A 68,984-nucleotide genomic window follows, 5' to 3' on the forward strand; every position below is an offset into this window, starting at 1 on the left:
GCCGGGCACGCCTCTTTATATGCTTCGGGGGGGGGGGACTGAGCCCCCAATGCCTGCGTGAGCCCTCCATGGCTCCTCCGAGGGCCTTAAATGCACATAACCAAAGAGGGAATTCTGGGCAAAATAAATACGTAACAGTTGTCTCAACTGCTGATATACTGGCAGTATGTACCTAAGCACATTACAAACAGTACCTTGTAAGTACCTAATATTTTGTCATGCTAACGCAGCCAACTAATTCATGTGTTAAGCTGGCCTCAAAAGGAATAAGTCCCCGCCATATACGACAGCTTTTAAAAGTACAGGATGGCCAATTCAAAATGGTGCCACAATAGAGGTCAGTATATCCGTCGCATAGTCGTGGCTTCGGTTAGTGGTGGTCATACAACACGAACAGAGACGGAGGGAGTCATTGATCGCGTACTAAGATTTACAAATGTGTCTTGTCTGTGAATGGCACCCTATCTAAGCTTTTTGCCAAAGGCAGCTCGCAACACGAACTTGAAATCGGAAGTCATTTCTCCGCAGGACAACACGTTTGAACTTACGACTTAAAAAAAGAAATTAATCGAGAACGCAAATTCAAGGGGCAAAATCCGGGCAGAACTCAGGATTGTCAGATGGGCCTAGTCATTTTTTTTCGGCCCAGCCCCCGCCCCCCTCAACCAATTTTAGATAGTAACACCACCGCCCGGGCCTTCAACGAACCAAGAAATCGCGCATGCAAAAGGGACCTGCAAATGAGCACGAATAGGAACAAGCAAAGCCCGTGACCGGAGCTTGCAAGGAGGGGGCTTGTGGAACAAATTCCGCGGGAGCAGCAGATTCGAGGACTGACTCTGACTTGGGCGAGAAGCGGCAATCTGACTCGGGGGCTCTCCGTGGACAAAGGCGCTCTGCACGCGACGGCCGTACTCACAAGCATGCAAGTGGAATAGGTGGCACTAACAAATGAAAGATCGCAGTCTGTTCTCCGCTTCCTTCCCTCTTGGACCATATATATTCACCCTTCTCATCGTCCCATGCAGCCTTAATTATCCATGACTAATAAGCCGGAAGGAAACTAGGCGAGGAAGTGCCGCCGTGTAAGCGCCAGTTTTAAGGGGCCGAATCAGATAGGATGGGGTTGCCACGAGCCGGGTGAGGATACGCCTGCGCGCCCGGGGTTGCGGGTCGGGCGACCGTTCCATGTTTCGAGCTTCTCTGTGGTGTACGACAGCTACGCGAAGTGGCTGGAGGTGCTGCCGATGCGCGAGACGAGCACGGAGAGCTCGATCCGCGAGCAGCGGGCGATGCTCCCTCGCTGCAGTTCCCCAGGCAGCTGGTATGGGGCAGCGGTCCCCAGTTCGCATGAGCGCAGTTCGTCGAGTCCATGGACCATAATGGCATACGACGGGTCAGAATAGCGCCGTACCACCCAAGCAGCAACGGAGCCGGGGAACGGACCGTACAGGCGGCCGAAAACGGACTGAGGGCGGCGATGCGGGACAGCGGCTCACTGTCACGCAGATTGCAGACGTTTCTGGCGACATGCCGCGTGGCGCCGCACGCGTCAACGGGATGGCGACCAGCGAAGATGGTGCTGGGGTGGAATGTCCGGACCCGACTGGGTCTGCTTCAGCCTGATCCAGACAAGAACCTCAGGAAGCAGCAGCTACGGCAGTGGCCAGCCACAGGAGGTCAGTCCAAAGCGTTCGAGACTGGCGGCGGTGTGGGCCCGCAATGACGGCGGCCCGCAGAAGTGGAGGCGCGTGACAGTGGCCGCTTGGACTAGACACGTGTGCTGCGAGGTGGACATCGGGAGCGCCCTGTGGTCGCAGCACGCTGATGAGCTGCCGCCGGCCGGCCCTGGTCCGACCGGCGGACCGGCGCCGTCCAGGGGGCCAGTGCGGCTGTCGGAGCCGCAGGTGAACTCAGCTGGAGCGCCGGTGGAGCTGGCTGAAGCACAGACGGAGCTGGCCGAGGCGCCGACTGACCCACAGTGGTCGGAGTCGGTGATGTCCGCGTCGGAGCTGGCGCTGGCGGCGCTGGGCTGGCGGTGGCGTCGGCGGATCTGGCGGTGGCGAAGCGGACGTTGGCGTCGGCGGGCGCCGCGACGGTACCGGGACCGGCGGGGTAGTCTCTGGGGTCGGTGGGGTAATCGCGGCGGATCCGGGGCGCAGGTCCGGTCGGCGGACTGTACCCCCTGGAAGGCCTGTAGAGGAGATGTATCGTTAGGGAGGTAGGGTGTGATACCCTGACGTGCTGCCTGGCGGCTGGCAGCACGGTTGTAGTTCGGCCGCTGCTGCGGGTGGCAACTGTGTCACCAGCAAGGCCGCGCCGTGCGGGTGCATCGCAGGCTCTGTCACGGAGGGGGTGTTTGCTCTCCTGTTTTTCCCCTCCGATACAGAGAAAACCTTTCCGGCGGCTGCTGTCCTGCGGCGATGCAAAACTGACAGAGATTCGGAAAAAGCCTTCCTGAAGCTCGTCCATAATTCATGCTAAGTGCTGCAAAATGGAAACGGATGGATAGCGGGCTGATTAAGCGCAGTCAAGTATGAATACGCCTGAGGGCATCAGCCGAGTAATGAGTGGACTGAATACATGACCTCCTACCCATGGATATGTGGTATGTGGATATATTGATATATAATGAACACGATTTTTAGGAATGTCAAGCTTCTCAGATATCCAGCGTTTTCTACCCTTGCAGATCACAACCTACTCAGAGACGGCCACTTTAGTGACTCATGCGGTCCAAGCACGCGATGCCTTCGAGCCAGGCAGCCTCTGGTTGCGCCAGAGGCACTTAGAGGAAAGACGAAGCAAGGCAGGGTTTCGCTACTGTCGTCACAGTATCTTTGTGTGCCCAGGGGACCAGCCTGCGTCCAGCAACGACCGGTGCAGCAGTATCTTCAGCATCTCCGAAGCAAGCGCGGCGGACCTGGGAGTCGACGGCTGAGTCGCCGTCCAGCTGCAGCGACTGTGCGCTGACTCCGAGTCGGTTCGCCACCTGTCTGATGCGGCTGCACGCACGGCGGCAGCGGCCGGCTCGCGTCGGGTTCATCGGTGACGCCCGCATTAATCCAATCCGTGAAATACTCTCGCTGACACGGTTCCATGTTTATTACCAAAGTGCGAAGCGCCGAGACGAGAGGCACCGATACCAGGCGACCAGAACACAACGCGAACGCTCTCAGCGTCGTGGGTAATGCACGATACATGTGAACCAGAATTGCACATGAGATTATCAACGTTGCAGAGACAAATGCAAAAAGGTACGCACCCGGGCCCCCTCCGACACAGACTGCGGCTGTGCCCACGATGTAGCCGGGGTACAGTGGTGATTGACGCTGACGATTTAGATCTTGTTAATTATTTTGTTTTTGACTGAGTCGTGCGAACGACTGGATGATTGATAAGGTGCGAATGTGGTTCCGTTGGTGTCATGTTACTATGTTAAATCTATGCTTCTGTTGTCATTGTACCAAATCAAACCACAAACCACTTGTTGGAATAATTCGTGAATACAACACCACTTATTGGAATGATTCGTGAATACAACTAACTCAACTGATAGCGTTGATACATGTCGATGTATTTTGCATTGATCAATGCATACAGCCTGGCGAATGTTTATGGTGGCTAAACATGTTTGCAACACAACACAGTGAGCCACTTCTCCACGGGTTCAGCTACCGACCGGCCAGATGGCCGAGGGCACGTGGGCGTTGCAGTGCTCGCTCGGAGCGGAATCAGCACGACGTGCATCAAAATAGCTGCAGCCCCCTATCCCGAAAGCAAACCCGGGCCGCTTTGCAAGCTTGCTGAGATTAATCGTAAACGACATATCTTGCTCAGCTCCGTTCATCGGCCCAAGAGACGCACGGTGGCTGATCTAAGCGCGCACTCCACTTGTCACAAGTAGTTTCTGCCAGCCACTTCCCAGCGGTTCAAAACGGGCTGGCGGAACCCGGCTCAGTCAGCCACCACCAATGGTGACCACAATCGCAAGTCATAATGCACGGTTGATGCATATTCCTGACGCACAGTTAACGGTGCGCCTCCTACAGCGCCGTCACCACCATCGAGCGCGCAACTGGGCCGTCTTCGGGATATGAGCGGCCTCAACGCTGTGGTCTGGTACCTGGAGTCCATGTCGGAAATACTACTACGCTGTGGGACGGAGTGGAAACCGGTGTTGGTCGAGCGGAACCCTGGACAGGTTTATTTCCGGCTGGCAGCCAACATCCAAGACAAAAGGCGAAGAGCACGGTTCACAAAATGCCTTGCGGTACAATCCAATGTCACCGCCTGGGGCGGGGTCAAATACAACGTCCATGTACACGTCTGAGGTTGAAAGACTTGCCGCACGTTCCACAATTAACCTGGTTCGTGCCCAGGTATGCATTACGACAATTTACACAGCACAAGCTTTGAAAGTAGTGGTCGCAAACGTTAACATACACACTACTCTCAACAAAACGCTGTCCGCACACACCGCAGCTGAAAGGTTTCTCACAGGTGCGGGCTCGAACGCGATAGGTACGAGTGCTGCGGTAGCGATACAACAATCCACAGACTTTACAAATACACAGCTTTTCTATTGTCCTGGATCTGCAATTGCATAGTAGGGTTGCTTCTGTGCCCGAACGACTTCCCAGAGCTCACACCTCAACGGATCCTCACTTGTGCGCATCCGGGGGTGATAAATGAGGTGGGACTTCACACGGAACAACTTCCGGGACTTCACAACTGAACGGCTTTTCACCTCTCGGAGCCTGAAGGTGCTGAGCATAATGGCTCGTCTGAATGAATGACTCCCCACAGGTGTCAGCATGGCTGCTCCTGTCGCTGAACAACCGGCGACGAGACTCAGAACTCAGCGGTTTTTTTACCTTTGTGGGACCGGAGGTGCTTCGTAAAGATGTAGTCACCTGAACGAGCCCCCACAGAGCTCGCGAATAAACGGTTTCTCACCGCTGAGCCAAAAGGTGATCGGCAAGGTAGCCACGTCAGCTGGACGACTTTCCACAGAGCGCGCAACCAAACAGTTTCCCATCGGTGTGGGTCAGAAGATGCAGTTTGAGCGCCACTGCGACCCAATGACCTTTCACAGACCCTACGACCGGGCGACTTCTCACATGTGGGAATCCGGAAGTGATACGTAAGGCGAGACTTCACAAGGAACGACTTCCCGCAGACGTTACACCTGGTCAGCATTTTGCCTCTGCGAGTTCGAAGGCGCTTCGCAAAGGTGTGAAGTTACCTGAGCAAGTCCACACAGAACTCCGAGCTGAACGATTTCTCAACGGTGTGGGTCCGAAGGTGATCCCTACAGCGGCTACGCCGCCTGAACGACTTCCCACAGAGCTCACAACTGAATGGTTTCTCATCGGTGTGGGTCCGAAGGTGTTTCGTAAGGTTGACACGTTGCGCGAACGACTTCCCACAGAGCTCACAACTGAACGGCTTCTCACCGGTGTGGGCCCGAAGGTGATTCGTGAGGTGGCTACGTTGCGCGAACAACTGGCCACAGACCTCGCAACTGAACGGCCTCCCCCCTGTGTGGGTCTGACGGTGGAACGTTAGGATCTTCCTGAGACCGAACGACTTCCCACAGACTTCACAAACGAACGGCCTCTCACCTGTGTGAGTCCGGAGGTGATTATTAAGGTCGAACCTTTGATAGAACGACTTCCCACAGACTTCACAACTGAACGGTTTCTCACCGGTGTGGGTCCGAAGATGCAACTTAAAGTTGCTCTTGTGACCGAATGATTTTCCACAGAATTCACAGGTGAACGGCTTTTCACCTGTGTGACTCAGGAGATGACGCATAAGGCTGCTTTGGAACTTGAATGATTTTCCACATACCTCGCAAGTTTTCATCTTGTTCTCCGTGTGGCCTTTAAGGTGGTACGTGAGCTGGTCCCCTTCGCTGAACGACTCTCTACAGACCTCGCACGTGAACGATTTCTCGGCGGCGTGGGTTTGAACATGCGAGGCTAAGATGTCCCGCTGGGCGAACGATTTGCCGCACACGTCATATCTGCACAGCTTCGCATCATGGTGAGGTAGAACGGAGCGTGTTAAGCACTTCATTTCGCTGGGCGCCCCTCCGCAGCATTGGCGCATACAGCCCTCGCTGTCACACTGGCTCTGACTGTGGAAGGCCCAGCCAGACGACTCCTCTTGATGCTGACATCTCAGGTGCTCCATGAGACTGTCTTGATTTGAAGGATGGAAGCCGCAGTATCCACAGCAAAGCAATGAAGAACCTGAAAAGAGCAGCTTTAGTTAGATCAACATTCAAGACTTGCACGAGCCTGACCACAGAACTTAATGAGCAAGTACTCTTTTCACTTTGGAAACAGTGAACTGTTGGTTAACAGGTTAACCAACAGTTAACCAGCGGGGCAGGTTAACTTTAGGAGTGCTCCAAACATTATTTGAAAATAAGTATCAGTTTTCCGACCAGGTCGCAGTTCATTTCTTCTGTACACATTTCCGTGGGAGGCATGCTTGCAAGAGCCAACGTATCTCATTTCTTTGCATCGATTCACGCGACATGGTATTACATAAAAAGTACAAACTCTGCTGATTTGGGGAAACGAGCAGCTACCTCATCCACAAATAGTAATGAAAACCGCAAAGCCGATACAGCTAGAGCAAAATATGCTTCGTGGTGACGGTATTAGTGACTTTTAGTGATGATTCGATGGCGATGAGTTTCGTGCAAAACCAATGCAGTATTATAGGATGGCAAAATAACACACGACACACAGCTTGTTCACTGCTGTTACCCCAACCAACCAAGCTGAGCAAAACTCAAGCCATGTGCATACTATGTTACGCATCAACGCCACAAAAACTGACCTCGTTTTCATGTACTTGCGGCAGAGAACCGTCGACAAAAAATTAAGTACGTTATGGTGACGCAACTCTACGTTCACCCCTTGTATAAAATATTGGGAATACTTTCAGCCAGAGCATACTTCCGAGCGATACATTTGTGTTATTGTGAAACGTTGCCACACTACCTTTTCCGGAAAGGTGAAATGTTCGCATCGGGTGACATTTTGACATAGATGCGTAATTACTTTCCCTCTCCGAAGGTGTGAGTGGTTATCTATAAATCCATCCGGGACCGACGGAGGAAGAGCTCTACGATACAGGCTGAACATATAGGAATCAAAGAAGTCGGTCGACAATCCCTGGTGCTTCATCGGAAACTGGCTGGTATCTCGTTTTTAGACAGTGTTCCATGCGATGCAGAGGGGATAATGTTCGCCACACTCTGGCCACAGGGATTGGAGAGTACGCCCCAGCATGCGCAGGTGGATCCCTCGGCAAAGGATATCCTCGCCAGCAGGACCATCGCAGACCTCAACATGACAAGGTCTGAAGGAATCCCGGCGGCGTCCGGAATTAACAGGAACCTCACTGCCGCCGGTTGCGGTGAATGGGAGAAAACACTTCGCTTCAAGATCGCCGAGGAACTCCACGCAGGATCGCGAAGGTTAGCGACTTTCTCGGGCGAGGTGGGATTCGTATCCTTGAGCAACGAGGTACTGATGACGTGTGGAATGTACGAACAGAACCTGCTGCAAGTCATCAAATGACATCGTCACCACGTTAAAGATATTTGGACCCCTCCCGACAGAGAGCGGCAGGCTTGCATAAACTTCACGAAAATAGAAGACGCGGTAAAAACATGCGACACAAATATCTCAACGTGCAAAGCAATGCTGTGCAAAGAATTGCGGGTGCCAACAAAAGACATGACAGCAAACGAATGGGCACGCAAGGAAAGGGACGCGGAGAATCGCGCGTACAAACACGATGTTAAAAATTCTGCGTGTGAGGAGTTAATATGCGATTTATACAATTTCAGGGTTTCCCATCAGATAACTTTGCAGGCACGAAATGTCATGTTAACGGAGATTTAGCCCGACAAATATTTGCTCACAACGCAATGAAAGACAAAAAATCTGATGGATTTTGCGCAAGAGAATAAGAACATGCTTCTTGAGAACCTAGTTCGGTAACCTAATGACGCAGGAAAGTTGTAACAGGCAAGCTCATCCAAATCGCGATAGTCTGCGTCGGTTGTCCTGGAAGCACAACAGGCCGATGTCCGAACAAAAAGTCTCATGGAAAAAGTGGAGCGCAAAAGTCAAACAAGAAGACGACGGAGATGACGGCCGACTGGGATAAGACGGACAAAAAGTCCAATGGGAAAAATTGGAACGCAAGTCAAACGAAAAAAGACCACGGAGATGAAAGTCGACTAGGATACGAGTGGAATGAGGAAAATTGAAGCACATCGGTCGCTAAGAATACAAGTCGAATCGGAAAAAGTCGAACGACAAAAAGTTGAGCCACAAAAAGATGAACGACAAAAATTAACGTCTTTGCATTCAATGTTAGCGAGAGAACTAATGGTAACAAGGAACCAGGACCATTGGCTGCATACAAATAGTAAGAACCAGGATCCAATGTTTTGTTTTGTCGAAAGAACCAGCCCGAAACATGGTCTAGGGTTCGCTTTGATAATGATTGGGGTTTTAGGGCGCGTCGACTTCTACGGTCATTTTGCGCCCAGGGTTCGCTTTGTCAGAAGAACTACTGAGAAGCATAATCCAGGACTGAGTCTTGTCACAGGAAATAGAGTGAGCCAGGATCCCGTGTTTGGCTTTGTCAAAGAAGCCAGGATCCAGGCTTGTATTTTGTCCAAAACAGTGTAAACCAAGACCCAGGATTTTGGTTTGCCGAAAGAACCAGTGGGAACCAGGAACCAGTTATGATTTGACTAAAAAACCGATGTGAAGCATGTACCAGTTTTGTTTTTGGCGAAGGAACCAGTGGGAACCAGGATCCAGTTTTGTTTTGACAAAGGAACCAGAGGGAACCGCGGATCGGGACTAGGAATCAGGCACATGTCTTCGGTCAACGTTCTCCATCACGACTTTTTGTCCTTCAACTGTTCTCATTTGACTTGTTTCCATTCTTTTTTTATCCTGTACTACGGTGGCCACGAGTTACGAGCCCATGTCCTCTCCATTATGAATCAAGCATTCCGACGATGCAACGCAACACCCACTGGCACAAGCCTAGATTAGTACGCACCCGTTGTGCCAGGTGACAAGCCAGTGTCGTGTTTCAGCAGCTCTTCATCTGCAGCCGACAACGCCAACGGATCAGGCGGGACGTCACCGTCTGAGACGGCGCCTGTAAAACATCGCATGGCTGAACACGCTCAGTCTGTATTGTATTTACATGATTTTTCACATTCACATTCACCTTTGAATTCACATAGATAAGACAGTAGTCATCATAGCCTTACTCCTCGAAGAAAAACCAGGAGATTGGAGATATAGATGCGGTAATATTTTGGCGACATGCCTTCGTCAAAGCGAATAGTAGAAGTAACTTGAAAATTGCCTGTCAAAGACACTAATCGATTTTTCAGTTTTTTTTTAAACAATTAGCCACGGTTTTACAGGACACCAACATTCAGAACATTAAACAAGTGGCAACTGCCAGCCACTACTGCGATACAGTGCATATCTAAGAATAAGAATACGCGAAAATGCGTGTGCGTGCAAATGAATTCAAGTAAACAGGCATCGCGCATCACGCTTCATTCAAACATGCAAGCGAATTGAATTAAACAGGCATCACACATCCCGCGTCAATTGTGCATGCAAGCGATTTCAATTGAACGGGCATCGCGGATCACGCGTCAGGCATCACTTATACATGTAAACGATTTTAAGCTAGCACACATCACACATCAAGGTACGTATCACGTTCGAATAATCAGCAACGATGAGCCCTGTACGTTTAGGTTTGGTTGTCAACTTTTTGTAATACCAGATTAACTTTTTTCCGTCTGGGTAGTCTCGTGCTCTGCAGATGACTTTCAGCTCTAAAAGGAGCATCGGGTCCATACATTCCCGCATTTCAGCCCAGGCGTGTTTAGCGAGAAAATGGTCAACGAACGAGGTATCCATTGTTTTGTTTTTAGCATCTCGCAGGTGTTTATTAGATCATAAACGAATAGAGCGCATGACTCCCCGACATAGACTCTGTCCCCCATGTTTTTAACACAGTTAATACTTAATTTCGTAAACCACGCTTTTTGCGTGCAAAGCCCTTGAAGCCCAGGCTTGCATAAATGACATCTGTGTGTAATTGGGGCTTTACGACGCACTCAGCTGCTGACATAAATGACATCTATTGCCAACTGGGCACGTAGGCTCCGAGATACAGGATTTCACCAGCGACTTTTCTAGCTTATTGTCGTTCTTCCAAGCCATGCGTACGCGCAGTTTTGATTTCTTAACGATGTATTTGATTTTACAAAGCAAGTGCTCATCTATGCTAGGCAGCGTTAAGAATCCTTCGTCCGATAGGACGTGTTCCGACTCCTACCCCCATCCCCCACGCGCTACCTCTTTTTTGCTTCCTCCAACATTCTGCAAAAAAAGTCGCGGTGAATACACATGGCCCAACAGCAAAAGTCATTTGTTGTTTATGTCCTTTCTTTCCTTTTCACTATATGGTGACCTGTTTAGAGCCCTGTGGAATATCTTACAAATTATTTTGCGATTGGTGGAAGTTGGATGCGCAGATTCGCAGTGCAGAATTATAACACAGCTGGTGGGCTTGATAAAGAGCTCCGTCTCTAACGTTGTGCGGCTGTTCCTCTTTTCCCCGGCACTAGTGTATCCAAATATGGGACCCTTTTCGCCCCCTGACGCTCCATCGTAAAGGCTTAATTTGGATGCTGTTTGTCCATGAATTCTACAAATTATTCAAGGGCACGCCGTTTGTGCGTCCACACCCCAGCATAATCATTTATATATCCAGCTGAGAAAGTTTCTTTTAATGGGCTGGCGGCCAGGGCCTTCGATTCAAATTGGTCTAAAAACAGTATCGCCATAGGAGGAGCGCAAGGGTTCCCTATTCCTATACTCAATTTCTGTCGGTAAAAGTCATCTCCGATCGAAAAAAAACATTACCCTTGACACATTGTTCTAAAAGACCGCAGATTGCGACGGACCAAAACGATCAATGTCATGGAAATGTTTGTCTACCTTAGCTTTCACGGCAGCACTAAACCTTTTGACTGGTATATTGCCATATAAATTGACATCTGCACTGAAGAAAATGCTGCCCTCTGCTAATCCTGCCGCCTCCAAATTATTAAAAGCCTTTTTAAAAGTTTCTGGTGCCCCACAGATGAGTAGGAACAAACCCCAAGAGTCGATTATTTTCTCTAAAAGACACGGAGTTTTGTTCCGTAAAGCCACCGCACGCAGAAATGACAGATGATATAACGGATGAAGGCATGTTGCCGAAATATCAACACATCTATATCCCCATTCTCCTGTCTTTTTTTCTCCGTGGAATAAAGCTATGACTACTGTCTTACCTATGCGATTAATGTTTCTCACAAACGCGCTTAACAACTTTCGTAAACTTGAACCCAATAGTAGCCGCCAGAAAATGCTGGCTGAAGCTCTCCACAATCAAGAAAAACTAACTAAAATTCAATTACGCATAGAATTCTTAATTGCCTGCCGTAGGAAAAGCTAGGTCCCGCGGTACATCAAAGACGCACTGAAGCCTGTGACCCATATTTTCTCCGAGACTAGGGCTTTAACTCGTTCTGCTGGCATTGCTAAGGCTTTAGTGCGCGAGGCAATCATAGAAACTTTTCGAAAAAAGGTCTTCAAATGCCTTTTTAGAAACACAATGTTCACCCTTATTCGGATCAATCTCATCTTTCCTAAGGAACAAAAGATACGCATGTGCGACGTGTGAACGAATTTTTGAAATCACTATTCGCGAAAATAGACCAAGACTGATTAACACGCTCACACAACTTCAAGCTAAGCGCCAGGTGAATGACTGCTACGAAAAACCGAATGATAGCCCAATAAGTAAAAACAGAGTGAATGATTTATAGTCTGTAGAATTTAATACCGCAGGAATTAATCTTCTAGCGAAAGGTCAGAACTTTGCGCAAGCGCAGTCAGCATCTAAAGACATTTTAGTTAAAGAAGAAACACGATTTGAGCATTCTGCAGACGGCAAACGGCGGAAAGAGTACATCTAAAAATTGCGTGACGGCAGCAACACAACTACTGTGATTCCACCGGGCGAAGACCAGCCAGCTTCAATAGGCGGCGCAGCAGTACCATCCGAATCCGCGAACGCACCTAGCGATCTCCGTGGGACAGACACCAAAGATCGCAACGAAGATCAGCCTCACCGAGGTCGCACCCCGAATGTGGCGTTTAGATTTCCAGACATCGGCAAGAATTTTCCGGAACCTTCCAGTACTGATGTAGAAATCAGCCTGCAGAAACTGAAGGATGGCGGACTGGGCACGTTAAAAAACAGTGAAGTACGTACACTCAGTATAGTACTAAGTGCTGAGTACATCAAACGCCGTTAGTTACCCCACGCATCCGCGTGATGCGTGATACTCGTTTACTTGAATTCCTTTGCATGTACACGTACTTTCACACATTCAAATACTTAGTTGGATATGCACGATATCACAGCAATGGCTTACCGCTCCTGGTTTAATCCCCCGAAAAATATCGACGCATCTGTATCTCCAGTCACCTGGCTTTTCTCTGAGGAATAGGGCCATTACTACTGTCTTATCTATGTGAATAATGTTCCCCCGTAAATGCACTTCACAGCTTACGTAATTCACACGTGTATTCATCAAACCAAGTAGTTCTGTGCAGTGCTGTGTTCTGCTGTCCTCTTGTCTCGTCTCGTCTCGTCTCGTCTCATCCACTCCATCCTCCTTTCCTCATCTTTCTCTACCACACCTCTCCTGTCTATTCGACCCCAGCCGGAATAACAACCGGTGGCAGTCCAATGCCATCACCTTGGCTTGGGGGCAAACTCGACACCCGCGATCGCACCGCAAGGCTAGCAACACATCAACTCACCTGCACCTGAAGGGCGGCACTGCGGGGCGGCACCGCGAGTCCGTCCAATGCTGTGACACCGCCCTCACCTGCACCTGATGGGCGTCACCGCGCGGCCGTCTGATGTCGTCACACCGCGCTCACCTGCACCTGAAGGGCGACACCATGCGGCCGTCTGATGCTGGGGCACCGCACTCACCTGCACGTGAAGGGCGGCATTGCGGGGCGGCACCACGCGGCCGTCCGATGCTGTGACACCGCCCTCACCTGCACCTGAAGGACTGCTGACTCGGGAGTCCGGCTGTTCTGACGTCATCAGCACAGTACGCCCCCATTCCTCAGCGCCATCTTCTCCGTCGGACGGCACTGACCTGGAGCTCCTGGTCACCGGCTCATACCGTCTGCGACACACATACACACACATATCGGCGTTGTTTGGACGGCTGAGGCGGCACCACACCTGGCAAACACATCACTCCGAGGCTGAGCATGGGCTCCCACCAGCTAACAGCGCCCAGCAATTTGCGGTGACGGCAGCCCCGATTGTCGTGGTCGGCCCGGTCCCGCGTCCCGGTCCCGCGTCCCGGTCCCGGTCCCGGTCCCGGTCCCGGTCCTGGTCCTGGTCCCGGTCCCGGTCCCGGTCCCGCGCCAGGCGGTCCCCGGTTCCGCACTGACGCGGCACGGCAGATCTCCCGGATCCGAGCCAGACCCGCCGTCGCGAGGCGGGGAGACTCTACCGCGAGGACGTGGTAGGTCACGTGGTCGCCAGGTCGGCTCCAGGCTTGTCACCGAAGCAGTGCACAGAGCAGGGGGCAGATTGAGTGGGAAAGGCCATCAACTGCATGCAAGAGTGGATGACACTTCCATCACTGTGTCAGCAGATCAGGGCTGACAACATGTGATTAAGAGGCCAATAAAAAACACTGCAATTTGTCACATGCAAAGCCCAGAGACTACCACTATAATCACTCTAACTCTTTAGTACAGAAGCATAAGCAGTCATCCAAATGGTAATTGTAAACTGAAACACTTGCAGCACTTAGAGAGTCCTGTGTTATCATCAGCATACCAATAATGATCATGAGCTCATCAAAGCTAAGCAATGCATTAGTATGGTCTAATGAGATGCAAATGTAACCATATATTATATGTTGTGCATGCACTAGCAATGTTGAGGTGTATTCCACATTGCTCATTTACTAGGTAATAACATAGCTCAAACCGTCTGAGCAAGGACATGCATCATCTAAAAGACAAGGGTTTCTGCCTACAACCCACAATTATTTCTAATAAAAGCCATTAACCATGCCACCAGCCTAAGAAGGCAAATTTGATCAAGCTCTTCTCACCCACATATATGCAGATTGCTGAGCCCTGGAGCATCATGTGATGATGAAGGTATGTGATCAGGGGCAGCCACAGCATCCCAGTTCTTCCAGTGGCTGGTCATGCCACTGATCACAGACTCAGTCTCCTGTGAAAAAGTGAGGGAGGACTTATGAGAGGAGATAGTGAACACAAAACAAGTGATAACACATGCCAATATGGAAATTATGCCTTAATTACACACACACACATGCACACACACACACACACATGTGAGGGTTTATCATACAGCTTGAATAGACTCACAGTCCTCCTCAACCAGAAAATTATAAAAATAAAAGGTTGGCCTGGTGACAGCAGCAGTGACAGTGACAGTGACAGTGACAGTCAGACATGTGGGAAGACATAACAACTGCAGCTACTCATCCTCACCACTGACTCTCACCACCATTGTGAAGTGTGCCAGGAGCTGGCCACAGCCATCTCATAGGCTACCATCCAACTTTACTGGCTTAACACTATAAGGCATTCCTCATTTTGCAGGCATGGATTCTGTCTTTCTGGGCTGATGCCACTGTCAACAGTGTGAAAAAGCTCACACTGTCCTTTGTGCATCATTTATGCTATAACAGTCAGCCCAGCAATCTGTAGCATGCCCTCACGCCAGCATACATCTGCATGTACATGGCACACACCAATAGTACATGCAACACTTTATGCAGGAAGCATACCCAAATACTTTCTCTTGTCACCCTACTTTACCTGAAATGTAATACAAAAAGCATGCAACACACCTCTTGCCACATGGTTTCAGGCTGGGCCATAAGTACCACTGAACAGCTCTTGATACAACTGGTGACTGCATGCTGCGCTTCAGGTTGTGCATTTTTCTTAAGACAAGGCTTGTCAGTGTGGTTGGGGCAAGCCATGCCTCAGCACTTTTGTAGGGGGGCTCCCCACAGTGCAGGGCCCCGGCTGGCTGGATGTCTGTTTCTGTAATCAGAAGATGGTTTGAGTATGCGACAGGGTCATGTGCACAAGCTGCACCATACTTGTAAGTAATATCCACCACATCACACGTTTTGAGTAATGACTGGATAAAAACATCCCTCCTTTACTTCATTACCTGCAACTCCCACCCTAACACAAGCTACCATGGCTGCAAGGTTTGTATACTGTCGTGCTGAGGAAAGGCTGTGAGGCATCCACTGATATTGTGACGTCACTGAAAACGGTTTTGCGTCGATCGAACATCAATTCTTTGACGGATCACCGCAGCGTGTGACGTTACGGGTCATACATTTTGATGGGTTCTTTTGAGCCGATTTAAGGCCATAGAGCATCAGCTGATGATATGACGTCACTGCTCTTCGACCAAACCTCAGGCGCAACAAACCATGCTCCAACTTTATCTTTCGCGCCCGTCTTCTGCAATCATTCCCGTTCTGAGTACAGGCTCTATGACGTCATTGCATGTGCAACTTTCACTAGGCGCAATAAGCCATGCATTTGTAATAAGCAAACATGGTGTGTATTTGGCCCCCTGGTTACGTGCACGTACACCCAAACAGTTCATGATCGGTACGAAGGCAGTCCAATATCCCGACCGCCCATCTCTGCAGCATTTCCGCGTGAGGGTGTTCTATTTCCATGCCGATTTCATTGTAACGGTTGGCAGGATATGCTCTTGAAAAGTGCACCATCACATTGGGCTTGACTTCTACGCGATTGGCTCGCTGGTCATCTGCACCTGCCGAAAAGGAGTTTTATCGTTATCGATACGAAGAGAGCCCGATATTCCGGCCGTCTTATCCCATATAATTACCATGTGTACGTTTATACTTCTCATGCCTTGCATCGTACCTATTGGTTGGTGGCATATGTGTACAAGGCACTGTACCATATTTTTAATCAAATTCTACGCAAAGGCCCCGCTGGTCATACGCACCTCCCACTAAACAGCTCGTGCATTAGTTGTTAAGAGGATTTCCGATGTTCCGTCTGTCTCTCAGCTTTACGCCCCGCGGCTAGCGATTGCGTGGCATTGAAGTCTCCGTATCAGTGAGGCCACCGCAAGATACAAAACATCTGTAGATTCGACTTATAGCACAGCGCATGCACCGCAACCTCTGATAGTAACTGCGTTACAATGGCGTACGTGACAAATGAGCTGTGGGTGGGTATTCCTGATGTTCCAACAAGGTAATGTCACACCAGCTTCGAAGTATGCCGTAGTGCCGCAAACCGCCAAGCGCTATGGAAATGTGTATCTTGGATTCGAAATAATGCTATCCCCATGGGCTTACAATGACATGTTGAAATGCATAAAATGAGATCATTTTATTCATTTATTCATTGGTTGAAGAACCTAGGTTCTGCAAGCATTTAGAACAGCCACCTCCCACCCCGCTAACACGTTTAAAGAGGGTAAGGGAGGGATGGACTATCACCCATCGATCTCCTTGAAAGTTGCAAGCGATTCAAGCACAGCACACCCGGTTCCCGTCAGGCATCCCGCCCGGCAGCCGGAAGTCGGGCTGGCCGGTGAATCCCATGACTAATGTTGAATAAATCCCAAAATGATGCATGCACAGTTTAAACAAGGAAGCTCAGTCGCTAGGTGAAGCAAGCCCACAAGCGCTTGCGGCCTGACCAGTTGCCAATTGAACGTGCCAATTTTGTGTTGACGGCAGTAGCTGCCCGGGAGGACTAAGCTCTGTAAGAAAGCTTGCCTAATTTGGTACCTGCGCAGCGCATTTTGCTAGTGGCGTTTTTGCACGCATAAGCTTCTCACACTGTAACAAACGCGCTACGTTCGGTTCTCATGCGTTGCTCGTAACGCTAAGCTCGCCAGTACTTCCAATGTTTATGTCAGGGGGCGTCATCGGCGTAAATTAACACCCTTCAAAACTGGTAGCTTTCAGCTGCGTGTGGACGGAGGTAGTCCGGATCGTTAATAGGCATTCCCCTGAAGGCCCTCAAGGCCTTGAAGTTCAGCTGACAACAGCGGTAACGCTATGTCGCAGTCCAGTGTTAATTGTTACGTGTGCCGAAATTTTCATGTTGTGAGCACGTCACCACCTTTGGTTCCTGTTATGCCCGCCATGTGCATGACCATTGAGCTTGTCAATGAACTGCTTGTTGGAAGCTAATTGCAAGCTGATTGTTGCATTAACAAGCTTTGCCTTCAAATGTTTTCATCCCATTAAAGCTATTTGTTGTTACAATGATGCTCATGGTATGACAGGCTTAGATTTTGTATGGACTGAATACCATGCTTTATGAACAGGTAAAAGTAAACCTACATTGAGTTTTGAAATGTGGTTTAAGGGAGTGACCCATATGTGAACATTTTGAAGAAGCATCAAATGTGACGAAATATACTAACTTACACCATTGGCATCCTGTCAAGTGGAAAGGCTGCTCTAGAAGACAGTCGATCAGTTAAGTAAATTGCTCCTCAATATTGCCTTTTGATTTTGTTTTCATAACTTGCACAATGTTGGTTGAGTGCTGATTGACAGCAAATATATCTGAAAATGGTTCCCTCAAATGCGGGATATGAACAACAACTCTTAAATGATGTTTTTTCTGGATGTTGGTGGCCACATGGCCAATGGTTTAGCAGGAGCCAAGTGGCATAGCTATGTCAAAATGGATGCTTAAGCTGCCTTGCAGTAGTCTCTCTGAAGTGGTCTGCACATCTTCACAGGAATGTGGCTCAGAACATAGCAGGGCTTAGGCCTTAAGGAAGTTATGGCTGTCAAGTGCATGAAGTGATCTTTAATATGCCTATTTTCGCTCATAACCCCATATGAATATGGATGTGGAGCACCCCCTTTAAATGGTTTTTCATGTGAGAAACTTCACCAGAGTGCATACTGGTCTGTTCTCTTTTCAAATGTTGTGATTTTTGCTCATACTATGTATTCAGTGCAGATGGACACTTGCAATTTATGAGTGTGTCAACATATAAATTGCAGAGAGAGCATATATTTTCTAATCATTTTTTTGAAGCAGCCATGTTTGATCTACATCATAATATTGGAAAGAGGTAATGAAGTAACTTGGGACATCACTAAGAGTAGATGTCTGAGCCAACTGACATAATCTTAGTGGGTTGGGAGAGAGGGGAGCTGAACCAATTCAATGGGCCAAGCTGCTGCCAGGAATGGAAGCAGGCCATGGCCCTGGTATCACTGTCAGCTGTGTCCCCACCTGCCATTGGCTGCAGGGGTATTGTCATTCATAGTCTATATGCTCCTGTTATCAGCCACAACCCCAGAGCTTTGAAGTCAGGGTCTGTAGACCTAGTGAGCCCATCATTAGATGCAAGCTCAGCAGATGTGCCCTCCATGTATTCTTGACCTCTTGTATTCAGCATGTGTCAAAATATCATCAGCTCCATCCCAACTGGTTATGGTATGATTGCAAGTACAATAGCATAGTACCCACATGTCTCTTATCACTTTCAGCTAATGATGCATGCTCTGTGAAGACAACAACTATCAAGCATGGCTTCTAAGCCAGTATCTATTGTCCAAACATACATAAGTGGGCTCCGTTCTAAATCAGAAGATGAGAAGTCCAAGACTGTCCATGTAAGTATGCACCCTTTTGTAAGGTCCAAGACTGTCCATGTACATGTACACCTTTCTTTTAGGTCAGTTATTGGTCAAAGTTCTCCATTTGTTTTTGTTCAGATGCATGGTACATTGATATGGTTGCAAAGTCTGAAACCTACTGAGATGCTGGTAAAGATAAAGTTTAGCAACATTTGACTTTTATGTTACCAGCATTTTGCTAAAGGCCTGATGGATCAGATGTGGTGAAAATGCTCAAACACAAAGTGAACAGACATTATGGGCATATGTCATGACTTCCTAGTCCCAAAGTGCCACTGTACTGTATAACCGGCCTCACCAGTCACCATGTGCCTCAGGGTACCCAGCTGCTGTGTCACCATCAGGCATGTGTGTGCTGCAGGAGCTGTACCACTATGTCAGCACCGAGCTGCTGGAGGTGCCGCCGGGAGAGCTGCAGGCCTTCATGGACGAGTTCAACCACCAGATATTCAACTTGGCCTCCAGCGCCGACAGCAACGACAAAAAGGGCGCCATTCTGGCCACCGGTAAGATAGCCATACTTGGCGAGGATGGGGGGCTAGACCACTCCACAAACCTGGGCAGACACAAATCATTTAAACCTGAAATGTTAAGCAAAGGCATTAGCGAATGCTTTTGTTTACACTCTACGAATATGCACACACACATCCCACTGTGTCTTTGGTTGGATCCAGTGCACTGGTTGGTTGATTCAATGACAACATTGACATTTCTGTCAATTACAGCACTCCAGTGCCTGCCACCTGGTCCTCAAACGACCAAATTGACTGCCCCCCCCCCCCCGTGGCAGTGAGCCTGATCAGCGTGGACGTGGGCAACAGCACCACGCGCATCTCGCGCTCCGCCAACCTGCTGCGCAACCTGCTGCCGTGCGCCGACATCGGCGTCATCGAGCTAACGGCCAAGGCGGTGGCGCGACTGGCCATGAGCTCCGGCCTGAACTCGGCCGAGTACGTCGAGTTCGAGGTCAAGCGCGCGCTCGAGTGGCTGGGCGGCGAGCGCAACGAGAACCGGCGCCAGTCGGCGGTGAGTGACCTGCAGGGGGCTCAGCGTGCCGGCGCGGGTTTCGGCGCAGGGGGCGGAGGCTTGACGGCGTCGCCGCTCTCGTCTGATCGTGTGGAGACTGCCCGCACCGCTGGAGTCAGGCTGTGCAGGTGGAGTGACCCATCGGAGTGTTTCGGTGGTCGGTCTTTGCGTCGGTGTTTGCGCTGTCTCTTACCTTCGCCTCGACCTAAAGTGCGTGTGGGACGCTACGCTTACCTGCGCCGTGTCTTCTGATATCTTCTGAGCCTGCCTGGTCTGTGGTGAACCTGCCTGCTGGCTGCGGGTCGCGCCCCACTCTGTGCTGAACTTGCCTGCTGGCTGCGGGTCGCGCCCCGCTCTGTGGTGGACCTGCCGACCGGGTGCGGGTCACGCCCCCCTTTGTGGTGAACCTGCCGGCCGGCTGCGGGTCACGCCCCGCCCTGTGGTGAACCTGCCGACCGGCTACGAGTCACGCCCCGCCCTGTGGTGAACCTGCCGACCGGCTACGGGTCACGCCCCGCTCTGTGGTGAACCTGCCGACCGGCTGCGGGTCACGCCCCACTCTGTGGTGAACCTGCTGACCTGCTGTGGGTCACGCCTCGTTGTGTGCTGAACCTGCCGACCTGCTGCGGGTCACGCCCCGCTCTGTGGTGGACCTGCCGGCCGAGTGCGGGTCACGCCCCATTCTGTGCTGAACCTGCCGACCTGCTGTGGGTCACGCCCAGTTCTGTGGCGAACCTGCCGGCCTGCTGCGGGTCACGCCCCGTTCTGTGGTGGACCCGCCGGTCGGCTGCGGGTCACACCCCGCTCTGTGGCGTTCGACAGGTGATCCTGATCCGGGAGTTGGCCGCTTCTGTGCCGACCTACTTCTTCCAGCAAGTGGGTCCGTTCTTCGACATCATCTTCTGCGCGGTGCGCGACCCGAAGGCCAGCATCCGCGAGGGTGCCGTCAGCGCCATCCGCGCCGCCCTCCAGGTCACGGCGCAGCGCGAGGTCAAGGAGACACAGAAGCCCCAGTGGTCAGTGAGCGGGGCGAGAGGGCGCGCGTCCGGCTGCCAGAACGCTGCTGGTGATCACTGTCCGCGGGTTGGGACGTGACGCACGGCGTGTGTCGTGATATACCAGCACTGCTTGCTGCCGACGCGCTGGTTACTGTGTGGGACAATGTCTAGGTTTCACCACGTGCTAGCGGGGTTAGTTTGCTTGTGTGCGCATTGGATAGCAATGATATTTGCTAATTTGTTACCAGGTACCAGCACTTCGTTGGTTTGCCATCGGGTATCAACGGTGCTCGTGTCCGTTTGTACGTCGCCAGGTGTCGGCCGTGTTTGCCGTGTCCCCAGGCGTAAGCACTGCTTGTGTGTGTATGTGTATGTGTGTGTGGGGGGGGGGGGGGGGGCGTGCGTGCGCACGTGCCTGCGTGTGTCACTGAACTGCAGGCCCATGCCTGTCACCAGGTTCCAGCAGTGTTTTTCGGCGGGGCATGTGACCAGGCACCAGCGGGCCCTTGTGAATGCCACGACACCAGTATGCTGCTATCGACGTGACGCAGTCGGCATCGAATGCCACAACGCCAGTATGCTGCTATCGATGCGATGCAGTGGGCATCGCATCTAACTTGCGACGGCCGTGTCCGAGCTCAGACGCCACGGGTTACGTCTGCTCCCCTCCGGGCCGGCCGCGGCCCTCGGCGGGCGAGAGGGCGCGGGGGTGACCCGGCCGCCGCCGCCGACAGGTACCAGCAGTGCTTCGGAGAGCTGGAGCACGGCTTCGTCGACGAGAACCTGCGCGGTCTGACGCGCGACGACCGCGTGCACGGCTCGCTGCTGGTGCTGAACGAGCTGCTGCGCTGCAGCAACGTCGACTGGGAGGTGGAGCAGCAGGAGCTGGAGGCGGTGGCGCTGCACCAGCCCGAGCGGCACGCCCGGGTCAGTCGGCGTCACGCCGCCCCGCTCGCCGGCGCGCGGCGAGCGCGGCTCCACGCGCTCAGCTGGTGAATGACAGTGGTTGTTTAAGCGCTGGTGGCAGTTTTGTGATGTGGGGAGAAAGTCATTGTCGGCGGCTGATGAGAAGTTTTGCAGAAACATTGAACTTGTTCGTTACTCTAGCTTTTGCTGTTTCATGTTATCTGGGATCAGGCCAGGGCTGAGTGAATGACCGCGTGGGCCGATCTCCATCGGGCTCCTGTTGGCCGACTCATCTCGCTTGGTAGCCAGCAGTAGGGCTAAACCCCGCTCAGATCACGATTTATGCGGTGTAGCCAAACCGCGAGTAAACAGCAGCCGGCCGTTGCCAGCCGCTGTTTGCCGGGTGTCTGGTCAGCGGGAGATGCGCTGATGCGCTGGGCTGGAGGCGCTGTCCCGGTCAGGTTCAGCCCTGGCTCGCTGCTTCGGCCAGTTGACTGCCTGTCGCTAGTCGCTGTCGCTCGCGTGGAATCCGTCGTGGTCTTCCCGTTTGAACGTCTGGGATCCCCCTGAGTGACCGTCCTCGAGTGGGTGCTGGCGTTCCGACAAAGACCATGTCTGGACCGCTAGCTGAATGTGACTCTCCGTTTTTGCTGGCTGTTTGGTCTGAGTTGACTTCGAAATAGAAATGGGACGTGAAATCGTGCTGGCTTGGCCCAGCCTGACCTGACCTACCTGACCCACTTCGCCATGTGACTGTGCTGACCTTTCCTGCCCCCCCCCCTCCCCCCACCCGATCCCGGAGCTCACCAGCCCCCTGACTATATGTCTGTACTGACCCGACCCCTGACCTGACTAGACCCTGACCACATGTCTGCTGGCATTTCCAGCCCCTTGTTTTGAATCTGACCAAACCCCTGACCATACTGTGTTTGTGTGATCTTTCTTGCCCCTTGACCCGTGACCCGTGGCCCGACCCATGACCCCCGGCCCCTGACTGTCAATGTATGCCGCCGCAGCACCAGCAGCAGTCGGCGCCGCGCCAGCGCCGCTACAAGGCCATGCTGCTGCGGCTGGCGCAGAAGCCGACCTTCTCGCCCAGCTACCTGCTGAGCGGCGCGCCCGTCAGCGGGCAGCCCCTGTACGCCAGCCTGACGTGTCGCGCCCTGCTCAACGCCAAGTACACCGCCGTCTGCCACCACGTCAGTCGCCGGGCTCACCAGGACTGTTGCGATCTGTTGTCGATGACAGCGTTCCGCAGTGCTACGACGTTGTGCCGTCCGCTTGAATTGCTCGCGAAAGCGGTGTTGGGCGTTTCCGTGCCCGTGGCGCTGTCGTTTGCGCCAGCCGCCATTATGCGTTCTCTCTCCGCGCTCGTCTTGCGAGGCGGGGCGCATGTTTTTGTGAGGTTCATGAGTAAAGGGTCGCGACCTGACAGTACAGGTGACCCGACCGGCACCGACCACGACGGAGCGCTCGAGCGGGGCGGATTGTAATGTAACGCGGTGGGCCCTGTGCCTGCTGCGCTCGGTACTCGATCCGTATTTTCCCTAACCGTTCCTCCGTGCTGCAGGTGACGTCGAACATGTACAACAAGAGCCCGTACGTGCAGCAGGTGATTCTGGCGATGCTGCCTCGGCTGGCGGCCCTCGACCGAGCCAAGTTCTGTGCCAAGTGAGACGCGCGCCGTGCTGGGACGCTCGCCCGCTCCGTCTCATGCGTTGGGTGTATCGCTCACATGTTGAACTTTCGGCGGTCTGTGAAGAAACGGCAGTGCGGGCCCACTTGTGCAAATCGGCAATCATGAGAGCATGTGTAGAATTGTGTATGGTAGCGCGGTGTAGCCAGACCACCAACAGGCATGTCTAGTATCCAGGCAAGCGGCACGCGCGCGCCATGCTTCCCCGCGTTTGTCGCGACTGGGGCGGGCTCTTCCACACTCAGCGTCCACACGGTGCGACAAGTAGTGCTGCGTCTTCCCCCGGCGGACTCGTTTGAGATGAAGCACGCCTGAGTGCGACGAGGCCGCCTTTGTTTCCTGTTTCGTGACCAGTGCTCGGTGAGGTCGGTAACGGAGCGGACGGCTCAGCGCTCCGGACGCGGCGGCGCCTCCGTTAGCACGTGCGACTCACGGCAGCAGCCGCTCGTAGAGGTCTGGAGGCCGGTGACGCGCCCCGGCTGTGGCTCTGCGAGCTCGCCGTCGCTACTTGTGGGTGTGTGGCTCACTCCAGTGGGGCTGACGTTCGAAGAGAACCGCGCTGAATTGTTTAAGCCCTAGCTGCACCTGCAGCGCCCCACGTGGTGTCTGGCTGTCTACCTTCTTCTGGCTTGACGTCGCTAAGTCGGGATTGATGACTAACGCATTGCTCGCTGTATCCCTGGCTCCCTGGTGCTCCCTGCCGTAACGACCACCCCGCGTGACAGCTAATACAGTTGCAGTGCGGCATACGTGACAGCCGCTGCTACTGACAGCTGAGACGACGGCCTCCTGTGACATGTAGCACGGGTTCATAACAGGTGTAGAAGCTGCATCGTGGCCAGCAGTGGCGGCGGCGTGGTGTGACAACGTTGACAGCCAATCCGTTCGAAGAGCGGTGCTGTGTGTCACCTAGGCAGCCTCCTCGCGTGTCAAATGGCACAGCCTGGCCGTGTGGCAGCCGCTCCAGGCGTCAGTCCGTGGCAGTCATGACGGCCCCTGGATTTGACGGCCTTGGTGACCGCCACATGTGGCTGCCGCCCTGCAGGTACATGCCGAAGGCGGTGCAGTACATCCAGTGGTGGCTGCAGCGGAAGGACGCGCCCAAGTCGTCGGCGTTCCTCTGCCTTGGCTTCCTGGCGGCCGCCGTCCGCGAGCACATTACCAAATATATCCCGAACGTGCTGGACGCCATCAAGGCCAACATCATGCCCAAGGTGAGTTGGAACGCGCTGGCCCGGTGCATCGACCGACGCGCAGTAACGGTGGCCAGCAGCTGCGGGCTCTGGCCACACCCGCCAACCGTGGCACGAGGCGACGAGGACAGTGGGGATTTTTGGCTGTGAGCTTTCAAATTAAGCTACGCCCGGCCGTGTGAGCCGTAACGTAGCATGCGCCGTCGGCCAGGCTCGGGCTGGTAGCAACTGTGGGAGCTGAGAGGCTTCGCCGGCGCGGACTCGCTTCCCCTGCCGTCTGGAAGGCCTGCCCTGCCTCGACGGCCGCGGGCGAGCGATGTTCGCGCGGCGGCCGCGCACAGCTGAGGGCGGCGTTTGTGCCCGCGTGCCGACAGGACGGCTCCCTGAAGAAGCGCGGCGCCGCCGGACACACCGACCCGGCCGTCTACGGCTGCATCTGGCTGCTGGCGCGCGCTGGCCGCATCGAGCTGCGCGCGGAGATGGACGAGCTGCTCAACCACATGCTGGCCTCGGCGCTGACGCCGGCGCTGACTCACGCCCTGCAGGTACCGGCTGACAGACGTCTGGGCAGCCGCAGATGCCCGTCGCGTACCGATGGATGCACACGCCTGCGGACAGATGACCAGGCAGATGCCAGATGACAGACCGATGAGGCGCCATATTGCGCGGGATTGTGACGTTAATGAGCAAAGATTTTGTAGGCGTCGCTAAGTGGACACAGTACGGTCATGTGTGGGCCGTATCCGCGCTCGTTCCGGCTATTAGTTGCCGCGACGTACTGCCGCCTGTTACGCCGCGTGTGCCGCGTCCCGTGCTAACCGCGCCGCCCTGACCGCGCCGTCCTGACCGCGCCATCCTGACCGAGCCGTCCTGACCGCGCCGTCCTGGCCGCGCCGTCCTGACCGCGCCGTCCTGACGGCGCCGTGCTGACCGCGCCACCGCCCTGACCCTGCCGCCCTGACCCCGCCGCCCTGATTACGCCGCCCTGACTGGGCCGCCCTGACGGCGCCGTCGCGCTGCAGGAGATCGCCACCCAGATCCCGGAGCTGCGGGTGAAGGCGGGCGACGGCCTGATGACGGTACTGTCGGCGCGGCTGGGCGTCAAGCCACCAGTGCTGCGGCACCGGCCGCCGGCGACCGCGCACGCCAGCCTGCCCGCCGACCGGGCCTCGCTCATCAACACCACGCTGGCAATGCGCACGCTCTCGCACTACGAATACGACAGTGAGTAAGCGGCGTGCCGGTGCGGTGCTGGCTGTCGCGGAGGGCTGGCGGGCTGGGAAAGGCTTGCGTTTTTCACGACGCCTCCGGTTTTCTCTGGTGAGGAAACCGTTGACGTCCTGCTGTCTGTCGAAGTGATGCTTCAGTCGCCGCGATTTATGTTCGTCGTCGGTGGTGTGATGCGCTGTCGCATCCGAAAAGGCCCCCTGGGGGGTGAGGCTCGAGCCGTCGGAGGCCTGACTGTCAGGCGGAGCGGCAGACGGCATGAGCTGCGGACAGCCGGCGTGAGTTGCCGCCGTGCTGGCGCCGTCCGCGTCGGTCGGTGCTGACGCCCTGCGCCCGCCGCCAGACTGGTCGCTGATGATGTTCATCCAGTACTGCGCCGACCACCATCTGCTGTCGGAGGACGCGCAGGTGCGGCTGGAGGCGGTGCGCACCACCTCGCACCTGCTGACGCCGTCGCTGCTGGGCGTTACCGGACGCAGCTCCAGCCTGCAGAAGAGCGTCAGCGACGTCATCAGCAAGCTGCTCGCCGTCGGCATCACGGACACGGGTCAGCGGCGTGGCGCGCGGCGCCGCGGCGGGCCCGCGCCGACCGGCGCTGCGCTCAGGCGATCGGCAGACGTACCGGCTGAGAGAGGGCGGGAAGGGAGGGGGTCTTGTGGTCAAGATCCGCGAGCAGCGCCACCGCGCGGAGGGTCCGCGCTGCTGTTCCGGTGGCTGCGGTCCGGTATTCTTGTTGTGGTGACTAAGTGGACCTCGTTTGTTGACAAGGGCTTACGGGTGGAGGTAAGTTAGACGCATGCCGAACTTGCACAATGCAAGTGATACGAACTACGTGGCTAGCTGCCAAATGAATGGGTTGGAAACTCGCAAGAGCGCGGCAATGTGCGTAGATGATTGCAAGGGCTGTTGGCCGCCGTTTCAGACCCGGAGATCCGTCTGACGGTCTTCTGGTCGCTGGAGGAGCGTTTCGACAACCATCTCGCCCAGGCAGAGAACCTGAACGCCCTGTTTGTGGCGCTGAACGACCAGGTGCGTTGCGTGGCCGGGTGGGTCTGTACGGGCCACCAGCCGCGCCAAACTCGGCTCTCTCCCCACTACGTAAAACCGCGGCTGTTTGTCCCTTGCCCTGTATCTGAAGGCTAGACGTCGTCTTTGAGGTGATTTGGCTCCATCAGGCCTTTTTTGTCGTCGGATGGTCAGCTGCGCACGCACGCGAGTGAGGAGTCTGCCCACTCGCCGCGTGCTGCGCGCGGCCGTGACGTCCGGGCCGTGACATGCCGGCAGTGACGTGCCAGCCGTGACGTGTAGTCGTGACGTGCCGGCCGTAAGGTACCGGCCGTGACGTGCCGGCCGTGACGTCCGGGCCGTGACATGACAGAGACGTGCTGGCCGTGACGTGCCGTCCGTGACGTGTGGTCGTGACGTGCCGGCCGTGACGTCCAGGCCGTGACTTGCTGGCCGTGACGCGTGGTCGTGACGTGCCCGCCGTGACGTCCGGGCCGTGACATGCGGGCAGTGGTGTGCCGGCCGTAACGTGTGGCTGTGTGACGTCAGCCGGTGCTCGGCCGCAGGTGTTCGAGATCCGTGAGATGGTGCTCTGCATCATCGGCCGCCTGAGCGCCATGAACCCGGCGTACGTCATGCCGAGCCTGCGGAAGACGCTGATCCAGGTGGGCGGCCGCCCGCTGGCCGGCTAGTGTGCTCCGCCCGGCTCGGTGGGGCTGGGCTGACTGGCGCGCGCTGGCGAGCCCGTCTCACTCCGTCAAGATGCGGCTGGTTGCGATGTCAGTTTTTTGTGGGCCGCCATCGATTGGGTGTGGTCAGAACTGTTCAGTCGGGCCGCTGGAAATGGTGTTTCGCATCAGTGCGACGTTTAGCCTGTACCAGCGCGTCCTGTTCCATCGGCTGGTTGGCTTCCGCAAGCCCGTGTCGTAACCTTTGTTAAACATTGCATCGCTCTTCTTCGAATTCTGAATCTCTTTGTCCTGCGAAGGCATGTGGCCGTGTAAACTCCGGTGAACAGTTTCGTTGTTTGTTCGCTGTGGATGATACCCAGTGACAGCTCAACAGGTGTTCTCGGTACGACATCGTCGGTCCCGCGCCGTGTGTGGCTGTACAGCTGGGCCGCGTGCGAGGTCGGCCGTCGCCCCTGACCCGTCCCGCTCGCGCCGGGCCGCCGCCAGATCCTGACCGAGCTGGAGCACAGCGGGCTGGCGCGCAACCGCGAGCAGTCGGCCCGCCTGCTCGGCCACCTGGTGTCGTCCTCGCCGCGGCTGACGCGGCCCTACCTGCGCCCCATCATGAAGGTGCTCTGCCAGCGGCTCAAGGAGAGCGAGCCCAACCCCGTGGTGGTCAGCAGCATCCTCTACGCCGTCGGCGATCTGGCCCACGTGAGTCGGCGCTGGGTACGGCTGCGACGCCGCCCGCCGCGCGCTCTGGTGTACGAGGTCTGTTGGACCGCCAGCGCTCTCCCGATTCCAGTTCACTAACGGTGTTAAGTGTGCGCGCGCACGCGCGGAGAGTCGCCTCAGCGCTGTATGCTCGGCTGTCGGAAGCCTGCGCCTCCCGCGGAGGCCCGTGTCTGCCGCGGAGGCCTGTGTCTGCCGCTGAGTCCTGTGTCTGTCGCGAAGGCCCGTGTCTGCCGCGGAGGCCCGTGTCTGCCGCGGAGGCCTGTATCTGCCGCGAAGGCCCGTGTCTACCGTGGAGACTCGTGTCTGTCGGTGCGTTTTCCGACACATCACGGCAAGGGAAGCAGGGGGTGTAGTGACAGTGGCAGACGCTGGCGGCGGCTCCTCCGTAGCCGACTCTGGCTGACTGCTCACGCGAGGGCGTCCGGCAGGTGAGCGGGCCCGAGATGGGCCACTGGGTCAACGAGCTGTTCCCGCTGCTGCTGGCCATCCTGGCCGACAACACGTCGCTGGCCAAGCGCGAGGCTGCGCTGTACACGCTGGCCAACCTGGTGCAGGCGCGCGCCGACCCGTCGGCACCCTCGGTCAGTCCGTACCAGCAATACCCGCAGCTGCTCGACCTGCTCATCGGCTTCCTGAAGACGGAACAGCAGCCCACCATACGGTAGGAGCGACGCCGCCGGCTTCTCCAGGCGGAGAGCGGGAGGGGCGCCGCGTTTGGAACCGTCGCGCGCAGGTCTGGGTCACGTGCGAAGGCGCGGAGGCTGGGTCGGCTTGAATCATGCGGGGTTCGGGTGTCAGGCGTGATAACACAGTATGTGCCAATAATTGTACCAGTTTGCTCGTATTGCTCTCTGCTTGCGGCCACTGGTACGTTTACTTCATAGTATGTACGCACTTATGAACTACGCTGTGTGCGTGACCGGCGTGTGGTCGTCGTGTCCGCCGACGTCCACGATCCTCCAATGGCCGCGTTGACCGCCGCTGCACTGTTGACGGCTCGTCCGACTGTTCCGCAGCCGGGAGACGATCCGCGTGCTGGGCCTGCTCGGCGCCCTCGACCCGTACCACTACAAGACGCTGCGCCAGGAGGAGAACGAGGAGTGCCTGGTCATCCCCGACCCGGACACCACCGACACGCTCGGTCAGTGGCCGGCTCAGCGGCGCGCTTCGCCAGCGGTGGCGTGTCGGAGTCCGTGCTCGCGTGCTGCGCAGCCACGTCCGGCCTCGTGACCCAGCCGCCGGCGGCGCGCGGAAGGTCTGACCGGGCGCGCGGTGCGTTACAGCGGACGCCAACAGCAGCGTGCGGCTGGTGAACATGTCGCAGGTCTCCATGGAGGAGTTCTACCCGGCCGTGGCGTTCGGCACGCTGATGAAGATCATCCGCGACCCGGCGCTGTCCCAGTACCACACCATGGTGGTGCAGGTGCGTCCTGGTGCTGGAGGGTCAGGAGAGGCGTGGAGTGGCTCCCGCTCCCGTGTAACTCAGCTGCGGATATTAATGGTCCGGCGGAACTCGTTGCGGTGTATCTCATTGTAAAGCTCATGAGAGCGTGTTACGGTATTTGTTGGTCGCTTGTTCACTCTGTGTTACAATATTACCGCTGGATTGTTAACCCACCAATGGACTTATTTCAAGCGACCTTACAACTTACCATGACCTCTATGCCTGGCGATCTTATTACGGCGAGGCCGTTTGCTGTCAAATTAGTTCGCCGGCAACTTGTCAGATAATCAAGATGACAACCAAGACGCCAATGGCGACCTCAGAACCTTGCGTGTGTGATGAGCCGCGGTGCTCCACTGAAGTGAACCAAGTAACGCTCGCGCCCTGACACGTGGCGGTGCTCCGTTTCAGGCGATCTCCTTCATCGTCAAGTCGCTGGGCACCAAGTGCGTGCCATACCTGTCGCAGGTGATGCCGTGCCTGCTGCTGGTTATTCGCACGGCCGACCCGCCCTTCCGCGAGTTCCTCTTTCAGCAGCTGGCCACGCTGATCGACGTGGTGCGCCAGCACGTGCGGCCCTCGCTGCGGGACATCTTTGCCGTTATCAAGGTAGGGCTGGACGCGGCCGGCGCTGATGCCGACGGCCGGGGTGATTCTCGACTGGAAGTAGACTCGACTGGCTACTAGAAGCCAGGCCAGTCTTCTTTTGGACGGTATTTAGTCTACTTTTGATCGGTTTTAAGTCTACTTCTGGTCGGTCTTTAGTCTAGTTAGTCGGTCTTCAATCTACATTTGGTCGGTTTTTAGTTGTGGCTGTTGTGTTCAGAGCGCCTCGTGTAGAATATCGTAAACATTTTATCTCAGCGAATCCGGTTCAATAATTCGCGTGCAGGATGTCCATGAACGAGAGCCGGGAGCGGTGGGGGACCTGGGCGCTGACGAGTTCCGTACGTGTGCGCCCCGGACAGGAGTTCTGGCAGCTGGACTCGCCGCTGCAGCCGACGCTAATAGCGCTGGTGGAGCACATCGCCGTGGCGCTCGGCTCTGAGTTCAAGACGTACATGCCGCAGCTGATCCCCAACACACTGCGCGTGCTCTACCACGACACCAGCCGGGACCGCGTGGTCACCAGCAAGGTACGGCTCCGGCTGGGTCACCAGCGGGCCGGGGGCGCTGCCTCACCAGCGAGGTGGGGTGGTGTCAGGCCAGCACGGTACGGCTCTGGCTGTGTCACCAGCAGGCCGGGGGTGCTCCTCAACCGGCAAGGTGGGGTGGTGTCAGGCCAGCACGGTACGGCCCCGGCTGTATTAGGCCAGCAAGGCTGGGGCGACTGTAAGAAACGTGCCGCAGCGGAGCAAGTGGCTGACTGGTTGGGTTTGCCTCCTTGCCATTAGCAGCTGCGCTACCTGACGATGTGTTGGCGTGTAATACAACAGCCCCAATATTAGTGTTTAAACTGAGGACAGCTGATCGTTTTGGCAAAGCATGACTCCCAAAGCCAGGATTCTGGGTGAGCGCTGAGCCAGATGACGCTGTGAAGCCTATGGCGCGCAAACGTCACATGCGCCTGCTCGTGTGTTTTGTAGTGTCAGCAGTGGGTAAGTGTGATTGTCATGCTATTTGCATATGCCATTGCCCTGGACTGGATTTAACCGCCATACGGACCCGCATGGCCTGCCACCCGCCGTTGAAACGGAGCGGAGCTCTGAAAGGTAAACCTCCGGGCCTGCACCATGCTCCAGGGGGCTCTCCCGTGACCCGCGGGCGGTGCTGCCGGCGGCGGGCCGGCCGCGTGGCCTGTCCCTGACTGCCGCCGCCGTCCACCCTCAGCTGCTGTCGGCGCTGCGGAAGGTGGGACGCAACCTGGACGACCACCTGCACCTGGTGCTGCCGCCGATCGTGCGGCTCTTCGACCCGCGCGAGGCGCCGCTCTCCGTGTGCCAGGAGGCGCTGGCCACCGTCGCCGACCTGGCCACCAAGCTCGACCTCACGGAATACGTCGGCCGCATCATGCACCCGCTGGTGGGTGCTCCAGTGATGGCGGGTCCGTCCGCTGGCTGGCGGGTGTTGTGCAGACGGGGTTTCTGCTGGGTGGGGAGAAGGGGGGGGGGGGGGGGGACGCTGGTTTGAAAGGACCGGGATGCGGCCCGGGTTGAAAGGGCCGTGGTATAACCCGAAAAGGTCTTGTTTTTGTTGTTTATTTGTGTTTGTTTGGTTCTTGCCCGCTGTTTGTGTTTTGTTTTTGTGTTTGTTCTTGCTTCGTGTTTGTTTTTGTTTTTGTTCTTGCTTCGGGATTCGGGAATCTTTGTCTCCTTGCCTTCTCCGCCGATCCGTTGTCTCGACAAGCTGTGCGTATCCCCACTCTCCGTCCTGCGTGGCTGTTGTGCTCTGGTGTCTACCAACTAGGTATGGTACTCGTCTCAAATCAGCTGTGCTTCCATCTCACGTGTTATGTGTGAGCTCGGCCTGGTAACATGGTACCACGGCCACGACCTGTACCTGAGCTCAGATCCGTGCACGCACTGCCCCCCGCGCTGTTTGTTAGGCTAGCGGTGTGTGCAAACCACAATCATCGTCAGTTTTCGCGCATACATCGAAGTCCCGCAAGAACGGTTCTGAAATTTGTACTATGTTCAGAATACTACCAATACCAGTGGACTGAGAAAGTTGCGCAGCAGACATTGGTGACGTCTCAGCCAGTGCTATTTGTTGTTCAGTTATGCTTGACAGTTGACTGCGCGTGTCAGACTGAGGTTTGGCGGCCGTGTTATGACATGGCATTTGTTTTGCCCAAAGCAAAGCCGTTGGGCGAGCACTTTCCACTGATCTGAGGTTGGCTTTCAGCAGTGGAGACACCGCGGCCCTTGTGATAAGCATGCTCAGCAGGAAAGCTGATCCCAAAATCATCCCCGTGAAGCGTGCGGCGAAGTTTCTATGAGATGGGGTGTGCGGAGTGAGTCCATGTCTCTTGACCATGGCCTGCGTCGCCTTCCAACGGTGCGACATGTGCCACCACGCGGACACTCGGCGTCCCTGGCTGGCCGTGTCGCCGCCCCGTGCGCTGGCCACCGCCTGAGCCAGCGCCGGCGCCGCCTCTGCCCTCAGATCCGGTGTCTGGACACGTGCCCCTCCCTGCGCGCGCCGGCCGTGGAGACGCTGTGCGCGCTGATCCAGCAGCTGCGCCGCCGCTACGCCCTGTTCATGCCGGCCGTCAACAAGGTGCTGCTCAAGCACGGCGTGCAGAACGTCGAATACGACCAGGTGGTCAGCACGCACGTCCTGGTGAGCAGCGGCCCGGCGCCCCCGCACGCCGCTCGGGCGGCCGGACCGGGCGGGGGGCGGCGACGAGGCGGTGGTGAGGTCGCTGGCGTCGCCACCTCGCGTGGAAACGAGCCAAGTGTCTTGTGGCGGGGTTGAGTCTAGATCTTTCGGCCACGAGCCCAGCGTTTGGGCGACTCGGTCAACAAATTTGCCGCGCACGCCCTGTGCCCTGTTCATACGCGGTCAAGTTTGATCGGCCGGTGCAGCGTCTGACGTGAGTGTTGTCAGGAGGAGATCGGTGTCCGAAACTGCGTGGGTCGTGCGTTGTGGAGGTCGTGGCTGGCAGCGTCCACGTGTGTCGCGTGTTCGGTGACGTCCGTCCGCCAGTCAGGACCCGCGCCGTCTGTCCGCAGACCTCGTCGATGGAGGACGACTGTCCCAACAGCGTGTTCCAGCCGGGCTTCGTGCAGCCGGAGACCGCCGAGCCGGCGCCGTCCAAGAAGGTGAGCCGGCCGGCCGGCCGTGACGAGCGCGGCCGCCGCTCCGCCGCTCCCCGCGGCTGGCTGGCTGGCTGCGGCCCGGCTCGTCACGGCGTCAGCTCGCTGCCGACGGCGAGCGCGCCGCGTACGGTACTCAACACCGCAGCGGAGACAGCCGGCGTACGGCCGTGTGTGTGTGTGTGTGTGTGTGTGTGTGTGTGTGTGTGTGTGTGTGTGTGTGTGTGTGTGTGTGTGTGTGTGTGTGTGTGTGTGTGTGTGTGTGTGTGTGTGTGTGTGTGCGTGCGTGCGTGCGTGCGTGCGTGCGTGCGTGCGTGCGTGCGTGCGTGCGTGCGTGCGTGCGTGCGTGCGTGCGTGCGTGCGTGCGTGCGTGCGTGCGTGCGTGCGTGCGTGCGTGCGTGCGTGCGTGCGTGCGTGCGTGCGTGCGTGCGTGCGTGCGTGCGTGCGTGCGTGCGTGCGTGCGTGCGTGCGTGCGTGCGTGCGTGCGTGCGTGCGTGCGTGCGTGCGTGCGTGCGTGCGTGCGTGCGTGCGTGCGTGCGTGCGTGCGTGCGTGCGTGCCGCCGCGGAGCCGCTGGAGTCGCGCCGACGGACCGCCTGTCTCCGCCCTCAGCTGTGGGTGTCGGTGCACAACCTGCAGCAGGCCTGGATGGCCTCCCGCCGCATCAGCAAGGATGACTGGTCCGAGTGGCTCCGCCGGCTCAGCATCGCCGTGCTCAAGGAGTCGCCCTCGCACGCGCTCAGGTCAGTGCCCGGACCGCCAGCTCGCCGGCGCTCGAGCTCGGTCAGCAGAGCGGCGCTGGCGGGGCGCCGTCAGCGGTGTGAGTAGGGTGGCTGGTGAGCGCCGCGGCTTGCTCTCTGGCGCGGGTTATATAAGCCTTCGCCCATCGCTGCACACGGCCAGTTTTGCCTGTATGCTCCGCGGTCTGTCTCGGTTGTATTCAACCGAACCGCAATTCCTGTTCCAGTCGCACCCCCTTCATGTTCCCCACTGATTATGAGTCTATGGCGACTCCCCGCCATCGTCACTTGCTACTGCGGCGAGAGCCGACTCGTTCCCAGCCTGAAACTCGCGAAACTCAGCTCATTCAGCGGCACTGCCCTGTTGTATTAGGTCGTTCTCGCCGCGTCTGCCGGCGCTGGCCTCGCTATCGTCCGGCCACGTCGTGCTGCGCTCTGGCTCAGTCTGACCTCGCTACCGGCCGGTCAGTCGTGCTGCGCGCTGGCCCAGTCTGACCTCGCTACCGGCCGGTCAGGTCGCGCTATGCGCTGGAGTCTGTTCTCGCTACCGGCCGGTCAGGTCGTGCTGCGCTCTGGCTCAGTCTGACCTCGACTGACCTCGCCACCGGTCCGCCAGGTCGTGCTGCGCGCTGGCCCAGTCGTACCCGCAGCTGTCGCGCGACCTGTTCAACGCGGCGTTCGTGTCGTGCTGGTCGGAGCTGGACAAGGAGCGCCAGACCGAGCTGCTGGACGCCATCCGGCTGGCGCTGCGCTCGCAGGAGATCCCCGAGATCACGCAGACGCTGCTCAACCTGGCCGAGTTTATGGAGCACTGCGATATGGTGGGCGGCGAGGCGCCGGCGCCCCGGCCGCGGGGCCGTGTCGGCAGGCAGCGGTGGTGTGGCTGGGCTGGGGGTACCCCTCAATGGGGCTGCGGTAGAAGTCGGGCCGTTTTTGTGTGCAGATGTGGTAACAGGGTCATGGAAACGATGCTTTGGATCTATGCGCAGGTCTGGAAGGATTTATTAGGCCTTCCCTATGATATTTGCATTGGCATATTTGGCTTTTGCTTCTGACGTTGAGCCCATGCTGCGTGGAGAGCTGTATGTCACACGTCCATAACTCAGCGTGCTGTGTGCTTGTGTTGGCGAGCGTACCGCGGGTAGCCGTGAGACGGACTTCCGTCCGTTCGCGGAGTCGGCGTGTGACTGACGTCTCCCTGCGTGTGTGTGCGCGCACCAGGAGTCGCTGCCGATCGAGAACCGACTGCTGGGCGAGCAGGCGCTCCGCTGCCGCGCTTACGCCAAGGCGCTGCACTACAAGGAGGAGGAGTTCCACAAGGGCGCCACCACCCAAGTCATCGAGACGCTCATCTCCGTCAACAACAAGCTGCAGCAGAAGGAGGCTGCCCAGGGTGAGGTCGGCGGCTCTGCGCGGGCGCAGCGGACGCGGCGTGCTCAGAGAGCGTCGCAGCGTCCGGAGACCGAGGTCGGCCGATCGACGGCGCCGGCCGGGCGCTGGCGGAAACGTCTCAGCCGGCTGTAAGGCCCTCGCGGCCAGCTGTTTGGCGTCGGAGCGGCTGGCTGAGTTTTGATGGCCCGGGATGCTGCGTCACTGCCACCTGTCATATCAGCTAACTCGGTGGCTGGCGCTAGGCATGGATGCGTGAATGGGTTTTTCGCCGTCTCGCCTGTCTTCGGTGGATGCTTAAGCCAGAGGCCACATAGTGGCACTGTCGTCACATCCCTGTCCGTGCCTGTGCGAGCGGCGCCGTGACAGCTTCTGCTGCCTCGTGCGGTGGCTGGAGACTGAGCACCGCCGTCTGTCCGGCCAGGTCTGCTCGAGTACGCGCGCAAGCACCACACCAAGTCGGTGTCGGTGCAGGAGCGCTGGCACGAGAAGCTGCACGACTGGCAGTCGGCGCTGGACGCCTACACGGCCAAGCTGGCCGAGCCGGCCGACGACGCCGAGCCGGTCGACGCCGACTTCCAGCTGCGGCTCGGCCAGATGCGCTGCATGGAGGCCCTCGGACAGTGGTCAGTGGCGGCGGCGACTGGCGCTCGGACAGTGGTCAGTGGCGGCGGCGGTCTCGGTGCCGGAGCTGACCTACCGAACGCAGCTGAGTCTGGATGTGCGTTGCCTAACGCGCCCCTCGGTCTGGATGTGCATCACCGATCGCCGCTTAGTCTGAATGCGCCCCACCGAGCGCGCCCCTTGGTCTGGATGTGCCCTACTGAACGCGCCCCTAGGTCTGGACGTTTCTCTCCGAACGCGCCCCTAGGTGTGCACGTGCCCTACCGAACGCCGCTCAATCTGGATGTGCCCCACCGAATGCGCCCCTAGGTGTGTTCGGTGGGGCACATCGTATATGTACCGTATGTGTCGTATCGGACGTCGCTCAGTCCGAATTTTCTCCACTGAGCACCGCTCAGTCTGGATGTGTGCTATCTAACGTCCCTCAGTTGGGCTGATATGGATCCACATTCGCTGTATGATTTGTGCACAGAGCTGACTGATACCTAGTCTGGCGTCACCATACCGCTCGTCTCGGAGAGAGCTGACACCGTGCACCGACAGCCACTAACGTCTGACCTGAACCCGGTGACCACGTGGTGTCCGTGAGCCAACTCTCGAGCTCCTCACGCCATCGCCGGCGCCTGTGACCAACTGCCCTCTGCCCTGACCCATGGACGTGTCGTGGCTCGGGGCAGCAGCTGCAGGATACCTGTCCTATGATCTGATCCCAGGAGTCTAGGGGCTCTGACGTGACTCCGCTGTCGATCCAACATCTTCTCCGACCCGTGGCCTGACTGCGGGGACTATCGAACTTCTGACCCGACCCCCATTGGCCATGTCATTTGTGGCCCGAGTCAGGGGGATGCCTCACCCCAGACATAACCTCAGTCGCCATCGGATCCCTGACCCCAGACAACATGTGACTGTCTGATCATCTGACCAGTCACCATGTGACCATGTGGCCGTCTGACCACCCCAATCGCCGTGCGACCGTCTGACCATGTGAGCGTATGACGCCAGGGACCAGCTGTCGGAGGTGGCCGGCAGCGTGTGGCCGCAGGCGACGCAGGAAGTGCGCCAGAAGATGGCGCGCATGGCGGCGGCCGCCTCGCTGGGCACGGCGCGCTGGCAGGCGCTCGAGCCGTACGTGCAGGCCATCCCGCGCGAGACTCAGGACGGCGCCTTCCACCGCGCCGTGCTCGCCATCAAGCGGGACCAGTTCGAGGAGGCCAAACAGGTGCGCCGCGGCTGCCGGCGGCCGGTCGACGGCGGGCGGGGCTGGCACGGGCGCTCGCGCGCTGTTTTAACACTGGCGCGTGTCACTGATGCGTTCTGATGGATGCCGTGCCCCCTGAATTGAAAGCCCGGGTTGATGCGACGTGCTCCCACCCGCTCTGTAGGAGCCGGTGTGCTGTTTGTGCGGGCTGCGGCGCGCGGGCGTGAGGGACTCGCCCGGGCCAGCCGGGCTGCCTCCGCGCGCCGCGCCCGGCCGCCGCCTGACGCACCGCCGGCGCGCCGACAGTGGATCGACACGGCTCGCGACCTGCTCGACACCGAGCTGACAGCCATGGTGGGCGAGAGCTACCAGCGGGCCTACGGCAGCCTGGTGGGCGCTCAGATGCTCTCCGAGCTCGAGGAGATCATCACCTTCAAGCTGGTGAAGGAGCGGCGCGCCTCCATCCAGACCATGTGGTGGGACCGGCTGCAGGTGGGTCCGAGGGCGCAGCCTGACACGCGCGGCCGGCTGTGGGGCGTCACACTCGGATCAGCGCGCGCCAGCTACCGAGCTGAAGCAGTGGTCTCAGACGGTGTCGCGCCGTCACGGCTCCCAGAGATCAGGCGTGCGAGCGGTCCCCAGCGATTTCGCTTCGTCACTATTTGACTCCAGCTCCCTGTGTTGGCCTGGTGTCAGATGGCAGCGCTCCGTTGATGAGAGTTACACAGTCAGACGCAGCAGCTGCGGCGGTGGTCTCCTCGGCCGGGCCGCGGCGTGCGCCTGTGCGCCGGGGTGCGGCGCCGAGCCGGGCCGGCTGGCCGCGTGCTCAGCTCACCCGACCGCCGCCAGGGCTGCACGGCCACCGTGGAGGACTGGCAGCGCATCCTGCACCTGCGCTCGCTGGTGCTGCCGCCGCATCAGGACATGCGCACGCGGCTCAAGTTCGCCGCTCTCTGTCGCAAGAGCGGTCGCCTGGTGAGTGGAGCGGCGCTACGAGCGGCGACGCCGCGCGCCGGGTCGCTGCCGCGACGCTCGGTGGCAGGGCCTGTTAGGCTGGTGAACCGGTGTGGCCGGCCTCGTCCAGTGTGAGATGCCACGGGACAGCTCCCGTCTGACTTACAAAACCGGGGGACGGGTCTTAGAGTGATTGCGACGCCGTGCGACACGTGCGGTGCTCACAAGCCCGTGTGGCACGACACGCCGGTCGAATGTGTAAGCCCCTGGTGTGAGCCCCTGTGACGGACCGTGCGGGCTTCTGGCACCGTGTGACGGGCCGCGCGGGTTTGTGACGCCGTGTGGCGGGCTGCGCTGGTCTTGTGACGCCGGGTGACCGGCCACGCGTGCTTGTGACGCCGTGTGACGGGGCGCCCGCAGAACCAGTCGCGCCAGATCCTGGCCGAGCTCATGTCCGGCGCGTCCGGGCCGTCCCAGAGTGAGAACCCGCACGTGCGCTACGCCTACATCAAGTACCAGTGGGCCGCCGGCGACAAGCTGGATGCGCTCAAGTGAGTGCGACGGGCGGGGGCGGGACCTAGGGACGAGTGGGGAGCAGTAACCACAGCTGTGACCGTGAACGCAGTATGAAACGTCGATTTTTGACAATTAGAGCAAGGTTTGCTTGCTAACGTTTATTTGGTACCTCGTGGTTTATTGAAGGTTGATTGTTGTCAGCACAAGTGCGTCAAGCATTCAAACTTCACTGAGTGTCTATCACACTTTTATCAAGATGGCAGATGTCCTTAACAGTAGCTTTACAGACATCGTGGATGAAAAGGCAAATTCACACGAATGGCTGGCGATTGAAAAAGGTCGTCTCTTGGTTCTGAGCGTTTGGGTTTGGATGCCGCGCATGTGTGCTTACCTCCTTACGTATTTGTATGTGGTGAATCCCTCATATCACTTGGCGTCCGGAGGGTTTAGTCCCGTGCCTGTAATGTGTCTGCTGACGTCTGTCTTCCGTCACCGGGCGCCTGGAGAGTTTCTTCCCGTGCCCTCAGTGTGTCTGCTGACACCTATCCTCCGTTACCTGGCTTCTGGAGACTTTAGTTCCGTGTCCGTAGTGTGCTTTCTGACTCCTGTCCTCCGTCACCAGACGGCTGGAGAGTTTCGTCCCGTGTGTGTCTGCTGACGCCTGTCCTCCGTCACCAGGCGGCTGGAGAGTTTCGTCCCGTGTATCCCTGCTGACGCCTGTCCTCCGTCACCAGACGGCTGGAGAGTTTCGTCCCGTGTGTGTGCTGACGCCTGTCCTCCGTCACCAGACGGCTGGAGAGTTTTGTCTCTGCCTCGGCCAACATGTACGGCCGGTCGGCGTCGCTGGCCTCCAGCCAGGTGCCGCAGCTGAGCTCGGACGAGCCGCGCGGCGAGTCGCCCGCCATTCTGCTCTCGCGCTGCTTCCTCAAGCTCGGCGCCTGGAAGGAGGAGTTTGAGCCGCTCTCCGAGACCACCATCCCGCCGGTGCTGCAGTGAGTGGGTCGGCCCGGGCTCGGGCGCGGCGCCGAGGCCGTGCTGGGTGTCTGTGTGCTGCTGACAACCCTGCTGGCGCTCATGGGCTGGCAGGGAGCGAGGCTTCGGCTGCGATAGCGTGGTTCATTTACATCATGTATTCTAGTTCATTAACATGACGTAAATTGACGGACTGAGGTCGCGTAAATCGTTGTGATGCCGCCCACTGGAAGATTCAAATAGGACGTGAATAGGGCGAGTGGAAGGCTATATGGACACGCTTTTGCGCACAAATAGGCCTGCTGGTGTTCTTGGGGAACAACGTACTGAATCTGTATCAGTAGAAGTTAGCACAACAACTGAAGCCCAGCGTGTCTACAAGGAGGGAAACGTTTCACACATTTCTGGCGTATGTTTGCCTCCTTGTTCAGTCTTCAGCTGTTGATGCTGAGTATCAATTAGAGCACATGCCAGCGACGGGTTCCCAAAAATCGGGATTCTCAAATTGTATTCACGTTGTCGAGTCGAGAGCTGATTTTCTTCATCCAGTTTTGAATGTCTCACAAAACAGAGGTCGACAGGTCACCAATGTGCCGATCCGCGGCGTGCATGGGCATCAAGTGACGGCACGGGTAGGCGCACGCTCAAACACCAAACGCCAATCACCGCCGGCCGTCAGGTCCTGGAGCGGCGGTGAAACAACGTTCAGGCTCCATGACTCTGATGACATGACTTGACTTAGGCTCCATGACATTACCCGTCCGCGAAGGCCCGATGGCTGAGAGATCGGCCAGTGCTCACCGGCAGAGCTGGCGGAGGGGGGTGTGGACTGGGGAAGGGAGGTTCTATCGATGAGACGCACCGGCGACGGCGGGGAAGGGCGCCGTCACCGCCGCTGCCGGAGCTGGAGGCCGGACGAGACAGCACGGGGCCGTCAGCTGGATGTCTGGCGCCAAGCCGGCACTTGGCGTCACGTTCGCCTGAGGCGTGTCCTGTGTGTGTACGCGCGATCCGTCGGCGTTCGCGCGGGACGTCCGGCAGAGGTGTGGGCCGGCGTGTCTGATGATGACCTCTGGCCGCTGACACCCACCGTCTGCCGGTCTAGTGGCACACGCATAGACAGACGTACGTGTCGAAGTGGAAGTCGCAGCGGTAGCAGGGATGCGCCTTGTTGCAGGCGGCACCGATGCTGCCGCCTGGCGGCGACGCCGGGTATCTGCCGGCGGTCGTGTGGCGTCTCCCGCCGAACGCGGCTCCATCTGAAGCACAGCCGTGGGCGTCTGTCATGCGGTGTTGAGCAGCACACGTGGCCAGCTGGCACACGGCATGTGCCCCTTGTCCCTCTAAATAGGGCGTGCCGCTGAGTTTTACATCGTGAGCGGATGGACAGATACCTTGAAAAAGGCTGCGGTGTGGATGGAGCTCGACGACGCTCAGCACAAAATGTCAAGCTCGACCATATCACCTGGTGACGTGCCATTTTGCCGCCCGCCCGGGGCGCGTGCCCGACAATGAAACGGTCGTGGCTTCAGCGTCCCTCGGCAGCACACAGAGGTGGCGCCGGCTCCGCAGCGCCGTCGCCCCGGGGGTGTTTGTCAGCGTGCTTACCTGTGCCGCCGGGCGCCACCAGCGCCGCACACAGTAGCGCCGCCACCGCCAGCCAGCCGCCCAGCTTCATGGCGTGTGTGTACCGGCGAGAGCGTCACGGTGCGCAGTGTCGGCTGCCGAGCGTCGGCCGCCTATATACCGCGGCCGGCGGCCATCAGCGGCACGTGGGCCACGCGCTGGGGCTGGCCGTGGCGCAAGCGGCGGCGCTGCCCTGTCGGGGTTGGTGCGGCGGCCGGTCGCAGCACCACGTGCTCGCGCTCGCGTTCCGCTCGGGGAGGGTGAGCGGCCGGAGCGCGGCGTGCACGCTCCACCGCCGCCGCCTTGGTACGGCGGCGGTGGAGTGATACTTGATACGGCGGCGGTCGCGATCAGCCGCCGGGCGCGGCCTGCGCCGGCGTCACGCGAGAGGCTGGGGACGTCCCCGTGCGGAGGAGGGTGTGAGGTACCCACTAACGGCCACGTGGTCCTGGTGGCAACGGGAAACGGCGACAATAGCAGCCTGGCGCTGTTTGCTGTCGGTGTTCTCCGTTGTGTACGGAATGGCGAGGAGTAGGCAGCTGAACGGTGGCGTGGTTAAGGCGGGCACCCAAACATTTTCCGTTGAGCTTCGCATTCAGACATCAGTTCGTCGGTCAAACCACCGATCGATCGTTTGGCAGCATCGATATTTAATATGAATACCTATCTATGAAGGACTGGACTGCTTAGGTTGGCAGTGTATGCAAGCACGTAAGGGTGAAAATGGCGGAGGTCATGCAAGCGTACAATGCGACAAGCTGCTGCAACAGCTTTTCTTCTTTGCGGACAACTTCCCCACCTTAGCCTTTTACGGTACCCAGTTGGTGCAGTATTCAGGGATATCCCCGGTCAATCCTGGCGTGGAAAATGTATTTACTGAAAGAGTTGGCACCACGAAATTGCTAACTTCTGTCTTGTTGGTGGGGGAAATGCAATATTTTGCTTAATAGTATTCATTTCAGGTTTTCTGTGACATTCGTGGAGTTAAGCAGATTGTGAATGGCTTTGTATCACAGATGCTGCTCAGATTTAGGGACCATGGCTGCTTACCCACAGACATTGTAGTATCCGGGCGAGAAATTGATAACAATTTTGTTTTGCTTGCGCTTCAGTATTTGTATTTTTGGCCGCAAAAGCATGCATCGAATGCAAGAAGTTTCTATGATCGTATGCGAGGAGACAATAATCGATGGATAGCGGTTGGCTGACACTCTACGTGTATAATTGTTGTGGTTCTCGATAAGTTATTGTAAGAGTTAGAAATGACGAAACAACGGCTTACAACATGGGCACAGTTCTTGTCAGCTGTTCTGCCGTCGCCTGCGTCGCACTGTTTGGACGGCTTTCACGTGGGCTGGCGGCACACCTAGGATACCTTTCGGGGCAGCGCTCAGCGGCCGTCGCGTGTGTCCGGCCATGACGGAGGTTCAGCTGCTCCACCCATCACAGTACCGCACGTGACGTGTACCGCATGGACCCGGCTCCAAGCATGGTCTTAGAGGCGCGGAAACGTTGGATACATGGGGTTCGTCCGAGACACACGCGGCTGATCGTGCTGTTACATACATCTCCAATGCATATCAAAGCAAAACAAAAATAGCAGGTATTGTCACGGAATTTGAAATTGATTTTATTAAAGTAGAAGGCAAGTATAAAGACCCCTTTGTCGTGCTATGCCTTTTTTCGAATGATACGTTTCATTGGGGGGGGGGGGGGGGGAGGTCAACATAGCAATTTTGGCGTCCGCAAATTGGCGCTTCAGGGAATCCTACTTTGTTAATGTTAATCACGTAGTGTCGCTCATTTGGGCGGCGATTGCTCCAGAAAAGGGAGATGGGTGATTTTTGATAGTTGTTTCTTGCATTTTTTTAATGCTCTTGTCTTTATGTTCACTTTGATGTTTTCGCTTACTTTTTAGATTGACTTCTAGTGCCATTGTTTCCTTTCTAATGTAGCATCATGCGGTGTTAGCTGCTCCCAAAATTGCGGTGCTCAGCTACTCTCGAAATTGCGGGATAAGATATCCTTAAGATTTCGATGTTTAGCAACCCCCTAGTTTCATGTTTACCTCATAGTCGCCACCGGCCTTGGCGGATTTCCATTGTCTCGAGTCGGCTGATTTTGTTAAGGAAAAAGCAGACTTAAGTTACAATCACTCGCCAGTTGACCAGGCCAGCGACATTTGTTTGCTCCTGATGCGGGCCCGCAGAGGCGGATCCACGCGCGCCACGCTGGTACACAGTGGGACATTGTCGTTTTGTCTTCGCAGAGCAAAATGATCCACACACAGCCTCTCAGCCCTGTGCTAGCCTGGGTGCCTCTCCAGCGCTCGCTAGTGACAGGCATCCCGACAGGCGCACCTCACCCCCTCTACTGCCCCCCCTCCCCCCCCCGTCTCTGCGCCGCCCGCTGACGGGCGGCCGTCTCGCCGCAGGTACTACCAGTACTCGACCAAGTACGACCCGTCCTGGTACCGCGCCTGGCACGCGTGGGCCTTCATGAACTTCCAGGCGGTGCTATTCTTCAAGGGCCGGTCGGCCGGCGCCTCGCCCGCCGCCGGCGCCGGCGAGGCCGTCTCAGACGTGAGTCCGTGTCCGGCTCCCTTCCCGTCTCCATTTGTCGGCGGACCTCTCGCCCCCTCCCCCTCGTCCCCCCCCCCCCACCCCTCGCCGCGCCGTCGACCGGCGGTGGCCGCGTCGAAGCTGCGGACGGCGCCGAATGTGTTTCACGCGCCGGGCTATGCGTGCTAAGTTGCTGACGTGTCCAGTGTCGGGTGCGCCGTGGTGCCGAGCGGCGGTCGACATCGGGACTGACATGCGCGCCCCTGCCGGTGCCGGCAGCGGGCGGGCCGCCACCTGCCGTTCGTCGTGCCGGCCGTGCAGGGCTTCGTGCGCTCCATCTCGCTCAACACGGACAACAGTCTGCAGGACACGCTGCGCCTGCTCACGCTCTGGTTCGAGTACGGCCAGGTGGCCGAGGTCAACGACGCCCTCACCGACGGCCTGCGCAAGATCAAGATCGACAACTGGCTGCAGGTGAGACGGCCGCCGCCGGTCGAAGTGCGCGGCGGCTGTGCAGGCACGGGGCCCACACGGCCGTAAAGCCGTGTAGGCCGTGCAAAGCGCTCAGCTAGGCACGGCCTGGCTGAGCGCTTTGCAATATGGCCGCTGCGTGGGACTGTGGACTGTGCTGAACCGGTGTAGACGTGTTGAGGAGGTATTTTTGTCTGCTAAGTGACTGTCTGCGCGCAGTTTTGCCACATATTTGCTGTGTGACGTCACTTATTTGCTGTGTGACGTCACCTGCCCATATGTGATGCCACCCGTGTATGTGGCGACACATGTCATATGACCTTACCTGTTCGAGAGATTATTGGCCTCGTCTATTTCCGACAGAGTGTCGGCGGACTGTGTGAGCATGATCGGACTGTGGGGCCGTGGTGTGACGTCACCTGCCGGTCGTGTGACGTGTGTGGTGTATCGACAGGTTATTCCTCAGCTGATCGCCCGCATCGACACACCCCGGCCCCTGATCGCCCGCCTCATCTCGTCCCTGCTCACCGAGGTCGGCAAGACTCACCCCCAGGTCAGTGGAGCCGCCCCCGGCCCGTCACCCATGACCATAGGTCAGGTCAGAACCACCGACCCCCGGCCGGCCGAAGCCCGGCTGGATGGGGCCTCGGCTGATCCGCTGGGCAGGCCGGCGGGACTGCGCAGCGGCCACGTCAAAGGCAGGTTGGAAGTGCTGCCAGTGGGTTTCGTCGACCGCTGTTCTCTGCTGGTGTAGCTTTTACTGGTCGTTGAAGCGAGCGTAGTCTTTGGTCTTTGAGTGGTGTGGTGTTTTGTGTTGCAGTCCAGTTGATTACATCGCGCTTGCTCGAATATAGACATGTTCGGTGAGATGGGAATGGCCGCCACAGCCGCCACCGTCGGGAGACATGAGAGCCGCTTGTCGTCAGCTCCCGTCTGCCCGCCTGTCGTCTGAGTGTCGTGTTACGCCATGTCAGGCTCTGGTGTACCCCCTGACGGTGGCCAAGAAGTCGTCGGTGCCGGCGCGCGAGAAGGCGGCCCAGAAGATCCTCAAGAACATGCGCGAACACTCGGAGACACTCGTCCAGCAGGAGTTCCTGGTGAGTTTGGAGCCTGGTTGATTCTGTGCTCTGTGGGCAGCAAGGCCATCAGACACATGCCCCGTCATACACACATACGCACGCACGCACGCACGTACGCGCGCGTACGTGCAGATCTGCTTGCATACATTAGTGCTTGTATTTATACAATTATACACACAATCACGTACGCACGTATCCACACCCTCTCCAGTCAGCTGACCGCCCGCCCCCGTCAGAGAAGTGTGTTGTGTACGATCGGAGCGCCATCTGGAGCGGTGCCGTCCGTGGGTTCCGCCGCACCCGCCAGCGTGGGTTGGCCGCTGACGCCTCACCGCGCCCTGCCCGGCCGCCAGGTGTCCGACGAGCTGATCCGCGTGGCCATCCTCTGGGACAACCGGTGGCACGAGGGCCTGGAGGAGGCGTCGCGCCTCTTCTTCAGCGAGCGCAACATCCCGGCCATGTTCGCCGTGCTGGAGCCGCTACACGCCATGATGGACCGCGGACCGGAGACGCTCAAGGAGAAGAGCTTCACGCAGGTCAGTCGGAGCGGCCGCCACGCTGGCGCGACTGGATACGGTCGGGACAGGGGAGAGGCTGGCAGCCGGGACAGGGGGAGAGGATGGCAGCCGGGACAGGGGGAGAGGCTGGCAGCAGGGACAGGGGGAGAGGATGGCAGCCGGGACAGGGGGAGAGGCTGGCAGCAGGGACAGGGGGAGAGGATGGCAGCCGGGATAGGGGGAGAGGCTGGCAATTGAGACAGGGAGAGTGAGTTGCCGGGACAGGGAGAGAGTGAGGAAACGGGAGAAAGGAGTGAGCGATTTCGCCGAGCCGTAGAACACGTAAATGATAACTGTCGTCACGTTCCTTCAAGGACCTGTACATGTGCGGAGCAGCTGAGTGGGCGAATGAAACGAGAGAGGCGAGGCGGGAGGGGGGGGGGGGGGGGCGGGGGGACGAACAGATCATGCAATATTCCCATTGTGTGAATGCGTTTGAGCTGGGTCGGCAGCAGTTGTGCTGTGGGTGTCTGAGCTCTGTTAACCTGCTCTGGATGACTGACGTCCGGTGACCTGATCCGAGTGGGTGACCTCTGGTGACCTGGGCTGGGGACCGCCCTCTGGTGACCCGCTCTAGATGACTGACGCCTGATGGCCCGCGTGGACTGACTTACCTTTGATGACTTGCTCCGTCGTCTGGCCTGGTGACTGGTGACTGAATGACCTCTGGTAACCCTTTCCTGGCGATTGGCTGACCTCGAACGACCCACTCAGGGTGGCTGACTGGCATTGAGTGACCCACTTGGGGTGACTGACTGACCCTGGGTGACCTCCTGGGGATGACAGGCCCTTGATGACTCGCTCCGGCGGCTGACCTCAGGTGACCCTCTCCCGGTGACTGACTGTCCCCTGGCCTCTGGTGCCCCACTCCAGGCGTACGGCCAGGACCTGCAGGACGCGTACGATCTGTGTCGGCGCTACAAGCGCACGGGCAACGAGCGCGAGCTGAACCTGGCCTGGAACCGCTACTACCAGGTGTTCCGACGCATCTCCCGCCAGTTACCACTCATCACCAACCTGGAGCTGCCGGTTAGTGGCCGGCGCCGCCACCAGCCACCCACCACCCGCCACCCGCCATCCGCCGCCGTCGGCAGGATCGCGCGGCTGTGTGTGTGGGTGTGGGTGCGTGCGTGCGTGCGTGCGCGCATGTGTGTGCGTGCGTCCTCGGGTTTTAGCGTGCGTGTGCGTGTGTGTGTGACCTCGGTGCGTGTGCGTGCGTTCTGCGTCGCTGAATGCGGTCGAGGGCTCGGGACACGCCGGAGCTGGTGATGATCTGATACGCGTTGAGTCTGATGAGGCACGCCTGATGCTCGGGCGTGCGTGTACAGTGCGTGTCTTGCAATAGCTCAGGTGGTAACGACTCGGCCTGACATCAGGAGGGCCCAGGTACGGCCGGCGGGCGTGACCGCCCTAGTTGCCGGCGTTTCATGACTTGGCTTCGCGGCGGCATTCGTCGCGCGTTCTTTTCAAACGAGCCGCCTTTTCCGGTGTGCCCCTCCCCCGCCCAGCCGGCCCTCGGTCCCTGTCCGGTCACCGTCTGACGCGCGCGCTCTGACGTCAGTACGTGTCCCCGGCGCTGATGAACGCCCGGGACCTGGAGCTGGCCATCCCCGGCAGCTACGTGCCCCACCGGCCCATCATCCGCATCGCCAAGGTCAAATCCAGCCTGACCGTGTTCAGCACCAAGCAGCGGCCCCGCAAGGTCACCATGAGAGGTGAGGTCGGTCGGCCGGCTGGCGTGCGGGTCCCTGCGGGCTCGGGCGGCGGCCGGCGCTCGCTTGCGGTGCCGGTGTTGTACTGAGCCCGGCACTCGGGACCAGCTCTGCGGTGATGGCCGGTTAAAGGGAGTGGTCCACATTTGTATGGTGGTTGGAACTGGAATATCCCTCTCGAAGATTATTCGGTGCAGTTTACAGCCCTGCCCTTCTTAACATCTAAACCTCTCAACAAGCAAGGTATGATGACGTGATCAAACGACATGTTAAGGAGCGTATTTGCTAAACAGGCATTGTGTTGTGTAGAGCAGCCTTTTTCACATAAAAGTGTACCAATAGCTATAATTGGGCTTATTTCGTCATATTTGACGCCTGCCTCAATAGCTTCAAATGTGAAACATTCCCGTTAGCGGCGGGTTGGCCGGCATTGGTCGCGCGTGGTCCAGGCTGCTTTGAAATCAAGTGGTTTGTGTTTTGGTTCTGTGCATGTGTTGGACCTGAATGGTGTCCCACCGTGTATATAGGTTACTCCCAGTGCCGAAAGCTCCGCTTTTGTCCAGATCTGCTCTAAGTTGCGTTTGAGTGTTTGACAGACGGGTTTGGAGACATTCGCCGCGTATAAATGGTAATTGATTTATAAAGAACATGCTGTAGTCAGGGCAATGCTCCCTTCTACAGCATGTGACCATCCATCTGGGGCGTGGACAGACGTTAACTACCTGACAACAAGCCTGACGCTGTTTAGTCCGCAGTGCAGTGTACCTGTCCTTGTGTTGCAGTGTGCCCCCAGTACAGTGTGTCAGCCAGGGGTGCTGTGCGTCTCGTGCGCGGCGCGCTTGGTGTGGCTGGTCGCGGCCGCTCTGGCCGTCTCCGTGCCAGGTGTGCCGCGGCCGGCGTGGCTCGTGCTGCGCTGACACCGTGCCTCTCGGCCTCTGACTCGGCCCGCTCTGACCGCGGCCGGCGTGGCTCGTGCTGCGCTGACACCGCACCTCTCGGCCTCTGTCTCGGCCCGCTCTGACCGCGGCTGGCGTGGCTCGTGCGGCGCGACACCGCGCCTCTCGGCCTCTGTCTCGGCCCGCTCTGACCGCGGCTGGCGTGGCTCGTGCTGCGCTGACACCGCACCTCTCGGCCTCTGTCTCGGCCCGCTCTGACCGCGGCTGGCGTGGCTCGTGCTGCGCTGACACCGCACCTCTCGGCCTCTGTCTCGGCCCGCTCTGACCGCGGCTGGCGTGGCTCGTGCTGCGCTGACACGGTGTCTCTCGGCCTCTGTCTCGGCCCGCTCTGACCGCGGCCGGCGTGGCTCGTGCGGCGCCGACACCGCGCCTCTCGGCCTCTGTCTCGGCCTGCTCAGGCCGCGGCGGCGTGGCTCGTGCGGCGCCGACACCGCGCCTCTCGGGCTCTGACTCGGCCCGCTCCGGCCGCGCGCAGGCAGCGACGGCCGCGACTACACGTTCCTGGTGAAGGGCCACGAGGACCTGCGTCAGGACGAGCGCGTCATGCAGCTGTTCGGACTGGTGAACACGCTGCTGAAGACCAACCCGGAGACCATGCGACGCAACTTGGCCATACAGGTGGGCCGGCTGATGCTGCCGTGTGTCTTCCGCGCTCGCTGGGAACGTGAGGCGGCGCCGGCAGGCTTTTGAGACCCGGTTCGTGCCCCGTGTCATGTCGTGCTATGCGAAATCGGTGTACATGAACGGAAGTGTTGTGTCTTTATCGGTGCCGCTGTTCCTGTGCCCGACCCGTTCTGACGTTATAGCTGTTACTGTCTGGTGGTCGCTGGCTGCCTGCCTCCGCCTGTCGTCGTCTCTGTGGGTCTCGGCGCTCCGACCGTCTGGCCGCGACAGAGACCGTCCCCTGGCCCGCCGTCCGAGCTGACGGCCCGCCGCCTCCCCTGGCAGCGGTTTGCTGTGGTGCCTCTGAGCACCAACAGCGGCCTGATCGGCTGGGTGCCGCACTCGGACACGCTCCACACGCTCATCCGCGACCACCGCGACAAGAAGAAGATCATGCTCAACATCGAGCACAAGATCATGCTGCGGGTGAGTGCCGGCCGGCCGGCCCGGGCTGCTGACGTTCGCCGGGCGGCGGCGGCGCGCGCGGAGGCGCTCCTGGGGAGTTAATAGCCGCTGAGGTCGGTCCACATCAACGCGTGACGCCCACATTAACGTGACATCAACCTGGTTAAGTCTGGGGCTCGCTTCGGCAACCAGCATACTTGATCGTACACGTAGCGCGTTATTTTGTGGTCTCAAGCTACTGACTGGGCCCTTCTCCATCCACACCTGTCATTGTTCCCGAGCCGAGATGGGGGCGTGCCCAGCTTCGCCTCGTTGACGACGCCCATGCCCCTCCCCCCCCCCCTACCGACAGATGGCGCCCGAGTATGAGCACCTGACGCTGATGCAGAAAGTGGAGGTGTTCGAGCACGCGCTCGAGACGACCAAGGGCGACGACCTGGCGCGCCTGCTGTGGCTGAAGTCGCCCTCCTCCGAGGACTGGTTCGACCGGCGCGCTAACTTCACCCGCTCGCTGGCCGTCATGAGCATGGTCGGCTACGTGCTCGGTCTGGGCGACCGGTGAGGACGCGGGGGGGGGGAGGACGAGGAAGGGGGCGGCGGCTGCTGGCTGAGGAACGGAAAGGCGGCGCTGCTGGGAGAGCGGAGGGGGGGGGGGGATTAAAGGAGTGGTGATTTGTCACTGGTATAAGAGCAGAGGGTGGTTTTGCAAGCTGGAATGAAAGGGTAATTGACGATAAGTGAAACACTTGAATAGTTATTCTCAGATGTCAAGATGAGTTTTAGACCGGCTTAGGAGAGGCGTGCGAATGCGATGAGGCGATGATTGCCGGACTGTTCAGGTCTAGTCTCGCTGTGTCTGTGGACTTCAGATGAACGCTCGGCGCGCTGTCCAAGCCGTCCCAACAGCGCCGCGCACCTGTGGTCGGGAAACTCCCAGTTAAATCACATTGAATACTCTTTTGAACTAACCTGACGAGATGTCATGTTGGTCTGACTGGAAGCGCCGGGTTATTCTGAGCTCGCCTCTCTACAGGCATCCGTCCAACCTGATGCTGGACCGGATGAGTGGCAAGATCCTGCACATCGACTTCGGCGACTGTTTCGAGGTGGCCATGACCCGCGAGAAGTTCCCCGAGAAGATTCCGTTCCGTCTGACCAGGATGTTGGTGAACGCCATGGAGGTGAGCTGGCCCGACCGTCATCGCTGCTCCCTGTACCCCGCAGCACGGGGCAGGGGGTGGCCCTGCCTTAGAGGTAAGATGGTCCGGACGCACCCCCTCGGTGGCCGTGCCTTGGAGGTAAGATGGTCCGGACGCACCCCCTCGGTGGCCGTGCCTTAGAGGTAAGATGGTCCGGACGCACCCCCTCGGTGGCCGTGCCTTGGAGGTAAGATGGTCCGGACGCACCCCCTCGGTGGCCGTGCCTTGGAGGTAAGATGGTCCGGACGCACCCCCTCGGTGGCCGTGCCTTAGAGGTAAGATGGTCCGGACGCACCCCCTCGGTGGCCCTGCCGTAGAGGTAAGATGGTCCGGACGCACCCCTCGCACTATGTACCCCATGCCCCCATTTCGGGGTCGTGCTCTGCGAACATTTCATCGCGGCAGATTCAGACCTGACTTGGACACGCGATCGGTGTGTGATGGCTGAGCTCTCGGCGTGCCGACCGGGGTGGAATGGAATGGAATGGAATGTAGTGCGTATGGCTCGGGAGGCTGACGGTAGCTGGTTATGGCAGATTCACTAGCGCTGAGCTTCGATACGATACGATACGATAGCGCTACGATGACGTCCAGATGGCCTGTGTAGAGAGCGACCACGGTATAACCATGTCAATCTGTTGGTGACCAGAGCATAAGGTCACGTACCGGATAACCTGCGAGTCGGTGATGAGCTGCCCTGACCCTCAGGTGACCGGTATTGAGGGCACCTGCCGGATGACCTGCGAGTCGGTGATGACCCTCCCTGACCCTCAGGTGACCGGCATCGAGGGCACCTACCGGATGACCTGCGAGTCGGTGATGACGGTGCTGCGGAAGAACAAGGACAGCCTGATGGCGGTGCTGGAGGCGTTCGTATACGACCCGCTGCTGAACTGGCGTCTGGTGGACAGCCCCCGGACGGTGAGCGTGGCGCCTGCCGCCGCCCTGGGGCTGCCTGTCGCCGCCTGAGGCTGCCTGTCGCCTCCCTGGGTGCTCTCTGTCGCCTGCGGCTCCCTGCCACTGCCTGGGACTGACGCCCCCCCCCCCCCCCCCTCCTCCCCACCGCCCGGGGCCGCCTCCTGCCGCCTGTGGCTCCCTGCTGCCGCCCCGGCCTTGGCCACGCACGATGCTGCGCTCAGGGACGCCTGCCCTGCTCTGTTGTGTGTGAGACGCACCCCGTCCCGCCGTGGCTCGTCTGTGTTAGGGGGCGGTCTGGAGAGGCAGGGGAAGGTGGCGCTGTTGTGTGAGACTATGGGCCTTCTCAGTTTATGTATTGGGTGTCATGGGTCATGCCAGTTGATGGCAGAATGGTGGTGTGGTGTGGCGTCGTCTTTCCTTGTCTCATTGACCATATGCCATGTACTTTGGCAGTCTGTGGCAGACCCGGCCCCGATCCGTGACCGTCCCCTGACCGGGCCCGGTCCGTGACCGACCCTGACCCGGCCCCGGTCTGTGACCGCCCGCTGACCGGGCCCAGTCCGTGACCGCCCCTGACCGCCCCTGACCGCCCCTGACCCGGCCCCGATCCATGCCCACCCCCTGACCCGGCCCCGATCCGCGACCGTCCCCTGACCGGGTCCGGTCCGTGACCGCCCCTGACCCGGCCCCGATCCATGCCCACCCCCTGACCGGGCCCGGTCCGTGACCGACCCTGACCCGGCCCCGGTCCGTGACCGCCCCTGACCCGGCCCCGATCCATGACCGCTCCTGACCCGGTTCTTGTCCGTGCCCGCAGCAGGTGCGCCGCCCGCTGCCGGCCGGCGGTCCGACGGCGGAGGGCAGTGCGGAGCTGGAGCCCGGCCTGGCCAGCAGTCCGCCCATGCGCAGCCGCCACAACAGCAGCATCGAGGGTCAGCAGCGCATCGGTACGGCGGACTGCGGCCCGGCCCCGCCGCGCCGCTCGCCGCCTCCGGGGTGGCTGGGGAGCGGCAGCCAGACGGCCGGGGAGCGGCTTTTGACAGCCGTGTCGACTTTGAAGTGTCAAAATGTGAAGGCTAGGGTCGTGGTCTTGTGGGTCGCGTCGGATAGCTGGTCTGAAGCGGACCGAAAGGATCTCACCTGTCTTGAGCGTGGTTGGTTTGTTTCTGCGGCTTCAAACGCCAGCCCTTGCACTCCGCCCGTGCTGGAGCCGCTAGCCGTGATGGCCTGAGCTAACCCGAGTGGTGACCTAAGCTGACCTGAGTTGTGACCTGCGTTGACCTGAGCGGCGACCTAAGCTGACCTGAGTGGCGACCTAAGCTGACCGCTGACCTGAGTGGCGATCTAAGCTGACCTGAGTGGCGACCTAAGCTGACCTGAGCGGCGACCTAAGCTGACCTGAGTGGTGACCTAAGTTGACCTGAGCGGTGACCTTAGTTGACCTGAGCGGCGACCTAAGCTAACCTGAGCGTTGACCTAAGCTGACCTGATCGGCAACCCAAGCTGACCCAATCGGTGGCCTGACCCCGGCACCCGCCGACCGCTGCAGGCGACGGCGACGCCGTGGTGCCGGAGGCCCAGAACAAGAAGGCCGTGCAGATCATCCAGCGCGTCCGCGACAAGCTGACCGGCACCGACTTCGGCAACGACGTGCCGCTCTCGGTGCGGGACCAGGTGGACCGGCTGATCCAGCTGGCCGCTTCGCACGAGAACCTCTGCCAGTGCTACATCGGATGGTGAGTGCGGGCCGACACTGCTGCTGGTTATGTTGCGTGACCTGTGCCAAGGACGCACCGGCTGGGGCGTGGGATTTGCGCTGTTGCCAGGGCGTGGGCTTCGTCCTTTCTGCGTCGGATGGTGGGCTGCCTCGGTCAGTGATTGATCGTCTGGAGATGACCTCCGTCAGTACTTCGCAATTCAGTGAGTAACCACTGCCAGTGCTGAGTCGTCATGAGCGAGCTTCGCCTGTCACGTGTCGAATGTAGCCATTGCCAGTGATGCCCGGCCTGGTGACCGACTGCTGCCAGTGTTGCACCGGACGCCGGATGACCGCCAGTGCCCCGGGCCGGATCATGATCTGACCTGGCCTGACCTGGTCACGCCGGCTCTGCAGACGGCCGTGTCAGTGTGGCCTCCGTTTGAGCGTGTCCGCTTTCGCCGCAGGTGCTCGTTCTGGTAGCGCGGCCGGGCGGCCCGAAGTTCCAGTGGCGGGGCCGGGCGTGTATCCGCAGCTGTCGCTGCCGGCTCCGCTGCTGCTGCTGCTGCTGCCGCTGCCGCTGCTGCCGCCGGCGTGGACCGCTGCGCCACCAACGCCCCGTCATGTCAAGGTGGCAGATACCGGAGACCGGAGACCGGGGATCGGAGATCGGAGACCGGAGATCGGGGACCGGAAACCGGAGACCGGGGATCGGAGACCGGAGACCGGGGATCGGAGACCGGAGACCGGGGATCGGAGATCGGAGACCGGAGGCCGGGGACCGGAAACCGGAGACCGGGGATCGGAGACCGGGGATCGGAGATCGGAGACCGGGGGCCGGAGACCGTGGGTGGGAGGGAGATGCGTGGGCGTCAGGCAGAGCGGGACCCAGGCGGGTGGGGGCCCGCGGGCAGCCGGCCGCGAAGCCGCCTTAGGGCGCGGTGATTCGCGGCGCGCCGTGTTGCCCACGTGCTGACAGTGCAGCTTGCGTCGGGACACGCATATGTTACCAGCGGGGATGTTGATGCGTGAGTGTATGCGCCGGATGTGGGAAGGTGCACGCGGTTTCGAAGTCGTTTTATCGAGCGATTGGGCGGGTGAAATGGGCATGCGACCTGTGTTGTGAGCGATGACATGTGGGGGTTCTGCTGCGTCGAGCGTGCAGGCTGGTGGATCGCCATCTGTCGATAAGCAAATGAGTCGCATGCTGTCAGGCTGCGTTCGTATTGTGCAGAGCTTTTGTGTGAGAATATCCTGTGCTTCGTGTCTTTTGTATGCCTTTTGAGAAACAGTTTGGCTTGTTGAATCCTTCCTGATTCTGAGTTGTTTTATTTGCAATCATGGGTACTCGTAAATAGATTGATTTCGATTGGATGTCTGTGATGTACTTCATTCTATGCCACTTCGGTGTAGGCAGATCTCGAAGGTTCAGTAAGGTGATCCGAACCATTCGCTGTTCGAGGTCACCAAACCCTATGTTTTTGGGGGACAAATGCTTATTGAGTATGGGTTAGGCTCGCAAGTCCCGGATTTTTCGAATATATCGTTGCCAACCGGTATTGTCAGTGAGACCGCATGCTAAATATGCCATTGATCACGGTGACTGATGTTGAACACTGTGGACGCGAAAGTGGTCCTCGCCAACGACCCTATAAGTATGGTATATTGTCAGGCAATGGGGGTGCTCCCGCAAGTTATCGCGCACTTTTTCCTGTGCTATCCATTTGCGCAGACCCGTACTTGTTCGTCTTTCACCCATGGAAGCCGAACCTATAAACGGACGAGCAAATAACAGCAATGTTTCACGCGCGTGGGTGTTACATCACGCACCAAAGTGACTGCGATGTGTCGATGGAGGTGTAAGAGCCACTCGAGGCCTGCGTGGAGTCGGGTCGAGTCTTGGAAGCCGTCCTGCGTAGTGCTAGGCGCTAGCGCATATTTTTTATCCGTCAATAACATCGTCCATGAAGGTTTTACATGCTGGATAACAGAATTTTCAGGTCATAGAATGATGCCATGAGATCTTTCCTTACCCCTGTTCAGATGTAAAATGAATTAGCTGTAGTTATTTCGCGCTGTACCTGCAGCTCCGAACCACTGCGCTGTACGCAAGCTAAGCTTCATCTACAGCCGCTAGATGTCTCTAGCCGTCACTCACCTAGCGTGACGTCAGTGGCCACCTGTTCATTGACACGGGCCGGCGTCGGACGCAGTTGGCGGACCGGTGTTGCGGGCAGGTGGTCTCGTGCGCGCGCCGGCCGGCAGTGGCAGCCAAAGCAGTGCCCTCCTGCTCCCGCCGACGCGACCGGAGCAGCCCGGGGCGGCGCCGAGGCCCGGAGCGGACAGCGAGCGGACCAGCGCACTCGTGGGAGCCGCAGCCAGACGGTGAGTGCCGCAGCTCGGCCGGCAGCACGGCGGCCGCCGGTTCCGGCTGGCTGACCGCGGCCGGAGCGGGCCGGCTCGGCTCGCGGGACGGCGTGCCGGCCGAGATGGGCCCGGTCGCCGCCGGTGTCCCCACCGTCCGAGCCGCCGGCTGCACGGCGTCGCGCCGCCAGCTGGAAAGTCGGCGCGCCGGCGGGAAAGCGGCGGCCGCCGGTGTTTGTGGGACAGCGCGTCGGCCGGAACGGCGCCGGCCCTCAGCTGCAGCCGGCCATCGCACCGCCACGGGACATCCTGTGGGCGCGGCCGGCGGCGGCAGCGGCAGTGGCGTCCTGCCCCGGAGCGGTGGCGGCCGCCCTGCTGACGCGCTCTGGTGAGCCGACCGTGCCGCACCGCCGGCTCCGGCTGGTGGGACCGCGGCTGGAACTCCAGTCGCATGTGGGATGGCGCCGCTGCCTGACCTTTGGAAGGCCTGACCGCGTCACCTGGCCCGGTAGGGGGACTGACCTCGTTGTCCGGCGCAGCGGGTCTGCTGACTCCGCTGTCCGTCGCGGCGGAGCAGTTGACTCCGCTGTCTGCCGCAGTGGAGCGGCTGACTCCGCTGTCCGCCGCAGCGGGGCGGCTGACTCTGCTGTCTACCGCAGTGAGGCGGCTGACTCTGGTGTCCGCCGCAGCGGGGCGGCTGACTCTGCTGTCTACCGCAGCGGAGCGGCTGACTCCGCTGTCTGCCGCAGTGAGGCGGCTGACTCCGCTGTCCGACGCCGCGGATGGGTGGATGATCGGAGGATAGTAGGCTGACGTCGGGCCGTGTGTGAGGCGGAGATCCAGCCGGTCCGGTGCGGGCAGACGCGGCCCCGTCGACAGTCACGGACCGGTGGCGGCTGCAGGCAGACGCGCCGCCCGGCTGGCTTGGTCGGGCTATAGTTTGTTGGCTTCTCACGCTCGGGCCTGCGGCGAAGGGAGTCGGGATGGAGCGGCGGCGATATTATCGTCAATCGATGGCACTTCCGCGATGTGTGTGGATGGATGGATGACTGGTGCATAAAATTCGGATTTGCCTGCTGCGTTTTAGTACCTACAAAAATACAGCGCAGTCAGCCGTGTTGTCCTGAGCGCCGTCGCAAGGGGATGTCGAACAGGTCAAACAGGTCTTCAGAATTCAATAATTTATAGGTGCGGCGCGGAACAAAACCATTTAACAAGTGTCGTCCTGGTGAACTCTTGACCCTTGGCCGGGCTCGTGCCATTGGCCGTTTAGGTATACTAATCGTCCTGTATCATCGGCGCAGCATCTGCTGTACATGGCTTTCACGATCCCAAAAGCAATTTAGTTTTTTTTTTACTTCCGTGCATCTCTCGTTTTGTACGTTGTCATTCATCCTACGAATAACCTGTCCTTCCGGAAACAGCAGCAGTTTCACCGCAGATCAATGAATATCATATGCTGAATTACAGTAGCGGCCAACAGGGTAACGCGTTCTTTGGTGGCAGATTCTTTTAATATTGCTCCGTGAACATGGCCGCCTGTTCCCCAAACTATATTATATTGCGCTTTTGTCAAACCGGTCGTATACCATTTCTCGAGTGCACACAGTAGGTAGGTGGAGAAATCTGTCTGGTCGTGCGGCTGGCATGAGGAGATACCGCTTTTCGGAACTAATTGGCGTCACCTACCATCGAGCTATCCCTCGTACCATCTCGTCGCTCCGAGCCGCCGTTACGGCATGCCGCGTTTTGTTGACCTAGTTGTGGTGGGTCTGGGTTGTTCGAGGTGCACAGTGTGATGGCTGTGGCCGGTGCTGCGACCCTGAGTGCGGTTTCTGCAGTCACCCAACGTCAGAGATCTGAACAAGTTGGGATGTAGAGCTGCACCTACTGAAAAGCGCCACCGTAGTCTGAGTGGCTGCCCAATTCCGGTTTGGACCTGTTTTGACGTTCCCGCTTGGCATTTTTCGGTGGCACCAGAAATCGAACACGTGCAATTTCCGCAACTACCTTCCGCGCCTGCGCAGTGGGGACCACAGGCTAATAGCAGCAGAAATCGTACGCGTGCAATTTCTGCAGCTTCCCTCCGCGCCTGTGTAGTGGGGACCACAGGCACGAGAAACGACGGATAGGCGATCGTTTATCGTAAAGGAGTTTCGTGCGCTAATGATAAGCTGCGACAAAAACATGCGGGCTGCCCGTCGAGCCCGATTTCCATCACGATCTGGGTCGGACCGGACGTCGGCGACAGCGTGCAGGCGGGCTTTGTCGCCGCTGCCGTGTCGCTCACAAGCAGATGGGCACGGAGCAGTCGGAGGCTCATTTGGCGTATCTTGGTCAAGGCGCTGAATGGGCCCGTTGGTTCGGCAAAGAAGCCCTGTAAATAGTCTCTTGAGGCGAAACCAACTGTGCCGCCGTGGCGGTGCTCACGGGGTCGAGCCTGGTATGGTTAGCATACGAGACTTCACTCTTGCCACCCCGAGACCTTCACTCCGTCTCCGAGGCGTAGATTCCGAGAGATTATCACGTTTTTCACTATCTCAGCTCAAATCCCAGCAATTTTATCATTTACATTCAACTCATAGTGATGTGCTGAAAGAAGAAGCTCGAACACTCAACATGATATGGATTCTCACAGTCATTTCTGGAGAGGCGTGCTCCTGCCCCGCTTGTGACCTCTAGCGCGATGGGAGACGGCAGTTCCACAGCGTTGGCGCCCGCCGGCCATACCGGAGAGCAAACAGGCGGAACGGCTATACCGGATCCGATGAAAGTAAACTGCGTGACGTTCCAGTGCGTGCGTCATTTGAATTGTTCAGATGAAATTCAGCCGCTTTTCTTCCGCGGCCAGACGTGCCATGCCCCTGGCATTGTATCCGTCGTATACGACCGGTGGTGGCGTAATTCTGAGAACGCCAGACACGGTTCGATGTGCGCCCTCCTGTTGGTGTTTCAGGAAGCACCTGACCCCGTCAGGATTGTTCCATGACTGTGTCGGGATCGTTCCATGACTTGGCCAGGATCGTTCCATGGCTGTGTCAGGATCGTTCCATGACCTTGCCAGGATCGTTCTATGGCTGCGTGTGACCGTTCCATGACTGTGTCAGGAACGTTCCATGGCTGTGTAGGATCATTCCATGACTGTATCAGGTCGACAGGTATCATGCTCGTGCCAGGTCGCTCGAGACCCGTAGCAAACCAGTTCTGGTCCTTGTAAGCTTTTCACTTATAACATATGACCCGTGTCAAGCCTGCTACAGGCATCCACCAGGCCTATGCGGTACCTACATTGCCAGACTTGGTGTCACGTTCTTTTCAAGCCTGTGTTGAGCCTGTGTTGAGCCTGTGTCAGGCTCGTGTCAGGCCGACGTCAGACACCGTCGCGGGCGTTGTCCGGGTGTCGCCATGCCGCTGTCGGCCCGAGGGAGGAGGAGGAGCATCTCTCGATTTCTTGAGTGCCGGGAGCTGCCCGGATCGGATGGGCGATACAGGGCCTCTCGAGCGCCCCAGGAGCCGCTGGGATAGCAGGGGCGACGGAGGGCCTCTCGAGCGCCCCAGGAGCGGCCGCTATCGGCCTGGAGGAGCGTTTCGCCTTTTTGAGCGCCGGGAGCTGCCCGGATCGGATGGGCGACGGAGGGCCTCTCGAGCGCCCCGGGAGCGGCTGGGATCGGCCTGGAGGAAGAGCGTCTCTCGCCATCTCGAGCGCCAGGAGCTGCCCGGATCGGATGGGCGACGGAGGACCTCTCGAATGCCCCAGGAGCCGCTGGGATAGCAGGGGCGACGGAGGGCCTCTCGAGCGCCCCAGGAGCGGCCGTTGTCGGCCTGGAGGAGGAGCGTCTCTTGCCATCTCGAGCGCCGGGAGCTGCCCGGATCGGATGCGCGACAGAGGGCCTCTCGAGCGCCCCGGGAGCGGCCGGGATCGGCTGCCGGATCGGCTGCCGGGGGCGACAGGCCCAGATATGATACGGGTTATCGGCGGCCGACGCCTGTCTCCGGTGTGACGTCAGCTGCGGCTGATACGGCCCGAGGCATGCGACCGGGTGGGCAGGCCTCGAGGCAGGCCCCGAGGCAGGCTGCCGGGCGGGCGGCCGGTCTCGCGTCTGTGGGACGCGGTGTTGGAGATCAGGTGGGGTCGTGTCGGAGGGAGCGGTTGAGCTGGTGTCGGAGGGAACGGGTGGGGTCTGTCGGAGGGACTGGACGGGGTCGCGTGCGAGGGAACGGGCGATGTCTGACGGAGCGGACGGGGTTGCGGGATCATCGGGCCGAACGGCATACCGTGGCGACGCTGTGCCGACGTCATCAGATTGATCTCTTCCCTATAAGTCCGTCATACATATCAAGCAGTAGATGTAGAGAATGGACCAAACTCGGGTAACAATCCCAGGGCGTCGTGCCGTGCCGGCACCGCAGGTTACCAGCTCTGTGCTGATGTAGGGGGATACCAGCTAGGTTGGAGCCTGGCCTGACCGCTGCGTGTTGGAGGGCGTCGTAAGGTACGAATTCAGACTGAGGCAACGTGGGCAGTCCCCGTGTCAACCGCAAATAGCCCAAACTATCAGTAATTATTCTGGAAGAAGCGAAAGAAGACGAATCCGTTCAGATTCTCCTGTCGTGAGAAGACCGCTAGTTTCAAGACAGGACGGAAGGCTTCCCGTTTAACCGACGAGCATCTATCTCACAGGAGGTTACCTTGGTCGGTCCGACGAGACACGTTAACAAAGCGTGAGTCTGAAGATCTTGGCCATTTGCAATAAATCCTGCACGCAGACCAGTCGAGCACAAACACACTACGTCGGAGAGTGCACTGTCATTAACAGCTTAGGTAAACTGCCCCTACGTCCGGTGAGTTTAGTACCGGGTGCCGGTTTGTAAGCACTGGGCACGCGGCGTCCAAGCACCGAGCACCCGGTGCCAATGTACCGGCTTGAGAACTGGCTACTTGAGCGTTGGGAGTCCGGAAAACTAGCGCGGCTGCCCCCCCCCCCCCCCCCCCTCCGGACCTCGGTATCCCGCACCGAATGCTGAGTACCTCCTACCGCCTACAGCGTGTGGGCCTCGTCGCTGGATCGCGGGCGGGCGTCAGCGTGTCGGTCACGCCGTCCGTCGCGGCCGCCAGCTGACCCTCGGCGTCAGACGCCGCTGCTCGCGGCACGTGACTGTCCGGCGCCGCACTCGTCAGGTTTCTCCGGCCGTGCCGGGCCGGGCCGGACCGAGCCGGGCCGGGCCGGGCCTAGCTGGGCCGGGCCGGGCCTAGCTGGGCCGGACTGGGCCGGACCGGACCGGACCGGACCGGACCGGACCGGACCTTGCCGGGCCGGACCATGCCGAGCCGGGCCGGGCCGGGTCGGGTCGGGCCTGGCCGGACCGTGCCTGGCCGGACCATACCGGGCCGGACCATGCTGTGCCGGACCATGCCGTGCCGGGCCGGGGCGGACCGGGCCGGACCGGGCCGGGCCGGGCCGGCCGAGCCGGACCGGACCGACCGAGCCGGACCGAACCGACGGCTTGTCTCGGCTCGTGTCGTGTGCGCCCGCTCTGCTCGCCGGCACGCTCTTGTGACCCGTTGACGTCGGCGGAGTTCGGTGTTGGCAGAGGCCGTAGTTGGGGCCGTCCGAGACCGGTCTGTGTTGGCTACGCGATGCGTCGACGTGTCGAAGTGCACCTACTGGGATGCATGGCGCAGGTAGAGGAGTATGAGCCATTCGCAGGCAGGGTGAGAAGGATGTGCTACATATGGGATATATGACTAGATGTAAGATAAGAGCGGAGCGGTGGCCTGTCCGACCTTGAACCGAGGCCTTCGCCAGGGACCTGGCACCTTCATCCGTGATAAGCCTATCGTCCCCTGCCATCCTCTGCCCTCCCCTAACCTCCTCTGCCTTCCCGGGCCATCCTCTACCCTCCCCTAACCTCCTTTGCCTTCCTCTGCCTTCCTCTGCCCTCCCCTGCCCTCCTCTACCGTCCCCTAACCTTCTCTGCTCTCCCCTGCTCTTCCCAGCCTTCCCCTGCCCTCCCTTAACCTCCCACCCCACCACAGGGCCGATGCGAAGGGTTCTTGCCTCCTGGCGGCCGGGGTCTGCCCTGGGGCCGTAGAAAGGGCCCGCCGGTGCGCGCCTGTAGCGCAGGAACGGTGTCCGGCGTGTCAGTGCCGCACTCCGTGGAGCGTGGAGGAGGACCCGTCCACCCGCTCCATCTCTCATGGCGAGCACTGCGCTTTGTCACGAACGCCGCACAGCAGTCACATAGATTTGCACGCGAACGTGCGATTTTGCTGCGCCTTTTTCCATGAACTCGCTTATCGTATACACTCGTGTTGTTCAGGAGCGCACACATGCACGATGCACATTGTGCGTATCGTCGAGAGTTCATAAGTTCCGAAACATGTGTGGTGGGAAAAGCTGACACGGCAGAAGACCGGCATCTGCCGCGACACCCGCGCCAAGCAGTCATCAGATGCAGGAAGGCTGGAACAGGCGGAGATGGCTAAAACCAGCCCTATATTCATGCAAAGCTCAATACCCGACCTTCCTTTCAAACGGAGTGGGGGGGGGGGCTTACGGCGAAGTTGTGGAGCTACGAAGCTCCTCCATCGGAATGTGATGTTACACAGCGCCTTCGAGGCTCGTGATGTGGGCCGCCGGCGCCGGGTGCCCCAGCTCGGCGCAGGTCCAGCGGGGCCGGACCTCAGCCCTGCCCCGGAGCCGCAGCGGGGTCCTGCACCGCGCCCTGGGCAGCGCGGCGTCTTCGGCCGCCGGCCGGCGTCAGCGTGGCTTTCTCGCCAGCTGGTGGCGCACGCTCGGCCGCGGGCGGCGGCGGTGGCGCGGAGGCGCGCCGGTAATGGCGCGGCCCCCGTCGGTCGCCGGGCAAAAAGCTCCCCGCCTCGGCCGCCGCGCACGTCTCGCCAGGTGCGCCGTGCGCCGCAGCCGCGCCGCCGCCGCGCTGGTCCGCCTCATGGTCCTGCGGCGCACGCGCGGCGCAGGCAGCGCGGAACGGGGCGCCCGACTCTTGGGCGTTCGGAAGCATGACTTGCCCAACCCAACGCTCTGTCCGAAGGCGTGGAGGCGGGGAAGGCTCGGTCGGTCATCGCCCAGACGTGGGAAAGCACAGCATTATATATGGATTGCTCTCTATATTCCAATGTTCTCTCGACAGTAGTTCTAAACATGCGTGAGCTGAATCGCTTCAGCAAAGACGTCAGAATTTTGGACGGTGCTGCAGCCACGCCCTGGCTAGCAGCGCCTGCAGTGCGGACGTCTTACCGCATAGCATATGCGACGCCTGGAAGATATCCCATTACGATCGCCTATTGTTCAACATTGGATGAATGCAGGCTTCACGTGCGCGCGAACATGCGCCGGCGGGTGCGGCGCTGTTGACGGTCGGCGCCGCCTGCTCGGCGTGGCAGGACGGGCGGCCAGGTATGACGGGAGGGGCGGACGGGAGGGGCACACGGCCGGGCGGCGGCGGCGGGGGGGGGGGGGGGTAATGAGGGGATCACGGTCACACGAGGGCGGGGGAGGGGAGCGAGCAAGGCCGAAGCCGGCTGCGCGGTCGACGTTTCCGCCGCAGCCGAACGCGGTCACTGTGATGGACAAGCTGGCTGGCCTCAGCCATCTGAAGCCGATGACGCTGGAGGCTTCATGAGCGGGGCTTTATTTAGCCCGCGGGTGTGGGGTATTGAGGGCTAGATTTTCCCGCCCCAATACGTTTAGGCTTCTGCTCTCTTTGCTGCTTTTTAATGGCGTACGACTTTTTTGATGATTTGGATGGAAATGTTGAGCGGGATTAGAAAACCATTGGGAGTTGAGGAAGGGGAGGCCCTTCAAAGAGATGCACATGCGTGTCACTCGCTGCGCTTTCCCCTCGCCCTGCCTTCTGGTCAGCGTGACCAGTCGGATTTCGGCGCCTCCCCCACCACCAGGCAGGGCTGCGGAGCCGGGTGGGCCGCGCGGCGCAGGCCACGCCACCTGCCCGCTCAGGCCGCGCGGCCCGAGCTCAAGCGCCACGCTGATGTATCGCACCACAGACTGCCGGCGCGAGCCTCGGGCGGCTATAGCAGCGCGGCGCGGCGCGGCGCGGCGCTCGCGGCGCACCCACGAGGCCCTCTCGTTGGTCAGCACGCGGCGCTACCCGCCGCAGACGCTTGCATACGCGCCCACGCGTTCGGGGCCGGGTCTAATTGAGAATTAGCCCGGTAGGTTTATGTGAAGGATTTAAGCTTCAGGGCGCACCGGCCGCGTGTTACGGGCCGTTTAGATGTAATTGCCTGGTGCGTACGAAAAACGGTGGCGAGGGGTGTCTGCGACTGTGAAAGTACGATGTCCAGACCCGCCGAATGGGTCGACAGCAAAAAGGAATAGTCATGTTTTACCATCAGCTACGTATAATGACACCCCGCCTGGGCCACCCCGCTCTTGATGAAACGCAGCAGTCCAGTTCCCCAGTCGTGGCGTAGGTATACCGTACACTCATCCTTCCAATGACCATCCGAACAGGCGGCAGACGGCTGGTCGTCTTGGCCTCGTGCTGGGGTGGGTCGCGCCGGCCGGGCTGACGCATGGACCTCGGGCCTCGCCGAACCCTTTGTCGCTCGTGCCCCTCCGGCGACGACGCTCGGCCCCGACGGTCGATTACATCCGATAGCTTCTATCTCTGCCCTTTGGCCGAGGCGTCTATCGCCTCGCCCGCGCCGCGCCAGCCGCCTGCATTCCTGCCTGCCCGCATATCGCTGCCACGGGCTGACGTTATCCCGTCCTGCCGGCGACAGACGGCGGGAGGGGCCCCGCCCGCACGGTCCGTACCCCTCCCCCATGGTCTCTCGGTCCGGCTGTCTCGGCGACCCCGCGCGCTCCCCGAGTGCATATATATATATATATATATATATATATATATATATATATATATATATATATATATATATATAACCTAACCTATATAACCTAACCTAACCTAACCTAATATATATAAAATAACCTAATATATATATATATATATATATATATATATATATATATATATATATATATATATATATATATATATATATATATATATGTGTGTGTGTGTGTGTGTGTGTGTGTGTGTGTGTGTGTGTGTGTGTGTGTGTGTGTGTGTGTGTGTGTGTGTGTGTGTGTGTGTTGTAAATAATATGATGTATATGTAATTAATAAACTGCCCAAGTTCGGGTTATATCATATAGATAGTGCACACCACGCAGCGTCCCGTTATTGACCCTCCCAATCAAGTCATTCGCATACCCAGAACTACGTGCTGCCCTGGGGAGCCTGCCCAGAGTCTGGTCTGCACCCTGTCCGTGCCACCGACGCGAGAGCGGCGCCCGAACAGTTGTGGCGCCGGCCGGGGCAGACCAGCGGCCGATTACCCCCGATCGGAGCGGGCCGGGCGCGTGGCACGTGGCCAGAACACAGCCGGTGCGTGACGGATGGCGGAGAGCGGGGCCTCGCACGCGGCCCTGCTGAGCGCCGGCGGCCTCGGACGCGGTCCTGCTGAGCGCCGGCGGACGCGGACGCGGCCCTGCTGAGCGCCGGCGGACGCGGACGCGGTCCTGCTGAGCGCCGGCGGCCTCGGACGTGGTCCTGCTGAGCGCCGGCGGCCTCGGACGCGGTCCTGCTGAGCGCCGGCGGACGCGGACGCGGTCCTGCTGAGCGCCGGCGGCCTCGGACGCGGTCCTGCTGAGCGCCGGCGGACGCGGACGCGGTCCTGCTGAGCGCCGGCGGCCGCGGACGCGGTCCTGCTGAGCGCCGGCGGCCGCGGACGCGGTCCTGCTGAGCGCCGGCGGCCGCGGACGCGGTCCTGCTGAGCGCCGGCGGACGCGGACGCGGTCCTGCTGAGCGCCGGCGGACGCGGACGCGGTCCTGCTGAGCGCCGGCGGACGCGGACGCGGTCCTGCTGAGCGCCGGCGGACGCGGACGCGAACGCGCGGACGCCAGCGCACGCAAACGTGTCAGGGGTTACTCCTGGACAGATAGGCCTGATGGACGCTGGCCAAGCAGGCGCTGTGCTTGCCTTTTCCCTCCGCCCGGACACGTATCTCGATCCAGCACGTGTTGGCGCGCTGTTCGTAACATCCGGAGTCAGATGGTCGGTCTGTGGCTGTAAGTTTGCGGCAGTGCGTGGGTGGGTGAGGGGGGGAGTCAGCAGCCAACAGAAACGTCATATGGTCTTGTGACGTCAGATATTGTACTAACCACAACTGATGTTCAGTATTCCATGATGTTCCTATAAAATACGTATCAGAGGACCATTTCCATACCGTAGGTATTTCAACGAGCGCTTGATGCTGTCTTGCAACCAGCTTTTTCCGGTAGACTAACGGTCGCTTATGAACACCATAAGAACACACAAAGAGTACAGCCTTGCCGCAAGCCCTCACACTATGCACGGTATACTCGGATTTTAAGCCTTACATATGTTCAACTACCGCGGGAAACATAACTGATGACGCGGGGGAGATCCACGACGGAAGCCGCGGATCGCTGGCGTCGTTGGTGGTCGTTTTCCTTTTAGGTCATCTGTAGAACATCTGTAGCACATCATCTGTCGTCTGACCGGAACTTTAAGCGCATATTAACTACGGGGAAACTGCCACGCCGGGGGCACGCAGCCCATATGTTGATAACCGCGAGAGGAAGCTCAATGACAGCCAGGGGTGGACGAACGTCCCAAGAATTGGGCAAGCCTCTTGGGATGGAATCCTGCCGTGCGTTATCGCTGTCATTATTGAATCTAGTTTTCATGATAGGTGGACGGGTCATGGTCCCCGCTCTCTTTCTTCGCAGGCATATGATCTGGACAGTGCACGCCTGATTCCTGTTCATCATTGCATTGTATCTCTTAGGCATTCTGACAGCCATTTGTTACTGCAACGTTGAAATGAATGAAAAATAAAGCGTACGGGCTTGGAAAAGCAAATCGTAGCTGTCATACTTACGCATAGAAGGTACCCACATACCGGGATGAGATATTATACGTTACAAACATATCGTGTAATAATGTCATGCAACTGCGAGGTCAAAGTTGGTGCAACTGTTCCCGCATTCTACGCTTCTTCAACAGTCCTGAATAAGTGCGGTCCGGGCTGGGGAACTGGGGCCTCAGGTATGCGGTCACATGGTTAGACAAACTCACCCGCCCCCTGAACTTGATACCAACGGCCTGGGTATGAAGGGCATGAGCATGCCCGTCCTCTCCAGTCTGCGTTAGCTTAACTCACGATGAGGAACATAAGAAGGGCTTGGAAGCGTGATTTTGGCACGATAGATTTACATGTGTTTAGGTGCTTCCACAAAGTGACTTTTTGGCTTCCACGTTAATGTTCATGCAATAGTCAACGAGGATAAAACAGGTAACAAAATGCCGAATACTTCTCAGGGTGACACAAGCAGAAGCTGGTACGATGGGCATGTAAACAGGTAACAAAATGCCGGATACTTCTCAGGGTGACACAAGCAGAAGCTGGTACGATGGGCATGTAAACAGGTAACAAAATGCCGGATACTTCTCAGGGTGACACAAGCAGAAGCTGGTACGATGAGCATGTAAACAATCAGTCGCATATTTTCACATTTTTTGACGCGGCCTGCATCCCACGTTTTGATCAGACAAGTGCCGCAAAAAACAGCAACTGCAATTTCTTCAGCTGAGCATCACTATCTCTCACGCATACCATCGCAGTCGCGGCATGCCGCCGCTGCCGGGCGCCTTGGCATCCCTTGCCCAGCAAGGCCAGCCCGTCCAGTTGCGCGATGCGTCCGTGAACTTGAGCGCCTCCCCCGCTCCGCCGCCGAACCCGCTCCGCCAAGGCCGCCCGACCGCGCCTCCGGCCGCTCCTTCCGGTGCCCCCTGCCAGCGGGCTAGCCGATCCCACGTCGGCTGTCAGGTGCGCCACCCCGCGCCTGGGCGGTGCCGGCGCTGCGCTGCTCCGTCGCCGCCGCCCGGAGCGAGCTCTATCTCCCGTCCGGGGAGGCGGGCGCGCGTGCCGGCCGACTGGGCCAGCTTCAGGTGCGGAAGTGGGACAGGACGGACCGGTGTCATCGCGCTCGGGCGGAGCTCGGTCACGCGGCGGCGCCTGTCGGCCCAGCTTACGGCTCTGGCGATGGCCGCCGGATTTCGTGTGGCCTGTGTCACCTCGTCTCACGTCCCCTCCCTTTAACCCAGCCGTGAGAAACTCTCGTCCACTTCGGCCCCGTCTGGTACCAGCCCCCATCCCAGCCAGCCCTGGCACACCTCTGTCCCATCCCCACCCCACTCGGCCCAGCCCCGCCCCATTTCCATCCTGCGGTCCTATCCTACCCCGCTCGAGCCGGGCCGAGACGGCGCTGCTCTCGGCCCTGGCTGGCCCCGGCGGCGTCTAACCCAGAACCGGGCGGCGGCGGCGGCGGCGGCGGCGGCGCGCATCTGGTGCGCCGTCCGCACAGCCGCCCAGCCAGGCACCGTTACACGCCGGCCGGCCAGCCGCCATTGTGGATGGCCGAGCACCGTCAGCAGCTCAACTGGCGTCACCGCTCCGGCCGGCCGAGCGGCCGAACACACGGCAGGCGCACCGACAGCTTCAGTGGAAACAAACGGCAGGCGCACCGACAGCTTCGGCGGGAACACAGGCAGGCGCACCGACAGATTCAGCGGGAGCACGAGCCAGGCGCACCGACAGCTTCAGCGAGAACGTAGGGCAGCCGACAGCTTCAGCGGGAACACACGCCAAGCGCAATGACAGCTGCAAGGGGAACACACGGCAGCCGATAGCTTCAGCGTGAACACACGGCAGGCGCACCGACAGCTTCAATGGAAAAAACGGCAGGCGCACCAGCATTTTCAG

At 58.8% G+C, this 68,984-nt stretch overlaps 3 protein-coding genes across 4 annotated transcripts; 2 read left to right on the plus strand and 1 right to left on the minus strand.

Annotated features, from left to right (window-relative positions):
* Positions 1–3,090: 3,090 nt before the first annotated feature.
* Positions 3,091–15,427, minus strand: LOC119096885 (gastrula zinc finger protein XlCGF17.1). Of its 2 annotated transcripts, none has more exons than XM_037219871.1 (6): positions 15,394–15,427; positions 15,062–15,260; positions 14,295–14,415; positions 13,209–13,342; positions 9,112–9,213; positions 3,091–6,260 (listed from the first exon to the last, which is right to left on the minus strand). In XM_037219871.1, the coding sequence occupies exons 4-6, from the start codon at positions 13,255–13,257 to the stop codon at positions 5,245–5,247; spliced, it is 1,167 nt and encodes a 388-aa protein (XP_037075766.1). In that variant the 5' UTR covers positions 13,258–13,342; positions 14,295–14,415; positions 15,062–15,260; positions 15,394–15,427; the 3' UTR covers positions 3,091–5,244. The 2 variants fall into 2 exon arrangements, with proteins under 2 accessions (XP_037075766.1, XP_037075765.1); XM_037219870.1 differs by having other exon boundaries at positions 14,291–14,415.
* A 3,094-nt stretch (positions 15,428–18,521) lies between these two features.
* On the plus strand, positions 18,522–23,497 carry LOC119096579 (serine/threonine-protein kinase mTOR). The gene is made up of 7 exons (XM_037219481.1): positions 18,522–18,868; positions 19,254–19,398; positions 19,683–19,918; positions 20,741–20,934; positions 21,651–21,843; positions 22,839–23,021; positions 23,393–23,497. Exons 1-7 carry the CDS (start codon positions 18,782–18,784, stop codon positions 23,495–23,497), a joined length of 1,143 nt encoding a protein of 380 aa, XP_037075376.1. The 5' UTR covers positions 18,522–18,781.
* Positions 23,498–24,479: 982 nt separating this feature from the next.
* Positions 24,480–54,498, plus strand: LOC119096884 (serine/threonine-protein kinase mTOR). Its single transcript, XM_037219869.1, has 39 exons — positions 24,480–24,732; positions 25,086–25,256; positions 25,734–25,935; positions 26,282–26,485; positions 26,861–26,967; positions 27,510–27,608; positions 28,122–28,328; positions 28,778–29,010; positions 29,366–29,490; positions 29,633–29,772; positions 30,205–30,402; positions 30,762–30,929; positions 31,624–31,815; positions 32,899–33,075; positions 33,468–33,557; positions 34,162–34,292; positions 34,906–35,110; positions 35,511–35,682; positions 36,103–36,304; positions 37,305–37,521; positions 37,807–37,992; positions 38,350–38,475; positions 38,875–39,005; positions 39,759–39,962; positions 44,003–44,150; positions 44,409–44,603; positions 45,055–45,153; positions 45,575–45,697; positions 46,033–46,215; positions 47,110–47,265; positions 47,798–47,951; positions 49,380–49,522; positions 49,853–49,993; positions 50,325–50,530; positions 51,006–51,153; positions 51,946–52,092; positions 52,907–53,036; positions 53,639–53,825; positions 54,253–54,498. Exons 1-39 carry the CDS (start codon positions 24,505–24,507, stop codon positions 54,266–54,268), a joined length of 6,291 nt encoding a protein of 2,096 aa, XP_037075764.1. The 5' UTR covers positions 24,480–24,504; the 3' UTR covers positions 54,269–54,498.
* The last annotated feature ends 14,486 nt before the right edge of the window (positions 54,499–68,984 follow it).

The sequence above is a fragment of the Pollicipes pollicipes genome, unplaced genomic scaffold (genome assembly GCF_011947565.3).
Source record: "Pollicipes pollicipes isolate AB1234 unplaced genomic scaffold, Ppol_2.1 Scaffold_4295;HRSCAF=5057_pilon_pilon_pilon, whole genome shotgun sequence".
Lineage (NCBI taxonomy): Eukaryota > Metazoa > Arthropoda > Thecostraca > Pollicipedomorpha > Pollicipedidae > Pollicipes > Pollicipes pollicipes.

Bases quoted from the DNA above. Each gene is read 5' to 3' on its own strand.
- LOC119096885 (XM_037219870.1), bottom strand. From the start codon at position 15,196: ATGGCTTGCCCCAACCACACTGACAAGCCTTGTCTTAAGAAAAATGCA. The intron at 13,343-14,290 runs GTGAGAAGAGCT...TGTGTGTCGCAG, and splicing joins AGCAATCTGCATATATGTGG to ACGGTATGAGCCGGTGACCA. The intron at 6,261-9,111 runs GTGCGTACTAAT...TGCTCTTTTCAG, and splicing joins CTTGTCACCTGGCACAACGG to GTTCTTCATTGCTTTGCTGT.
- LOC119096579 (XM_037219481.1), top strand. From the start codon at position 18,782: ATGGCTTCTAAGCCAGTATCTATTGTCCAAACATACATAAGTGGGCTC. The intron at 19,919-20,740 runs GTGAGTGACCTG...GGCGTTCGACAG, and splicing joins AGAACCGGCGCCAGTCGGCG to GTGATCCTGATCCGGGAGTT. The intron at 23,022-23,392 runs GTCAGTCGCCGG...TCCGTGCTGCAG, and splicing joins ACACCGCCGTCTGCCACCAC to GTGACGTCGAACATGTACAA.
- LOC119096884 (XM_037219869.1), top strand. From the start codon at position 24,505: ATGACGGCCCCTGGATTTGACGGCCTTGGTGACCGCCACATGTGGCTG. The intron at 45,698-46,032 runs GTGAGTTTGGAG...CCCGGCCGCCAG, and splicing joins TCGTCCAGCAGGAGTTCCTG to GTGTCCGACGAGCTGATCCG. The intron at 49,523-49,852 runs GTGGGCCGGCTG...CTCCCCTGGCAG, and splicing joins GACGCAACTTGGCCATACAG to CGGTTTGCTGTGGTGCCTCT.